This window comes from Microtus pennsylvanicus, chromosome 18 (genome assembly GCF_037038515.1).
Source record: "Microtus pennsylvanicus isolate mMicPen1 chromosome 18, mMicPen1.hap1, whole genome shotgun sequence".
In the NCBI taxonomy this organism is placed as follows: domain Eukaryota; kingdom Metazoa; phylum Chordata; class Mammalia; order Rodentia; family Cricetidae; genus Microtus; species Microtus pennsylvanicus.
This window is the reverse complement of record NC_134596.1, coordinates 316,418-388,051: the sequence shown is the minus strand read 5'-3', so window position 1 is coordinate 388,051 and position 71,634 is coordinate 316,418. Positions and strand designations below refer to the sequence as shown.

The 71,634-nt window shown below is 42.2% G+C and overlaps 2 protein-coding genes and 1 non-coding gene across 9 annotated transcripts in view; 2 read left to right on the top strand and 1 right to left on the bottom strand.

Moving 5' to 3' along the window:
• LOC142837639 (myeloid cell surface antigen CD33-like) overlaps window positions 1–349 on the top strand; it is an 8,020-nt gene extending 7,671 nt beyond the window's left edge. For all 3 annotated transcript variants that reach the window (XM_075952829.1, XM_075952828.1, XM_075952827.1), the window contains one exon: window positions 1–349. This exon is cut by the window's left edge. The gene's annotated coding sequence lies outside the window, so the exon portion shown is untranslated.
• Window positions 350–16,532: 16,183 nt separating this feature from the next.
• On the top strand, window positions 16,533–64,307 carry Tubgcp5 (tubulin gamma complex component 5). 5 transcript variants are annotated; one of them, XM_075953168.1, is made up of 23 exons: window positions 16,533–16,714; window positions 18,096–18,149; window positions 18,245–18,353; window positions 19,746–19,842; window positions 20,610–20,689; window positions 21,753–21,888; window positions 27,130–27,247; window positions 27,847–27,936; window positions 29,074–29,167; window positions 29,615–29,861; window positions 32,165–32,367; window positions 37,149–37,264; window positions 37,943–38,211; window positions 50,136–50,334; window positions 50,889–51,077; window positions 51,946–52,128; window positions 55,800–55,884; window positions 55,968–56,088; window positions 57,202–57,380; window positions 58,402–58,527; window positions 59,410–59,498; window positions 62,762–62,862; window positions 63,712–64,307. In XM_075953168.1, the coding sequence occupies exons 1-23, from the start codon at window positions 16,569–16,571 to the stop codon at window positions 63,756–63,758; spliced, it is 3,078 nt and encodes a 1,025-aa protein (XP_075809283.1). In that variant the 5' UTR covers window positions 16,533–16,568; the 3' UTR covers window positions 63,759–64,307. The 5 variants fall into 5 exon arrangements, 4 of the variants coding, with proteins under 4 accessions (XP_075809283.1, XP_075809284.1, XP_075809286.1 ...); XM_075953169.1 differs by having other exon boundaries at window positions 16,568–16,714; window positions 27,133–27,247; XM_075953170.1 differs by having other exon boundaries at window positions 16,575–16,714; window positions 37,943–38,214; window positions 63,712–63,849.
• LOC142837976 (U6 spliceosomal RNA) lies at window positions 25,402–25,508 on the bottom strand. The gene has a single exon (XR_012908428.1). It is a non-coding gene; the product is annotated as a U6 spliceosomal RNA (small nuclear RNA).
• Window positions 64,308–71,634: the final 7,327 nt, after the last annotated feature.

Below are 71,634 nucleotides of genomic sequence, written 5' to 3'. Positions count from 1 at the left end.
CTTAGAAGAGACTAAAACTTGTCTACTATTTCTGAATCTTTAACCTAGGCACTTCCCTTTATTCTGACACCTGCTATTCAGCCTTGTGGGTTAACACATCTGGACACCAGCAATATTACCAAGCCCCTGAGACTAACTGGTGGGCACATACCAATGGTTTGACTAAATGTGCCCTTTCTAATGCTTTCCAAACTAAGGGACAGGTTGATCAGGACCTAGATGTTTTAAACACTGGAAAGGCTTTGGCTTACTGTTCCTGAGATAAAGGCAACAATAAAAAGCTTTGGAAGAAACCTGTTGTTTCTATGCTAATTAATCAGGAGTAATTAGAAAAAAATCACGCTGTGGCTGGGCGGGGGGGGGGGGGGGGGGGGGGGGGGGGGGGACTCAAAAAGAGAAGAGACACAGACTAAAACCAAATAATTGACACCAGTCTGTTCTCTTGGTTTGCCCCCGGCCCCCACAGCTAGCTACTGTGCTGTCAGCACTGGCTGGGTCTCTACTTCTGATTGGATTAACACAGGGATTCTGCATCTTAAACTAAAATAGTATGAGTTCACACTTTGACTGATTCACTAAGACCACTGAAGAATGTGACAGGGCCCTAGACCTTGGGAGGCCCTCAGACCTTACCACAGCTGACTTCTTGAGGAGTACCACTCAGGCCGTAAAATTCAGCATCGTCAATACCACAGACAAAATAAAGACCCAGTCTATCCAAGTCCATGCCTTTTGGCTTCTGTAATTCTGCTTCTGGCTAACTGTTCTTGTTAACCGAGTGCGCCAACCCAGACCAGTATGTCTGTGCTTCAAAGCTCACACTGGGGAAAGTTCAGTGTTACATTGGGATCGCACATACCCAGGGTAGCTGCTGGCCAGTTAATAAAGATTTTCTATTGGCTTAAACCCATGCCCAAGCAGTCTTCTCTGGTGGATACCCCACAATACCTTCGTGTCTCCCTAGCACCGGCTCCAGGATATACTTGTGGATGCAGGCGTCACCCTCTCCCTCCATAGTCTGAGCACTTTGTGTTCGTGCTATGGACAGAGACTGAAAACCATGACAGCTTGCTCTGGGGGCCTCATGGTGTCTTCACTCTGAGCTCCCCCATCCTGCATGATGATCCTGTCACCCTGCCTACCCCACCTTCCTGTGCCTGTGCTGGGCCCACTCCTCAATAGCGTTCCGCCTTCCTCAGGCTTGGTCTGTGTGGTGTGGGAAGTCCTTCTGCCATGTGTTGCTTTTATTGGTTAATGAATAAAGAAACTGCTTTGACTCTATAGCAGGGCAGAACAGAACTAGGCAGTGAAAACTAAACTGAATGTTGGGAGAAAAAAGGCGGAGTTGCGAGATGCCATAGCTACCAGAGGGGAAAGACACGAGCTGCCAGCTGGAACCTTGCCAGTAGGCCATGAGCCTCGTGGTAAAATATGAAATAATAGAAATGGGTTAATTCTAGATGGAACAGCTAGCTAGCAGTGCACTCAAGCTATTGGCCAAACAGTATTGCAAATAATATAGTTTCTGAGTGATTGTTTCAGGCATAAGCAGCCAGGAACAAATGAGAAGCCTATGTCTGTGTGTCACGTTGGGTGATGAGGGCTTGTGATGCACACAGGGCTCTGTGTAGGAGTGACGCCAGCCACTAAGTGTGCACCATCTTGGTGAATAATACTGAGCTCCTTCCAGGGACTAGCATTTTTGTAAGGGGTAGAGTGCACCCCCATTTCTGTCAGGAAGAAATTGTCAAACTCATAACTGGAACGAAAAAATAAACACAACTAATTAGGACAAATCAGAGAAATCATGCAGGAGAGGGCCTGGTGACTGGGGAGTCTTCTAATCTGAAGGCATCTGGGGTGATGGCAGGAGTAAAGATGTGCATTTCCTGGAGGGAAGTGTCCCAGGGGAAAGACAGTGCAATGACTCAGAGGCAGAAGCAGCTTGCTTAGCTCAGCAGATAGTGTGGGGACTTGTGTTTGGTACATCATGTCACCCACAGAAAAAGATGGTTGTTCAGAGCAGAGAATGGCAGGATGCCGAACAAGAGGACTTCAGGGCGAGGCAAGAATGCAAAGCCCTTGAGGAGAACAAAGCTATATGAATTTTCACTTTAACAGGCTTCTATGGCTGCACACAAGGCGTCTTAGGGTTCCTATTGCTGTGAAGAGACATCATGACCTAGGCAATTCTTATAAAGAAAACAATGAATTGGGGTGGCTTGCATACTATTCAGAGGTTTCATGATAGGGCTCGAAGGGGCGTGATAGCAAACATGGTCCTGCCTACATCTTGACCAGAAGGCAGCAAGAAGTTGACTGACATCAGGTGGTATCCTGTGTATATGAAGCCAAAGTCCACCCCCACAATGACACACTTCCTCCCACAAGGCCACACCCACTCCAACAAAGCCACACCTCCTAATATGAGATTGTGGGATTATGGGGGCCACACAAACTACCACACAGATCCTAGGGCTGCAAAGAGAAGGATACGTCCATAGGCTTTTCACCACTGTGAAAAAAAAAAACACCTGAAGGCTGAACGGGTTAGTCTGAATCAGGGTTTGAGTCTGCACTACTGTTTGGCTCTATTGCTATTGGCCTACAGTAACAGAGGACACTAGGGGGCAAATGCATGCTGAAGGAGGTCTGCTCTCCTCATGGTTGCTGGGAGGCCAGGGAGAACAACGTCTGCGGAGGGACCATTCCATACTCAGACTTTACTTAAAGAGAAGGAGCTGCTGCATCCTAGAGGAGGTGATGGTGGCCTGAACCAGACAGGTCCTATGAGGATGTGTGTTTAATCCATGTGGAAGGTCAGGCGAAGAGATTTTAGGTGCCCTGTGTGTATGATGGGGCATTCACTTGCTTAGCTGGGCAGTCCTGCATTTTGAACCAATTCCATTTATGTATTTTAGCTTATCCTGTTCTTGGGGTAGGGGTAGGTCATATTCAAGTACATTTAGTTTTACTAATCTGTGGTCCAAACCTGCCATTTGTTCTCTAGTGGTATTTGTAGGAGTTTTTTTTTTTTTTTAAAAAAAAGTGATGGGTTCATTTTCAAAATGAAAATGCCTTGAGCCAGTTTAAGTCTAGCTACAGGTGAACAAAAAGATTTGTCCCCTGCTATAGTATGGTAGTCTACCCACCCCGACCCAAACTAAAAGAGTAGAGTAGAGAGTTACTAACAGCCAAACTTCCCTGTCACCTGAAGATATGACAAGGTCATGTACCCAATAAGCTTTCAATTAAACAGGATGTCATGAACGGCCTGGCTTCACCATGCTGTGTTTTACCTACAGGCACAGGGGCTGCACCTTAATCTACTGCTATTTCAGCCAGCAATTGTGACTCAATAGTCAAGCCCCTGCTGCTTGGACTGCAGCCTAGCAAGATTCTGTTCCCACAGGAGCTGGCTCTGCTGCTGCCACTAAAGGTAGCTTTAACTAAATCTCTACCATTCTATTTATAAATAAAACTCGAGGTAATACTCTGTTAGCTCAAAGAGGTTGAGTGGCATCTAGTTAACCTTCTGTCATTGCTGGTATCTTCCAAAGGGCCTGTTTTTATGCTCAGAAAAGCAAAAAACAAAGATAAACCTGCACCACTCAAAGCCCCTTGGTACCGCTTCTGGTGAGTCAGTCTCTCTCTCTCTCTCTGTCTGTCTGTCTCTTCCACATGCCATCTGATGTTCTGTGACTACGTTCTGTCAGCTAGTTACTAATTCAGCCTTATGACCCAAGGTTAATTTTATTTAATTAATACAAAAGCAAACTCAGGGTTAATAGTGACCGAATGAATATCCCCCAAAAATGTTGCTTCTCCCGTGCTTGTTATTATGAAGTGAGAGCCCAGGTTTCTCACAGCATTGATTAAACCAAGTTCCACATTTTATGTTTTTATCTATCCTGGGCTGTTCTTGTATAGGGCCCAAGACCACTCACAGAGCGTGTTCTGATGGGGCCATGGGAACTGGGGTGAGACTTAGTTGGAGAGAGGTCAGCCAGGTTGGAAGAAGGGATGTGGGTTGGGAGAGTACGGGCACCCCTGTGATAAGTGTAGTCAGATAAACAACTAAATGATGTAATTTTGGGGAAAACGGGTGGAACTGGAGATTGGTATGCTAAGCAGAGTAAGCTGGACCAGAAAGACACAAATGCTATGCTTCTCTCATACATGGAATGTAGATTTCTTTAAGTGCACAGACACACACGACATGAAAGCTGATCAGAGACAGAAAAAAAAAGTGACAGGGAAGATGGGAGAAGATAATGGAAATGTGTATGAGCAAAAATGTGTAGTGTACTACACTGGAAGATTAGTAAACCTTCCCTTTGCAGACTGAGCACACATTGATAAATACAATTAAAAATGGAAAAGGCTACTGCAACAGTGCAGATCCTCTGTCTTCCTTCTTCCCTGGGCCGGCCAGGGATGTTTAGTGGATGCGGCCCCATGAGCCTCTGATGGCCTCTGACACAGTCACACACAGCAGGTGTCTAAAACACAGATGGTTCCCTCTTTCAGTGCAGCAGACCAGGAACTGAGATTGGAGTGCCTGTGGTAAAGTCAGTGTCACATGGGTAACTGTCCCTGTAGAGAGAGCTAGGAACTGGTATTTACCCCTTATCTCTCCAGGTGGTGGAGGCCATTGACTCCTGTCCCTGCCTTTGTAGTCATATGAACCCCCTTGCACCTGCAACCCAAGGGACACTAGTGATTGGATGTGAGGAACAACTGTGTGATGCAGGATGGCCCCCACTGTGCAAGATCCTTCATGGAAACACAGAACCCCGGGTTTCACCTTGAGTACTGCAGAAATTGGGTGGGTGTTGTGTCTCATGTCTGTCATTTTAGCATTTGAGAGTTGGAAATAGAATGATCAGGAGTTCAAGCTCATCATCACCTACAAAACTGTTCAAGATCAGCCTGCATCGCCTGCAACCCTACCCTAAAGAAGACTGTAAACAAGTAGAAAGAGACTTCCTTGTTTCCTTTTTAAAGAAGTGGCTTCACAATAAAGGAATAATAATTGCATTTGAAAATAGTTCAGGGAGCTGGGCTGCGGTGGCACACACCTTTAATCCCAACACTTGGGAGACAAAGACTGGCAAACCTCTGAGTTCAAGGCCAACCTGATTACAGAGTGAGTTCCAGGACAGCCAGGGCTACACAAAGAAACCCTGTCTTGAAAAACCAAAATTAGTAGTAGTAGTAGTAAATTGCTATTATTCAGGGATATGGACAGACAGCTCTCCAAATCCAAACACACAGTTAATACCCACATGACAAAATGCTCAAACATAACTAGGCATTCTAAATATAAGTCAGAGGAGGCTAGGAATGCAGCACAGGTGGAAGTGAACTGGTCCAGGATGCACGGAACCTCGGGTTTAGTCCTGGTAACATAGAAATCCTGCATGGTGGTTGTGATGCTTTGAATGAGAATTGCCCCATGGGCTTATGTATTTGGATGATTGGTTACCCGGAAGTGACATTATTTGAAGGGATAGGAGGTAAGCTCTTGTTGGAAGAAGTGTGTCACTGGGGGTGGGCTTTGAGGTTTTCTGAAGCCCAAGCCAAGCCCAGTGACTCTCTCTCCCTGCTGCCTGTGGATCCAGATGTAGAACTCTGAGCTCCTTCTCCAGCAGCATGTCTGCCTGGATGCCACCATGCTTCCTGACATAATGGCAATGGACTAAAACATTGATACTGTAAGCAAGCCTAAATAAACTAAGTGCTTTCCTTTGTAAGAGTTGCTGTGGTCATGGTGTCTCTTCGCAGCAATAGAACACTGACTAAGAGAGTGGCCCATGCTTGTAATCCCAGTATGTGGAAGGTGGCTGCAGGAGGCTCAGAAGCTCAAAGTCATCCATGACTACATAGTGAGTTCAAGGGCAGACTGAGGACCATAATTACATGCATAAATATGTAAATAAAATCATGACCTTTACGTTGTTCCCAGGAAAGCATATGGAATGGACATCATGTTAGGTGATGTAAGCCAGTATGAAATGTTTTCTACAGTATGAAGAGTAAAAAAGTTACTGCTAAGGAGTTTGTAATCCCTGAGAAAAGACCATATACTCAATCCAACTATAATTTTAAAATGTATTTGTTACTGCCAGCAGGATGACAGGACCACAATCTCTGAGCCAAATTTGAGATGGCCATGAGAAGAGGGGTGAGGGGAGGATTTTTTTTATAGTAAGCTATGTATTTTTATTCATTTTACATACCAATCACAGTTTCCCTCCCTCCCCTTCTCCTGTTCCCCCACCTTCCTTCCATCCCCTCTGCACTCCTCAGAAAGGGTAAGGTCTCCCATGGGGGCTCTACAAAGCCTAGCATATCCAGGTAAGGCAGGAACAAGCCCCTCTGCCCTGTCTCAGCAAGGTATCCCACCATAGGGAATGAGCTCCAAAAAGCCACCAGGAATAAATCCTGGTCCCACTACCAGTGGTCCCACAAACAAACCCAGCCATATAACTGTCGTCTGCATTCAGAGGACCTAGTTCGGTACCATGTAGGCTCCCCAGCTGTCAATCCAGAGTCCATTAGCTCCCACTATCTCAAGTCAGCTGTCTCTGTGTGTTACCCCTCATATCCTTGACCCCACCTTGCTCATATGACCCCTCCTCCCTTTCTCACTTTCCTGCTAGATTCCAGGAGCTTGGCCCAGTGTTTGGCTGTAGATCTCTGCATCTACTTCCATCAGTTACCGGATGAAGGTTCAATGATGACAATTAGGGTAGTCATCAATCTTATTACAGAAGTTTGGTTCAGGAACCTTCTCCACTATTGACAGGAGTTTTATCTGGGGTCATTCTTGTGGATTACTGTGAATTTCTCTAGCACCAAGTTTCTCCCTGACCTCATAATGGTTCCTATCCAAAGATATCTATCAAGATATCTCTTTCATTGTTCTCCCTCTCCATCCTTCTCCCAACTTGACCATCCCACATTCCCTCCCTTTTATCCCCCGCTCCAGTTTACCCAGGAGATCTCATTCATTTCCCCTTCCCAGGGGGATCCATGCATATCCCTCTTAGTGTCTTCCTTGCTACCTAGATTCTCGGGAGTTGTGGATTGTAGCCTGGCTATCCTTTGCTTTACATCTAATATCCACTTATGAGTGAGTACATACCATGTTTGTCTTTCTGGGTCTGTGTTACCTCACTCAGGATGATTTTTTTCTAGTTCTATCCATTTGCCTGCAGACTTCATGGGTCATTTTTTTTAACACAGAGTAATACTCCATTGTGTAAATGTACCACATTTTCTTTATCCATTCTTCAGTTGAGGGGCATCTAGGTTGTTTCCAGGTTCTGGCTATTACAAATAATGCTGCTATGAACGAACATAGTTGAGCAAGTGTCCTTGTGGTATGATTGAGCATCCTTTGGGTATGTGTCTAAGAGTGGTATTGCTGGGTCTTAAAGTAGATTAACTCCCAGTTTTCTGAGAAACTACCATACTTATTTCCAAGGGGGCTGTACAAGTTTGTACTCCCACCAGCAATGAAGGAGTGTTTTCCTTACTCTACATCCTCTCCAGGATAAGCTGTCATCAGTGGTTTTGATCTTAGACATTCTGAGAGTTGTAAGATGGTATCTCAGAGTCATTTTGAGTTGCATTTGAGGCGAGGATTTCTAAAGGTGAAAACCACAAGAAGACCATCAATATCTATGCAAACAATCAAAGATTGGTCTGTTCTGCCAAGTTAAGTGGTGAAGGCAACTCAGAACAATCTTTGGGAACCTTCCTAAGCAGGTCACAGAAGCCAAAAAAAGTAGTTAGTCATATCATAACAAATAGATGGCCATGGCTGTAGACTTTTGGATAAGGGTCACTGGGTCAAGGTTTCTCAGAACTTATCTTTCAGGGACAGGAATCAGGAACAAAGACTAGTGGGTACCAAGATCAATGCTTTAGCCCTACTAAAGGAACTTTTATCACTACTTCAGCACAAGAACTGAAGTAGGAGAGCAACAGCTAGGGATAGTGGGGGGAAGGAGTTGGTGGAGTGGGACTGAGATGTAAGAGAGAGCAGAGGAGGGGTAAATATCAAGTCACACACTAGGCATGCATGGAAATGTCAACATGACTCTCAAAATGAACACATGCCAACAGTAACTTAAAACCACAATCAAATACCACTCTACACCCATTTCAAGAATAACTTTTAAAAATGGGAAGTGGCTTATGGGGACAGAGGAACTGGGACTCAGGAGCACTGCTGCTGAGAATGCGATGTGATGCAGCTGCCGCAGAAAGCTCCATGGTGGAACCCCAAACAGCCACAGACACATGAGCATCTGATCCAGTGGCTGCACCTCTGACTGTGTGTCCTCACGGGTGAAACTGGGTTCTTCATGGTGCTTCCAAGATCCGTCACCACATCAGTGTTGATCATCGCAGCTCATAGCAGGGAGCAGCTGGGTACCAGAACAGAGCGATGTATGTCCAAGGCACACACAAGGGAACGTTACTCATCTTCTGCCACAAGACGTGACTATATTGTTAAAAGAAGCCAGCGGTCAAAAGGGAGAGGAATGGTGTGTGTTCACTCATAGGAGGTGATTGGCAGAATCATGGATAAGGAAGTTAGCAAGTCACTTTGCTATATATTTTCTTTATAACACACTTTTAAGTTTAAAAAGTATGCAAAGGTCTAAGCCAGATGGAGCACCAGCACCAAAAGGGAAAAGTGGACACAAGCCCCATCTCTAACCCTGAAGTTATCTCCAATTGATAACCGCTCACAAAGGAAAAACATCAGTTTTCCCCAACTGAGACTCACTGTGGATACAAATACACTGGAAGTCTAGTCCTGCGCCCTGCAATAAATGACCACCCAACAGTAACTTGATAATATTTTTGGAGGGTTTTGTTTCGTTTCGCTTTTTACCTTACTGGTCTTTTGGTTTTTGATGATTTTCTGTGTGTGCCACTGTTGTGTCTCTGCATCTCTATGTGTTTCCTGTGTTTTTTCTTCTGCTATTTTCATTTCTTAAAATCTTTTTCTTTAGCTCTTTTTGTTTACTTGTTTTGTTTGTTTAGTCCTATTCTGCTTTGGTTTTTTTTATCTTATTCTATTTTTTTAGATGCCTATGAGCATTCTAATGAGAAGGAAAAAGAAATAGTGTGGATTTGGACTAGGGCAGTAAGGAGGATCTGGGTGGAGTTGGAGGAGGAAAGAGCTGTAACCAGAATACACTAGATGAGCCAGGCAGTGGTGGCACATGCTTTTAATCCCAGCATTTAGGAGGCAGAAGCAGGCAGATCTCTGTGAGTTCGAGGCCAGCCTGGTTTACAAGAGCTAGTTTCAGGACAGGCTCCAAAGCTACAGAGAAACCCTGTCTCAAAAAAACAAAAACAAACAAACAAAAAAGAACACACTCTATGAAAGAAATCTATTTTCAATTAAAAAAAGAAAAGATTGTGTATGAATGTTTTGTCTGTATATATGAATGTGTGCCACATGAGCACAGTGCCTTCAGGAGCTGGAAGAGGGAGCTGAATCCCTGGAGCTGAAAATATAGATGTGTGTGAGCTACCACATGGGTTCTGAACCAAAGCTCAGATTCTCTGTAAGAGCAATAAGTAAGAGTTCTTAAGTGCTGAACCATCTCTCCATCTCTCAAGACCTCCAGATATTTTTAAGAGATTTATTTTATTTTAAATTTTGTGTGTGTATGTGAGTGCATGCATGTGTGTTTGGGAATGCGTACATGTGAGCAGAGTGCCTATGTGTTTACTATTCTAGAGGTGCTGGGACCAGGGAGAATGGAGCCAATAAATGAGGGATAACAAAGTCTCATGCAATCACCAATTCTATTCAGAGCACCAGACAATTTATACTATTAGGGTTAGGAAGAGTCACATGAGTAAAGCGTACAATCACAAGGACAAGCTACGTGTGGCAACAAGCCACACTCAGCAGAAACATGTTTTTCCATAGAGGCACATAAACAAATAGCAATTGCCAGCTGTAATGAGTGATTGGCAGCAAACTCACTCCTCTCTGCTGCACCTGGGAGGGCCAGGAAAGCACATACTACAGACAATCCCATACTCTGAAGAGACTAAGTTCACAAGACTCATCTTGTTTTCTCACAAGGACTCAGATATCTTATGTTACTCCATTTTTAGATCATGTTTCAGCACCCACTGAATCCAGAAGAGTGCACTCAGTCTCCTGAAGCTGGAGATGCGGGTGGTTGTGAGACACCCCACTCGGGTGCTAGGAACCAAACTCAGGTTCTCCACAAAAGCAACAAGAGCTCTAAGTCTTCTGAGTCATCTCTCAAGCCCCAAGTCCTTGACCTTGTTATTTATGTAATTTATTTATTTTACATTCTGACTGAAGCCCCCCTCCCTCCTCTCCTCCCACTCCCTTCTACATCTCCCCTTTGTCCTTCCCCTCAATCCACCCCTCCTCTGAATTTGCTCAGAAAGGGGCAGGTTCCCACGAGCATCAGCAAAGCATGGCATATCAAACTGCCATAAAACCAAGAACCTTCCCCTGTATTCATGCTGGGCAAGGCAATCCAGCATGAGGAATAGGTTCCCAAGAGCTAGACAAAGCACTGTGGACAGCCCGGATGTCATTGCCAGAAGTCCCACAAACAGATAAAACTACACAACTGTCACATCCATGCAGAGGGCCCAGGTCAATCCCGTGCAGGCTCCCTGGTTGTTTATGGGGTCGGGTAGAAGCCTGATGCAAAGGAAACTTCCAAAAGACTACAAGGATGGCCCAGCTAAGACTCTTGCCAGCAGTGGATGTATAGCCTGAATTGACCATCTCGTGAGCAAAATGATGACTACCCCAGATGTCAGCCTTCATCCAGTGACTGATGGAGGCTGGTTCAGGGACCCACTGCCAAACACTGGGCTGAGCTAGGGAGTCCTGCTGAGGAGAGGAAGAACTATAGGAGACAGGGTGTCAGGGACATCTCAGGTAAATCCACAGAAATGGCTAGCCTGGTTCATGGAAACTCACAGAGTCTGAAGTCCTTGACTTTTTGAGACAAATTCTCATATTACTTGGCTGACCTTGGACTCACAATCCTCCCACCTCAGCCTCCCAAGAGCTAGAAACTTAGGTGTGTACCATCACACTTTGGAGATACTCTCTATAAGCACAAAATTCCACCTTGGAGAGATGAAAGAAGTTATGGAGATGAGATGGCTAGTCTTAAAGGCTATTTCATGTTTACTGGCTGGTCTTGTGTGACAACTTGATATAAACTAGTCATCAGAAGAAGGAGCCTCAGTTGAAGAAATGTCTCAGTGAGACCCAGCTGTGAGACATTTTTCATTTAGTGATCAATGTGGGAGGGCCCAGCCCATGGTGGGTGATGCCATACCTGGGCTATTGGTCCTGGGTTCTATAAGAAGGAGGGCCAAGTAAGCCATGGGAAGCAGGCCAGTAAGGAGCTCCCCTCCACAGCCTCTGCATCCTAAATGTAACTCGAAATAATATATGATACAGAAAAAAAGTGACTGAACTGTCTTTAAAATCTCCTGCTTCGTCAAAAAGTCTGCTAGATACTATGGGCCTGAAGGTCAAAGATGGATGCCCCATCGGTACAGAAGAACTTTGAGTGACTGTCCAGGAAGTGAGATGTCTCTGTCAATTCTAGAGTTCTGGAAGTTGTTCACAATGTACTTCCTGTTTACTTAGGAAATATTATATCCTTCTGGAGTCTTTGATGGAGTTGAGGAATAGATAGTTATAGTTTTCCTTAGTTATGATAAAAGATAAAGTAGTTATAAATATTGTAACTGTAATTCTTGCTTGATACATGTTATATGTAATTTTATTATGTTAAAGTTAAAACCTTCCTTTTTATTTAAACAGAAAAGGGGAGGTGATGTGAGAGTCCCTTCTGTGTGTTGCTTGTAATGGTTAATGAACAAAGAAACTGCCTTGGCCTGATAGGGCAGAACTTAGGTAGGTGGAGAAGACAGAAGTGAATTCTGGGAGGAAGAAAGCAGAGTCAGAGGGACGCCATGAACCCGTGGTTGGAGACTGATGTGCTCAAACTTTTCTGGTAAGCCACAACCTCGTGGTGATACAGATTGATGGAAATGGGTTAAATAAAGATGAAAGAGTTAGCCAATAAGAAGCTAGAGCTAATGGGCCAAGTGGTATCTTAATTTAAAAAAACCATCCATAAATCCAGGGGAATCTGATGCCTTTTTCTGATTTCTGAGGGCACCGGGCACACATGTGATTCAAAACATACATGTAGGCAAAATGCTCGTAAACATAGAATTAAAGACAAGAAGGTGTGGTAGCACAACTCATCTAGACATGTAAAACCTGAAACTGCTCAGGAAGTTCTAGGTGTCAAAGCATTTTAGATTTTAAACTTCTGAATGAAAGATATTCAACCTGAGGAAGACAGGTTATTACCTGATTAAGTAACCAATGGGGGGGGCCATATTGGTGACAAAGACTTTACTGTGGGAAAGGACTATTTCTAATTGTCAACAAATTGGAAAATACGAAATGATATTCATGTATGTATATACACACAGACACATATATACATCAATGTACATATGTATATGAATATATGTATGTAGAAATTCATATTTGCTTTGGTCTTATATATATTCGTGTGTGATCTATGTGTGTGCACTGGTGTGTGTAGGGGGTGCTGACCTGTGCATATGGAGGCCAGAGGTAGACTAGGTATCTTTTCACTTTCTACATTCTGTTTTCAAGACAGAGTCTCTGGTTGACCTCAGAGGCCCCCATTTTGGCTAGATTTGGAGGCAATCAAACTCTGGATTTCTGACTGATTCCACGCCACCTCGCCTGTTTTTATATTAATGTGAAGTCTGGCGTTCTGAACCCAGGTCGTTTGCTATTGCAGCAGCCACTTCACTCATTCATCTCCCCTGACCCCAATCGTGTATTTTTCTGACACAGATGAGAAACAGGGACTGAAATATCAAGTAAAAAATATCACTACTGCCCTTTCAGACAGTGAAGGATATTTGGGAAATTCAGACAACTTTAAGTGACTCAATCTTACTGTTAAAGTCAGGAAAATTTTTATTATAAAAATTTTTTTCTTTAAAAAAATGTTCATACAATATATTCTGATCATGGTTTTCCCTCCCTCACCTCCTCCAGGTGCTCTCCACCTCCCTCCCCATCTAACCCCATACCTTCTTTCTCTTTCTCTTCAGAAAACAAGCAGGCTAATAAAACAAACTAGCCTGAATGTTTAAAAAGAAAAGGTATGAAAAACACACATATGAAAAAAAATACATAAAAACACAAAGCTGGAAATCATCATATACGAGACAAGGACTAGGAAGGTTACAAATGCTCACGCAAAGCCATATGAGGAAATCTCTAAAAATATCAGAGTTCAGTTTCAGTTGGCTGTCAGCCGGTGAGCACGACCCACGAGAAACTACTGGAGAAAATTATTCTTTTCTTTATAAGTTGTTTTCGATTGGAAATAACTTCTTGACTAGGGTTTTATGCCTGCTCTCCCCTCTCAAGTGTTCCAGGGTCTCAAATCAAAGAAAAAGTTTGAAGGCAATAATTGACTTACAGCCTTGGTGGTGGCTCATGCCTTTAAGCCCAGCACTCAAGAGGCAGAGGCAGGTGGATCTCTGTGAGTTTAAGGACAGCCTGATCTAAAGAAAGAAACCCTCTCCTGAAAAGCAAAACAAAGAAACAGAAAAACCAACAACAATGACCTTACATACCTAGGAATTGTTGAAATGGAGGAATCCAAGGAAATCAACCTGAATTTTATTTAACATTATACATGTATAAAGCAGAAGAAAAAAGTCAGGAGAATTTTGAACTGCATGACTATTAGCACTGAGGCACACCACTGGCCCTGCTCCTTGGCAACCTGCCACAGTGCATCAAGCCCTGAGCCCTGCCTCATGTCTGGCAGACAGTACTCTGTCCCTTTAAGAGACAAGCCCTGCCTACTCCCGCTGTCTTCCTGCTCTCCTTTCTTTCCTTTGTCTGAGGAGGCAGCTTTCGGTCCTTCTGTCTCTCTCTTCTTCTTTCTCTCCCCCCTCCCATTCCCTCTTTCCTCCCCATTCCCTTTGTCTCAGTAAACTCCACACTCAAGGTCTATCTGTATGCCACATTTGTCCCTCACCAGCGAAGGTCCCAACTGGCCCACTTATCATAACATGGACGATTTGCAATAAATCCATGGAAACAGAGCCATTGCCTACACAGCTAGAAAATATTTCCCCCTATAGCAGCAAGAGTTAGACATTCCCAGCCTGGGAGTCTCCACTCCATGTCCCCTGAGAACGCAACACCAGGGGCCTGCTGCTGTCCCGATATTGTCCATCATCATGTGGTCTTCCTTCAAGCACTCCGCCCCATTGTTTGTCGCTTACCCCACCCTCTCCAATATCCAGTGTCAAGGAAAACTCTTGGGCGTGGTCAAAGGGGACCCCTTTTTCACTGTGCGGAAAATGTCACCCACAGGGAAGGATGATAGGGTAAGGGATGGACAGCAGAGTCATTTATGGGCCATGTTGGTGTTAGGATTCCAGAAGTAATCCATAGTAGGTGACTGATCTTCAAGGAGCCTAACAGTGCCTGGGTCTGATGCTCCTCTTCCTGAGGCAGCCACTGTGCTGGCCTCACCCCCTGCTTCAGGTAGGCCTTACATCTCTTTGTTCTTCAAAGAGACAGAGACAGACTTCTCCTGATAGCCCTATTGCTATTGCTGCTGCCGCTCTGGAGGGTGAAGGGGTGGTGGGTGAGGCCAAGAAGAGTTATACTTTGAGGAGAAAGGGAGTGACAGTGCAGAAAGACCTATGTGTCCTTGTACCCTGCAAGCCTGGGGCCAATCACTCTAGCTTAAAATCTGTGTCATTATAGACACAAGACAATTTCAAATCAAACCTGTACTGCTGACTGATTCCAGTCAACTACTGTAGAAAATCCAGAAGAAACTGCCTTATGATCCTTCCTAGGCAAGGATTCACCCTTTTAATGCTGTATAGTTTGAAAGAAAACGGCCCCCAAAAGGGAGAGGCACTATTAGGAGTTGTGGCCTTGCTGAAGGAAGTTTGTCCCTGTGGCAGCGGGTTTTGAGGTCTCATATATGCTCCAGCCACATGCAGTGAGACAGTTCACTTCCTATAGCCTGCAAAATGTAGAACTCTCATCTCCAGCACCATAAACGCCTGCACCCTACCGTTATCCCACCATGATGATAACGGATTAGCCTCTAAACTTTAAGCAACCTCAATTAAATGTTTTTCCTTTTTATAAGAGTTGCCAGGGCCATGGTGTCCCTTCACAGCAATAGAAACCCTAACTAAGACAAACGCCCCAAAGAAGTTCTGGGAACAGAGCTGGGGATGCAGATAAGACAAGAGAGTAAAGCCTGGAGATGGTAGCATCCAAATTAACACAAGAATAAAGCCAAAGTTAGGGAGACTGGAATCTTCCCCATCTGATTCTTATAAAACAAAGACTGAGTCCTGAGTGTGTGTGCTGTGTCTTTCCACAATGTCAGAATTTGTCACTTTATGGGGGTCTTGGTAGGGAGGGATATGCTTTGCTTTTCTCCATCTAGTGTCTGACAAGACCTTGGGCTGGTTTACCTGATAGGTTGGACTATGCCATGTGCCCTCACAGTTTCAATTCTCCCCCATTGGACTCACAGGGTGGCTCCTTCTCTATTCCCAGGGATAAGTTAACAGCTGTTGCTTGATAGGGGTGATTGTGCAATGATGATTTTTCTGGGTCTACCTAGTAGCAAAATAAAGTCAAAAGCCTCTTAGGGCAATGCACAGTGTGTGTGGAAAAACCTGTATTATACAATAGAGGTACCTTAGTCCTTCCTCTGATAGGGATCACCTATCAGATAATTACATTATGATTCCTTACAGAAGCAGGATTACAGTTATGAAATCGTAATGAAATAATTTTTTGGTTGGGCTCACCACAACATGAGGAGCTGAATTAAAGGGTCCCAGCTATAGGAAGGGTGAGAACCCCTGTAATAAACGGATCCTATTTCTATTTTAACCGTGTCCCTGGTCTAATCAGAACCGTATATTTTAATGGGTGGCACCGAGAACCCAATTTGGATCATCTGGCGGAGAAACCGAAGCTCAGAGCATGAGTAAGTAAATAATTTTTATTTATTTCTCTCAAAATATGATGGGAACCGTACACTGAAATAGAAACCCGGTTGCCCTCAGAATACGTCAGAACGCAAAGCATGAATCAAGGCTACCCAGAAGCCCTTATTAAATACAATGATCATAAGAAATAACGTTAAAAACCCTAAGGACACTAATTTTCCAACGTGCAAGCAGAAAGAGCAAACATCCTCACCGCACAGGGACGCACTGCATCCCGCAAATCCCGCAAGCAGAGACGCTGCTGCACGTTAGTCCCGCGTCACCCCCGAGCCCACCGTGGCGGCTGCAGGGACTCCCGCAGGCACACTTCCGGCGTCGTCGGGGGCCGCCAGAGCCGGAAGTCTCGCGAGAGCAGCCACGAGGCCGCGGAGACTCCTGATAGGCAGGTGGCGGGCATGGCCCGGCCTTGGGCTTCCGGGAGCCGGATGGACCGACTGCTGGAGCGCGATGTGTGTGAGCTCATCCGGCGGGTCACTGGCCTGCGGGACCAGGCGGACCCCAACTTCCGACTGGCGCTGGACTTCGTGTGGTCCAACTTCAGGTGTGGGGTCTCGGCTGCGGGCGGGCGGGCGGACGGGCGGACGAGCGGGCGGGCGGGGGTGCGGCCTCCTGGGAGCCGCCGGCTGCTGTGCACCTCGGTCTCCCCGAAGTGCCCTTGTGAGAAACGTGCTTTGAAAACGGAGTCATTCTGCTCTCACTGCACATCAAAAGTATTTTTTTAATTGCTGAGAAAATGAATGTTAAGTCTCAGCAACGCCTCTCTTCTTGCTCAGGCCGCTTGCAGATTTTCCCGATTCTGTGTCCTCCTTTCGCATAAAACAAACTCAGGTTCTACTACTGAACAACACGTAGCATGCCCATTAAAAGTCTCCTTGAACACGGAACAGTTTGTCAAAGTCTGCGATCTTGATTTATAAGCCCAGACATGAGTATCTTCCTAGTTTGTGAGGATACAGACCTCTCAGGTTCATGGAAAGCATGCCAACTGTCTAAAATCACAAGTGCAATTTTTAGTTGTAACCTATAATGATTCATAAGTCATGGAACTCAAAAAGTAATTGTGTCTTTAGCAATTTTTCTCATACTTCTAGCAGCAGGAGGCGAGGTAGGTGTTCATGTTTGAGTTGGGAAAGAATTAAGATGTTGCATGGTATAATAACAGTAGCAAAAGCATATCTATCACCAGTAGAAAAGGTGTCTTTCACGTTGTATTACAACTACTTAAGGTTATTCCCAAGTGTTCTTTATTATTACATTAATGACAGTCTTTGATCCCACTGCTGATGTTAGGTTCTATTGTTTATGTGTATAAGTGATTTGCCTTTATGTACATGTGTGTGTGTGCCATTGCCATGTGTGTACCTGGTGCCCGTGGAGGCCAGAAGAAGGTAGCTGCCTTGGAACTGGAGTTATAGACAGTTGTGGGTGCTGTGAATGGAAACTGGGTCTCCCGGAAAAATGGCAAGAGCTCTTAACCTCTGAGCCATCTCTCCAGACCCTTACCAAAGCTTTTTAAATATTTGGTAATTGTACTTGAATATGCTTGCTTTTCTTTGTATTTCATTTTGTGTGTTTAAAACGCAAAATTACTCAGAGGATGCGTGTTAAGACTTCCACAGGACTTCTCTCTTATATTGAAAAGACAAAAGCCAGGCATAACGACAGGCATAATGCAGCATTCGGGTGGCTCAGGCAGGAGGATTGCTGTGAGTTGCAGGCTATCCTTAGCTTCCCAGTGAGTGCTGAGCCACCTAACAAGACCTATCAAAAATCCTAGGAAACTTTGTTATACTGAACGTGGGATCTGGAGAACAGGGTTGTGAGGAGTATGGGGCGTATGTAGGAATACAGAGAGCTATGGCTCAAGCATGCATGAGCTATATGGCAAAATTGCCATTAAAAATTGCATTTATCTTCACCAGATTTCATCGTTTCTTGGATGTCAACAGTCACAAGATACAAAAAACAATAGAAGGGTATGTTGAGTCTGTATATCTGCATATATTCATTCATTAATGTGTTTTCATCAAGATCCTTTGCTATCAGTTGATTTTTTTAAAAAATATTTTAGGATTTATGAAAAATTCACCATTCATTCTGACCTCGGCAAAGCTGCTAGTTGGAAGAGACTAACCACAGAGTTTCTCAATGCGCCACTCCCCGGTGTGGAGAAAACAAAGGTGAGCCTTCAGGCTTGTGCTCTCTGTGCTGTGTTCATTCTTTCCGTGCTGTGTTTGTTCTCTGCAGAGTGGTTATCATCAGCTCGGCATCTCTTCCAGACATCCTCTGGCTGGAACAAGTTAGCTGTTGCCTCAGATTTGCTGTGAAGTGAGCAATGTGCTCTTGTTTGCTCTTCTCACTTGGTATTTGCTGCCGTTTGAAATCCGCGGTTGGCATAGCTTACAACATTGCCTGGTTGCCTTAAACTTTTCAGATAGCACCTGCTACATCCCAAATGTCAGGAGCCCCAAGGTCTCCCTTAGGTGCAGTGATTTGCTACAAGAACTCTCAGAATTTCGAAGTCTGGTATTTTCATTGTTGCGGTTTATTACCATTTACAAATATAGACTGCAGTCATGAGAGACTGTGGAGGTGAATAGAGCAGAAATGAGCACGTATGTGATAGGCTGTGCCTTGAGTTTGTGTGAGTGTACTCTGTAAGGCTCACCCAAGACAAAACTACCTAATGATGTACTGTCTCAAAATGTTAAGTGAGTCTTGGTTGGTGAAATTGAGATTACATTATTTGTTTGCTAGAGTGAGGATGTGTGTGTGTGTTTGTGTTTGTGTGTTCTTGCGTGCTCTCCCTTATTTTTGTTGTTGTTGGTGTTTACTATGTCTTTTGAGAATTTCCTACAATGAGTTTTGAACGTGTTCACCCCACACCAAATCCTCCCAGATTCATCCCTTCTTCCCTACCCATCCAATTTTGTGTCCTATTTTATTTTAACCCATCAAAGCTAATTTTTAAAAATTAATTTGTTTAGTTTTATATCATATGCATTGGTGTTTTGCCTGATGTATGTCTGTGCGTGTGTCAGATCTTGTTGTTGCCATGTGGGTGCTGCAAACTGAACCCAGGTCCTCTGGAAGAGCAGTCAGTGCTCTTAACTGCTTAGCCATCTGAATCCTCCCATCAAATCTAGTTGTGCTGTCGGTGCAGTCGTGGGTGTGTGGCCTTTCACTGGAACATGGTCAGCCTGCTGGCAGTACTCCTAAGGCAGTGATAGTGTACAGTCCTTTAACCCAGCACCTGGGAGGCAGAGGCAGGCAGATCTCTGGGTTCAAGATCCACCTGATCTACAAAGCATGTTCCAGGACAGCCAGAGCTATTACACAGAGAAACCCTGTCATGGAAAACCAAAGAGAAAAGAAATAGAGAATCAGACTTAATGCCATTTAGATTTCATATCTGTATAAACATTTGGAATGTGAAGAACGTTTAGAGATAAGAATGGATTGGATGGTAACTCACGTTTTTTGAAACAAGGAAAGTGCGAGTGTAAATTACTCTCTCCTGCTCGGTCTACTCTGAGAAACACTCACCAGCCATTCTCACTTTCTTTTTACAGACGGATACCCATTATTCCTTACTGTCCCTCCTCCTGTGTCTGTCTGATTCTCCTTCCAACCGCAGCTATGTGGAGACGCCAAGAGACAAAGAAGTGGGTATGTTATCAGACACAGAATGATTTCATTTCCTAGTAATTGTTTGGATTTTTATTGAAAGTTGTAAAAAATCCTTGGCAGGGCTACACAGAGAAGCCCTATCTTGAAAACCAAAAAATTTTAAAATCAGGAAATTAAATTATTTCTGTTGCTTTGGATGGGCTTGCAAAATTTCACTTAAAATGTAAGATCTGTACACTTGGAGAGATGGCTCAGTGGTTAAGAGCACGGACTGCTTTTCCTGAGGTCCTGAGTTCGATTCCCAGCAACGACAAGGTGGTTCACAACCATCTGTAATGAGATCTGGTGCCCTTTTCTGTCATAAAGGCATACATTCAAGTAGAACTTTTTATGGTGAATTAATTGAAGTGATAAAAGATACATTAAATTTGGATTTATTGTTTCTTTCCTTTTTTTTTCTTTCTTTTTTCTCTTTTTAAGACAAAGGTTCTTAAAAAGACACACCAAACTGGCTTCAAGCTCACTATGTAGGCAAGGGTGGCCTTCAATTTCCTTAAGTTCAAGGATTATAGGTGTTTGCTGCTGTGCCCAGCTAATGCAGTATTAAAGAGCCAGCCTATGGCTTCGTGCATGCGAGGCAAACATCAGACACTGCCCCAGTCAGAACTATCTCAATATTTGTTAACATGGTGTTTTGAAGGTATTTTGAGTTTCATGTGGATTTCTTTTCCTGTAGGATTTTGTTGGTTTTTTTGTCTGCCAGATATTTATGATAAAGCTAACGAGGTTCCTTTGTTAAATTTTAGAAAAGAAAGATGATTTTGACTGGGGGAAATACTTGATGGAAGGTGAAGAGATTGGCCTTGGTCCAGATGTCGACACACCAGTAAGCGGCTGCGGTTTTGACATTGCACATTATATTATAAGTACATGCCCATTAGGCGGCAGTAGTCTTAGTGTGTCTCTCTGCCATAGAACATGCCATTTAAACAGGACTTCTCTTCACTAAGCCGGTGAGTTTGGCTTCTCAGGTAAACCTTAGTGCCAAACCTGAACACCTGAGTTAGATGGAGAAGAGCAACTTGTGCAAATTCTCCTCTTACCTGCACGTGTGAGCCATGGTGAGCAGCTCATTTGTATGTGTGCATAATACTCAGTCTCTCTGAGTAAAATTTAATAAAGTCATGCTTTAAAAATTAACTGTGGAAGATTTATTAGGATTTTGGGCCAAATCAATGTATGTCAATACAGTTTACAGATTATATAATACTGTAGCTATTTGGTGTGTTTTCAAACAGAAGAAAAAGAGAAAACTTCTCAGGTTATAGTACCCTTTTCTAGAACAGAAATGTGTAGATAGGTCAGTGCAATAAATGTACCCAGTGACTGATCACGTCTAGTTCCTATTATACTGTAGGTCAAGGAATAGCTGTACCCAGTGACTGATCACGTTTAGTTCCTACTGTACTATACTATTGATCAAGAAAATTGAAAAGCAAAACTTACTCTCATAGACACTGCCTCAAAGATGCATGCTGGATTCTTTAGAATTCGAATTATTTCTTGCTATTTCTACTCTCAGAAATTTGAATTCACATATCCACAAAAAAATAAAACTGATGAAGTTCAAACTAGGAAAACTTGAGTTTTCTGTAGTCTTCGTGACTGACTCACAGACACTTTCGTTTGCATTCTGTCCTTCCTTGTCACCTGTTAGTCTCGCTAGGTCTCTGTTCTGAGATTTGCCTTCATCTGCACTACGCACGTACATGTAGATGTCATACTTCAGTCTTGATTTTTATCACCTCAAACTATTCTATTCCCATTATGGAAACTTTGAAAAGACAAAATTTTATTTGGCTTTTGCTTCTCTATGGAACTGTTCATTGTTTTTACAACTAAGTCACTGTAATTGCCACAGTCTCAAGATCTCTTTCTCCTTCACTCAGAACTGGTCTGAAGACAGTGGTGATGAAGACGCACAGCAGCCCTTGAGCAGAGAAGACTCAGGGATACAGGTAGACAGGACCCCATTAGAGGAACAAGACCCCAGCAGAAAGGGAGGACTTCATGTCGCCTGGGAAGGTATTCTACATGTCTGAGGGCAGGTTTCATCTCACTAGAGGTCTCAAGTGACAGGTTTAAGACTGCTGGTGTTGATGAGACTGTTGATAACCCCTAACAAGTAACAGGTTTAAGACTGATGGCATTGATGAGGCTGTTGATAAGCCCTGACATTGTTAACGGACCCTAAACTGTCTTAAGTGCGTGCCTAAGAAGTAGCACTGTAGCTTTTATCCCTTATATCACTCCAAATAAGAAAAACAGCACTATGAAATGTAGAATGTAGGGTTTTTCTAAATTTTTATTATTATTTTATGCGGGGGTGTTCCTTGTTCCTCTGTGTACCATGTTTATGCCTGGTATCCAGAGGTCAGAGGAGGGCATCAGAGCCCCTAGAACTGGAGTTACAGATGGTTGTGTAGCCAGTGCCCTTAACCACTGAGTCCTCTCTCCAGCTCTAAAAGACAGGTTTTCAGAAGTAGTTCTAACTGCCTAGTCTGAATGTTCTCTTTGTTGTTGTTGTGAAACCTCTCTCAGCAAGAGGAGAAAGAGGAGAGTTTATGTTTTACTTGAATGCTTATCTTTTCATCAGTGAGCAATATGAATTGGTAGAAATTCTAAGAAACTGGAAGATTATAAAGTCATCCTATTGTACATATCTTGTCAGCTTTTCTCTGATTCCCAGTTTTATTTCCTCTTTCCTGTCAGCTAGTTTTAGCACTTGTTCTAATGTGTTTGCTGTCTATATGTGCCATTGTTTCTGCATTGTGAAACATGTTGGCTGGTGTGTTAAATTCCATGATTACCAGTAACTTGTCTCTGAACTTTCCTTAGGTCTCTCTCCTGAGACTTGCCCACATTGGTATGGGACTTTCCTTCCTCTGTTCCTGAAGTGTGGAAGATGCAGTTTTATCATCTCATCTTGTGTTGTGTAGAGAGCAGCATGAAGCCATACCTGATAATCAGCTCCTAATATTGGCTGGGGCCTGATCACACAATGATTATCAGCTGCTTGCCTATGCGTGAACCTATAGGCAGTGCCCACCTGGCAATCCAGGATTGGCAGCCCATGCCTACTTAAGGGCTGGGAGAGGTTTGCCCAGAGAGAGAGGGGAAGATAGGAGAGAGAGAAAGTGAATAAAGTCCTGGAATAAACTGCAGTGAGAAGAGCTCCGGTGGTCGCATCATCCTTGCTGGACGAGGTGGGGCGTGACAGTTGGTGGCCCTTACGGGGAGGGGACAAGTCATACGAGGCCACCACCTGTCATGCCCCACCTCGTCCAGCAAGGAAGACGCGCGACACACCGAAGCTCTTCTCACTGCAGTTTATTCCAGGACTTTATTCACTTTCTCTCTCTCTCTCCTCTCTCTCTCCGGGCAAAGCCCTCCCAGCCCTTAAGTAGGCATGGGTTGCCAATCCTGGATTGCCAGGTGGGCACTGCCTTTAGGTCCACGCATAGGCAAGCAGCTGATAATCATTGCGTGATCATAGCATAAGTCAGGCCTTAGCCGTCTCAGGAGTTGATTGTACATCTCCATCAGGTGTGGCTCTATGCTGCTCGCTACAGTATTCCCTTTTGATAGGCCTCAAGTTACCTGCACAGTCTGGACTCGTGTGAGAATTTGGCTGTGATCCACGTTCCTGCCCCTTAGTCTCCTAAGTGTTGGATTAGGTCTGCCCCTCTGACTGGTTACTTAAAGACTCATGTTCTTGGTGACTTTTCTGTGTATTTCTTGATAACTGCTATTGTGTACTTGTTCCCCTGGAGTTTAGGTTGTTTCTAGATAGGGTCTCTTTGTAACTTGAGCCCATCCTCATCCCTCTTCCTCCTCAGTGCTGGGATTAGAGAAGTGTACCATCATGCCTAGCTTCATCTGGGTTTCCTATCTGTTGCCCTCTTCCCCAGAGCTCTTTGTTGTGTCTGTAAACGGAAACTGCTTGTTTGTTTCCCAGCCATCCGGACCCAAATAATCACACAAAACTTTATTAATTACAACACTGTTTGTCCTATTATCTCAAGCTTCTTAAGTAACTCTTAAATTAACTCTTAACCCATTTCTATTAATCTGTGTATTGCCACAAGGATGTGGCCTACCTGTAAGGTCTCAGCTTGTCCTTCCCTTGGGCAGCTACATTTGATCTTGACTCTGCCTGTTCTCTATATCTCTTCCAGCCTGACTATATTCTGCCTTGCCATAGGCCAAAGCAGCTGTATTTATTAACCAATAAGAGCTGCATATATACAGAAGGACCTCCCTCATCAGGTGTCAGTTTTTAGGCCTTAGACATTTTGCAAATAGCTTTTACTCTTCTGACTTAGATAAAAAGAGAAACTGTTCTTTAAAAAAGAAGAAATCAAATGTGAATTTGAGTCACTGAAGAAGTAGCTGAGCACTTACTTAAGAGAGCTTGCTGCTTTTCCAGAGGACCTGAGTTCTAATCATCCAGTGAACTGCTCACAACACCTCTAATCTAGCTCTTCAAGCTTTCCTGGGTACTACACACACATACTCACTCACACATGCACATACAAACATATATACACAAATATACATGCACATAAATAAAATTTAAAATCTTTTTATTTATTTTTTTTTTTATTTTTATTTTTTTTTTGGTTTTTCGAGACAGGGTTTCTCTGTGGTTTTGGAGCCTGTCCTGGAACTAGCTCTTGTGGACCAGAGTGGTCTCGAACTCACAGAGATCCGCCTGCCTCTGCCTCCCGAGTGCTGGGATTAAAGGCGTGCGCCACCACCGCCCGGCTTAAAATCTTTTTATAAAAATTTATTTATTTATTAAAGATTTCTGCCTCCTCCCCGCCACCGCCTCCCATTTCCCTCCTCCGATCAAGTCCCCCTCCCTCATCAGCTCAAAGAGCAATCAGGGTTCCCTGACCTGTGGGAAGTCCAAGGACCACCCACCTTCATCCAGGTCTAGTAAGGTGAGCATCCAAACTGCCTAGGCTCCCCCAAAGCCAGTACGTGCAGTAGGATCAAAAACCCATTGCCATTGTTCTTGAGTTCTCAGTAGTCCTCATTGTCCGCTATGTTCAGCAAGTCCAGTTTTATCCCATGCTTTTTCAGACCCAGGCCAGCTGGCCTTGGTGGGTTCCCAATAGAACATCCCTATTGTCTCAGTGTGTGGGTGTACCCCTCGCGGTCCTGAGTTCCTTGCTCATGCTCTCTCTCCTTCTGCTCCTGTTTTGGACCTTGAGATTTCAGTCCGGTGCTCCAATGTGGGTCTCTTTCTCCTTTCATCGCCTGATGAAGATAATATTCAGGAGGATGCCTATATGTTTGTCTTTGGATTCACCTTCTTATTTAGCTTCTCTAGGATCGCGAATTATAGGCTCAGTGTCCTTTATTTATGGCTAAAAACCAAATATGAGTGAGTACATCCCATGTTCCTCTTTTTGGGTCTGGCTTACCTCACTCAGGATAGTGTTTTCTATTTCCATCCATTTGTATGCAAAATTCAAGAAGTACTTGTTTTTTACTGCTGAGTAGTACTCTAATATGTATATATTCCATACAAAAAATATGGAACGCTTCACGAATTTGCGTGTCATCCTTGCACAGGGGCCATGCTAATCTTCTCTGTATTGTTCCAATTTTAGTATATGTGCTGCTGAAGCGAGCACTAAAATTTAAAATCTTAAAAAACATTTCAGATGGTCAGTGTGTGGTCTTGGGATTTTTGCTTAAAACCAACATTTCCCTCTATTTCTATGTTTGTTTTATTATTGTTTCATTTGGGTATGGTTTTTGGTTTTATTTTTTGAGATTATAATATAATCGCATCATTTTTCCCTTCCCTTTCTCTCTATAAACCTTCCCTTCGTTCTCTTCCAAATCCATAGCTTTTTTCATTGTCATTACATATATAAATACAGACTACTCTGTATGTTTCTTGTATGTGCTCTTCCCTGGAGAAGACTACCCTCTCCAGCTCTCATCTCATTCCTTAATTGCTTAGAGTTCTTTGTGTGGGATTGAGGCCTCATGAGCTCTCTTGAATCCACATTAGCATGTTTGTTGGTGTTGTCCTTGTTCAGATCATGTTTAGGCAGCCATGTTGGTGGAACTTTATGTATATATTTTCTGACATTCCTAGGAGACACAATCTCAAAGCAAACTTTCTCTTCTACAATGATCTCTGAGCTTTAGATGCAGTAGGCTTGTAGATGCATCAGTTGGGATTGGGCTCCACCGATCTGCCTTTTGGCTGGCTGTGGTTTTCTGTAGTGGTTTTCGTCTCTGCAGAGAGGTTTCCTTGATGAGGGTGAAGGCTGCACTCACCTGGCTAGAGCCTGGAAAGGATCACATTTGGATTGTTTGGTCCGAGGTCTACGTCTTTATATGACACCAGGTTGAAGGATCTACTTACTGTCTAATGAGGCAGTTTTTCCAGCAGAATCGTTGTTTGGTGGTTTTGTCTTGATTGTGTATCAAGCTTTCATTTTTACTTTTTACAGATCTTTTGTTTATTATTTTAGTGTTCGTCTACCCAGGAACAGACTTTTTTTGTGGCTTTGTTGTTCTGTCGTAATACATAGAATATGTATCCCATCCTTTGCACTTTATGAACTTAGACTCTTCCATGGACATTTAGAAGCAGTGTGTTAGACAAATCCAACTCGATTTTTTGATTAGCTTAAATTGGTAGAGTTAGCTTAGGGAGGCCAACAATACCTCCATTGTTTCTAATTATATTAAACTTAGAAAAGTTAATTATTATTTGCTTGGGGGAATTAAACATAGAGCATTGTGAATGCTGAGTAAATGCTATGCCCTGAGCTATATTCCAGTCCTATGAAATTTGGGGGTTTTTTTTGTTTGTTTATTGGTAATATTCTTTTCTAAATTCACAAGTATTCATCTAGTGATTTCTGCGTGTGCTACACTTTTTATTGCTGAGAATCTTGAGCAGTTTGTTTTGCTTTGTTTATATAGGGATAGGAGAATACTGTTGGTTTCTGCAGTTTGTCTGTTATACATTTTTGGTAAATCTTCATCTTAACTTTGGTAGTTTTTTTTTGTTTTTTTTTTTTATGTGAGTGACTGGTATTAATCCACAGACCTCCTAGTTTTATCCCCTCCTTCTAATTCTTAGACCTTGCATCTTCTTTGTGACAGCACAGGTCAGCCCTCTCACTTACAGTCCAGGTAGGGGCCACGTGAAGTCCTCGTAGACAGGGGCTCATCCCAAGTGAGCACTTCCCATCACATTATTAAAACTGATACCTAGTCCACTTCTTCTAGCAGATGAGCCAGATAGCCGGAGCTGGCTGGAGCAGCATGTCGTCCATCAGTACTGGACAACCAGGCGCTCCTGGATCCCACACAGTCTGCATTTGCATTCCAATTTAGCTGCTGTCTGGTAAGCTAAACTTTTCGTTTAATATAATGATAAATATTTAAAGATTTGCTTTTGATTTGTGATGTAATCAAGTCCGACCTTGAATTGTAAGTCCCTTAGTTTTAAACAGCTGTAGTGGAGTACGTATGCATACGTGTGGTGCTGGGAATGTGGTCGCTGGCCTTAGACACATGAGACACGCACACGTTCGCTGAGCTGAGTCCTGCTCCCCTGAGCAGTTTGTAATTAGTATTGAGTACGGTGAAATTCCTTGATAGTAGTATTTTTATTATCAGTGTAAGTGGACTGGTGTACGCTAATGTATATCTAGTTTCCGTTTTAATGTACTTTCTATAAAAATACGCTGATTTTTTTTTTTTAAAAAAAAGCATTGCATAGTTTTAAGCGTTTGGTTATTGAATGGTAAACAATTGTGATTGCTCTGACCATGCTTCACTACAAAGATTTCGGTGACTGTGGAGAATTAATGTGGAGTGCACTGAAGGCATTTTCTGTGTTTATTTGCTGATTGCTGAGTATAAAATTGCAGATATTCATTGAGGCAAGTAATGTTACCTAAAAACTTTTCTGTTGACCTTTTGGTGTTTGCTCTTTAATAGGGACCAACACCTGTACAGCAGTGATCCACTGTATGTTCCAGATGACAAGGTGGTGGTTACTGAGACACAGGTTATTCGGGAAACCCTATGGTAAGATTCATTTAGCCTGGGAGATTTTATTATTGAGAAGTAAAATAATATTCTTTTGTTCTTAAGGACTATAACCAAGGATTTCCACCTGCAGGCTAGAAACAGGCCTTAAAGATGAAGTTCAGACTTCAGATTTCACTGTGACAGTTGTGTGATTTTGATATATTCTCTCCCATTTTAAATAATTTGGGGTTGAGTTAGACCATCATTTTTGAATATCTGAATTCAAAGCAAGATTTGCTGCTTAGTGCTTTGATCTGAAATGTGTCTGTGAGGGATGTCTGTGCTAGTTCCCCAACACTACAAGTCCAATGCAGCCTATGATAGCCCTGGGCCCAGGGGCTCCTGCCAAGAGCTGTACTGCTCACATTCTGTTAGCATTCTGACTATTGCAGACATGCAGTGGTCTCATTGTATCCTCAGGAATGTAGGAGAGGTGTGTATGTGTATGTTGGGGTGACTGTTGAAGTTTGTTTGTTTGCTTGCTTGCTTGCTTGTTGAGACAGAGATTCTCTTTATGGAGCTCGATTTGTAGACCAGGCTGCCCTCAAATTCACAGAGATCTTTCTTCCTCTGCCTCCCAAGTACCGGGATTAAAGGTGTGCATCACCGCCGCGCAGCTAACTGTTGAATTTGTAGAGTACTGTTAGAATATCTTGAGTCTTAGCTTAATCCCATGAAGTTTATGATCTTGTCATCAAGCTATTTTGTTTCCCAGTTCGGGTTTTCTTTTTTTTTTTTTTTCTGTTTTCTTTTTTTTTCTTTTTTTTTATTGATAAAAGGAGAATTAAAAAAAAAAACAAATTTCCACCTCCTCCCAGCCTCCCATTTCCCTCCCCCTCCTCCCACTCTTCTCCCCCTCCTCCCACCCTTCTCCCCCTCCCCCCACTCCTCTCCCCCTCCCTCTCCAGTCCAAAGAGCAGTCAGGGTTCCCTGCCCTGTGGTAAGTCCTAGGTCCTCCCCCCTCCATCCATATCTAGGAAGGTGAACATCCAAACTGGCTAGGCTCCCACCAAGCCAGCACATTAAGTAGGATCAAAACCCCCATTTCGGGTTTTCAAAATAAATTTCTCAGCCATACTTTTAGTGACGGTTTTAATAAAATTTGAGTATATTCATCGTTTTATTTCATTTCAGGTTACTTTCAGGGGTACAAAAGCTGTTTATATTTCAGTTGATAGATGGAAAGGTAACTGTGAGAAACAATATTATCGTAGCTCATTTGACACATGTAAGTATTTGTATTTATTGTCACTTAAAAATTATAACTAAGCAGTATTTTAAATGGTAATATAACTTTAGAACATTATACAATATCACATTGAATATAGTAAAAACTCTAAAAATCAAAATTAAGTAGTGCATCATTGCAGGGCTTAGCCAGTTCTTAAGTATTATTTGTGACATTTAAGTTTCATTTCATTCTCTACTTTCTTTAATCTGTACTAAGAAAGCTGTATAGTGTAATGATTTTTCCTGTACTTCCTGTGTGTTTTTAAAAGGTATAAGTCATAATTGATGTTCATTGTGTCTTTTGAATATGAGCTAAACTCACGTTACTCTGTCCTGTACCAAAGTTTTAAACAGTTGTAGAAGCAGTCTTTTTCAGTGTAGAGAGGTTAAAGTAAACGTCTGTGGAAGACGAGATACGAATGATTATGCCTGGCTTTTGTTGCAGAGCTGTTTGCGATCTGTGCTTGAGCAGATAGCAGCATATGGCCAGGTTGTGTTTCGGCTCCAGGAGTTCATTGATGAAGTCATGGGGCATAGCTCTGAGAGCCTGTCACCTGGAAATTGCTCTGGACCCAAGAAGCCTCCTGAAGCTCCATTTAGAACGTACCAAGCATTCATGTGGGCCCTCTACAAGTATTTCATCAACTTCAAAGAGGAGCTTGCAGAGTTTGAGAAGTGCATCATCAGTAGCGGTAGGGAAATTTTATTTAATTCATAAGCTATCTAATTCGTTTTGAATATTAATGAAGTTATTTATTTTTGATAAAAGGTTTCAAAATTATATTGCAAATCAGTAATCCTAATGAATTTTAAAATTCATTTTAAAAGTGATTTAGGGTGAGGGAGTTAGCTCGTCTGATAAAGGTATTTGCCACCAAACTTTACAACCTGAGTCCAGTCTGTAGGCCTGCATCATGGAGAAAACCAGTTCCTGTGGTCTATGTCCTGTCTGTAGGCCTGCGTGATGGAGAAAACCAGTTCATGTGGTCTGTGTCCTGTCTGTAGGCCTGCGTGATGGAGAGAACCAGTGTCTGTGGTCTGTGTCCTGTCTGTAGGCCTGCGTGATGGAGAGAACCAGTGTCTGTGGTCTATGTCCTGTCTGTAGGCCTGCGTGATGGAGAGAACCAGTGTCTGTGGTCTGTCCTGTCTGTAGGCCTGCGTGATGGAGAAAACCAGTCCCTGTGGTCTGTGTCCTGCCTCCACATGTGCCTGTGGCACACATATCTACCTACCTCCCCCACCACCCATGCCCACTTGTACACACACACAAATATGGAAACCATTTGTCTCTCTAAAACATACAGAACAACTTCCAACGAGCAGTTTTTCTTGCTCTAGGTCCCCTTCCCAAGACAAGCAGCTTCTTGTGCATCCTTTTAGTGGCTGCTGTGTGTGCATATGAGAGCTCCCATATTTCTTTTTACAGAAACTGTTTTGCTTCATACTGTAGCCCAGTTTTCCCCTTTGCTGTTATCAGTGTAGCTGCAATGATTACCACATATACACTACAGTAATTACACATATGCATAATGGAATTAATAAGTAAGAGAATATATATAATCACATATGTGGCTTCTAGATTTTTATGTATTTCTCTACAATTAAATATAAGTACATTTGTGCTCTGTGAGCAGAATCTTGTTATATGTTACTAAACAAATTTTTTCTTCACGAATATGACAGGTATAAGTGGTGAACCAGTGTGTGTTTTTTTTTTCCATCTTTAATTTTCGATTTTATTATTAGTACTTTTTTTTAACTAAAGACTGAGTAGCACAAGAGCTCCTGTGTTCCCTTGTTTCTCTCAGTGATAAAATTTTCCATAATTATAGAATCAGCTAGGACACCCAAATGTCACAGCAGCACAGTAGCCAGACCGCAGGCCCAGCAGTATGGGGCAGCATAGTGTCGTTGTGACTTGCTACTCTGCCACACGGATAGACCTGAACAACTGCCCTGATGTTCAAGAACTTGACTGAGCCCCACTTTGTAGCTTCCTTGCCCCTCACTGAACTAGGCTGTGGTAGGGGAGTTTGTGTATATTGTATCGTGTAGTGATGAGGAGTTTGTGTATAGTGTATCGTGTAGTGATGGGGAGTTTGTGTATAGTGTATCGTGTAGGGATGAGGCAAGAAGGCCTGCTTTCCTGCCGCACGGCTAGCTTATGCTCTGAAATAACAACACACAAACTGTATTCATATAAACACTGCCTGGCCCATTGTATCTAGCCTCTTCTAGGCTAATTCTCACGTATTGATTTAGCCCATTTCTAATAATCTGTGTAGCACCGCTTGGTGCGCTTACCGGGAAAGATTCAGCATGTCTGACCTGGCGGCTTGCTTCATCGCGTCTGCCCGGGAGAGGGGAGCATGGCGTCTGAACTCACTTCCTCTTCCTCCCAGCATTCTGTTCTGTTTACTCCACCCACCTATGTTCTAACCTATTAGGCAAAGCAGTTTCTTTATTAATTAACCAATGACCTTCCTCCATCAAGGAGAAGCTTGGTGATTGTCTCATTTCCCTCTTCCTCCCAGCATTCTGTTCTGTCTACTCCACCCACCTAAGGGCTGTCCTATCAAATGGTCCAAGGCAGTTTCTTTATTAACCAATGAAATCAACACAAAAAGAAGACCCTTTCACATCAATATAGTGTGATTTTAGTTTATGCTCTTTTAAGTGAAGTTGAGTACCTTTCCGTTACATTAAAAGTCATTGTCTTTCCTTTTCTGAGATATGTCAGTTACCTTATACATTATTTTTGTCTGAATTATCTTTTCCTCCTTGTCTAATTGGAGTTTCTTCTTTAAGGAAAATGTAATGTTAAAGATCCGGTATTATGATACGATGCCAAAACTTTCTTTCCTCCATTTGGCTATGCCTTGCCATATGTCAAAGAAATAATCTTATTAGCATTGTTATTATATGTTGGTCACAGATGTTTTTCTTTGCTGTTGTTTGATATATATATATATGTGTTGTTTGATTTATATAACAGATACCACGATAACACTTGCAATTGTGGTAAACAAGTTGGCCCCTCGATTGGCTCAGCTAAAAGTCCTGCACAAAGTGTTCAGTACTGGAGTAGCAGAAGTCCCTCCTGACACTCGGAATGTCGTCCGGGCATCTCACCTGCTTAACACCCTCTACAAGGCCATTCTTGAATATGACAATGTGGGAGAAGCCTCTGAACAAACGGTATATTGTATTTCTGCCTTATCTGAAGTGCACGATAATAAGGTAGTGGAGAGCCTGTCCTAATTCCTTAATAAATGAGGGTTAAGTCATGGTATGCCAGACAGTTTTTCGAAGTTTTACAGTTAGCTTCCAAATTAATGTCTGACTTACTAGTTTTAATTACAAACAAAAGAGAAGGAAAAAACAGAAGGATGAAAGAAGATGCAAAAAAATACCACTTTGCTTACATAGATATTTATAATAAACCCTTTTTACATAAAACACACCCACAAATGGTGGTGCATACCTTTAATCCTAGCACTCGGGAGGCAGATGCAGGCAGATCTCTGAGTTGAAGACCAGCCTGGTCTACATAGCAAGTTACAAGTCATCAGGAGCTACATAGTGAGATTCTGTCTTAAAAACAAAGGAAACTAAAGAAAGAGGTCAAAAAGTGAGTTACAGGACAGCCAGGACTGTTAAACTGAGAAACTCTGTCTCAAAAATCCAAACCAAACCAAACAAAAAAGTAGTATACCATTGAAGGGACCCAGGGTAGTAACCTGACTGCAGAGACTGAAACAGAAGACATGGGGGAATGCTGCTTACTGCTCAGCCTGCTCAGTTGGTAGAGAAGGAGACTCTTAATCTCGGGGTCATGGGTTCAAGCCCCACATTGGGCACCATTTGTTGACTGAGGTTTCTGACCCGCCCAGTCCCACAGCTGTTCAGTCCCAAGGAAATACACAGAAGTCTACTATATTAATTCAACACTGGTTGGCCTATTAGGTCAGGCTTCTTATTAACTAATTCTTACGTCTTAAATTAGCCGATTCTTCTTGTCTATGTTAGCCACGTGGCTTGGTACCTTCTTCAGCAAGGCATTCTCATCTTGCTTCATCTATGGCTGAATCATGACTGCAGACTGCACTTTCCTCTTTTGAGAATTCTCCTGTTCTCATTGCCCCACCTCTACTTCTTGCCTGGTCGCCCTGCTTATACTTCCTGCCTGGCCAACTGGCCAATCAGCATTTTATTAAGTACAAAAAACAATCTTTACAGGGTGAAACCATTGTCGCACAGCAACTCTGTGTGCTTTATTCAACAACCTAAGACCCCATGTCCAGAGTGAAATCACCCCCAATGTAGGCCCTCCATAGCAATCATTCACCAAGAAAATGCCCCATAAGCTTGCCTATAGGGAGTCTGATGGAGGCACCTTCCCAAAGTATGGCTTCCTCTTCCCAGTTGACCCCTTATCAGTTTGACACACAGACACATCACTACTTAACCATGACCATTTTGTTCTTGTTTATTCCTAGCATCTCATGTTATTGTCACAATATGAAACAGTATAACTTTAAAAGCTCAGTCCCTTTAAAACAAAGCATCTCTAAGCATCCGAAATCTCTTAACTTTGGTCTATTCGTGTATGATCAGAAATAAGCTACTTCTTATTCCAAAAGAGAAGAACAAGGGCACAGGGATAATCTGAACAATGTAAAATCCAGCTCTTAACTTTACAGTAAACCCTGTGGCTCAGTGCCCTGCATCTGGTATTCAGTTACAGTTCTCTGGGCTCCAAAGAGCATGGGTCTCTCTAGCTCTTGGCTTGTCCATTTAAATCACACAGCTCATCTCATAGGTTCAAGTTAGCTTCACTTACAGCTGCTGCTATGCTTGGTAGCTGTCCCTCTGTTCTGGCATTTCTGGTATGCTGGGGTTTCTACTGGCTGCACCTTTATCAATGGGCTCCTGCCATCTCTGCCTTCAGGGACTCTGACCCTACCACAAACTCTGTCCATCCTGCAGCCTTCACTACAGCAGAGGCTATACCATCACTAATGGCCTCTCTTTGCTTCTGTGGTGCAAGTCTCAGCTACTCTCCATGTCCTCTTCATACCTTTAAAGCCAGTACATCCTTACATGGTGCCAAGTTCAGCTGCCAGCATTCAGTGTAACCCTAGCTCTCTCTGGACCACAGCTTCTGTGTTCTGACCCTGAAGATTCTGTCTCAAAGATGCTGGTCTCCTCTTAATCATAACTGATTCTTCAGCACTAGCTGACCAGACACCACACTTTTTAAAAAAATTATTTAAATCACTGCTTGGCCTATTAGCTCTAGCTTTTTATTGGCTAGCTCTTATATTTTTGCTTAACCCATTTCTATTATTTTACATTTTACTGTGAGGCTTATGGCCTACCTGCAAGGTAGCAGCTTGCATCTTTCTCCTCTGGCAGCTTCATGGCTTCTTCTGACTCCACCTTCTTTCTCCCAGCATTCAGTTTAGTTTTACCTGCCTAGCTCTGTTCTGTCCTGTCATAGGCCCAAGCAGTTTCTTTATTCATTAATCAATAAGAGCAATGCATAGACAGAAGGAGTTTCCAAAGCATTTTCCATTTTTTGTTTAAATAAAAAGGAAGGTTTTAACTTTAACATAGTAAAATTAAATATAACAAGACAGGTATCAATCAAGAATTACAGTTACAGCATTTATATCTATCTTTTATCATAACTAAGGAAAACTATAATCATAGCTGTCTATTCTTCAACTCCATCAAAGACTCCAGAGGATATAATATTACCTAAGTAAATAGGAAGTGCATTGTAAGCAACATCCAAAACTCTGGAATTGACAGAGACTTCTCGCTGCCTGGACAGTCTCCCAAAATTCTTCTCTATCTTTGGAGCAACCATCTTGAGCCTACAGGCTCATAGTATCCAGCAGACTTTTCCATGAAGCAGGAAATTTCAAAGGGAGTTCTGACTAAAGGTAGTTTGTCAGTTACTTTCTTCTAACAGACTCTTTCATGAAGTAGGAACTCCAAAGGATGGTCTCACCTTTAGGCAAGTTCAGCAGTCATTTTTCTGTGGGTCCTGCAAGTCCAGTCAAGAAGTTTTGGCAAGAGAAGTGTCTTGCCCAAATGGCTAACAAACTCCATAAGGAGCATCTTCAATGCCCATCATCCTCTTGGTGCTGCCAGGAACAGATGTGTCTCACTGTCATGAAAAGTCCTTAGTTCTTAAAACATTTATATGCCATATTCTGTAGTCTTTGAAAGTTTTGAAGAATATCTAGCTAACTGAAATATATCTCTATATATCTAGAAAACTTAACATGACTACAAGCTTGACTATTATAGATGATTATCTATTAGCCTATATTTCTTAATTATACATTGCATTTCTAAATGACCTGCACACACAGTACCTTAATCAAGAGCAGAAATATACATATAACAAAATTGACCTTAAATTTTTATCAGTAAACCAAGATCCATACCAATGCAAAGTATCTATCTCTATAGCAATCCCCCTTTAAATGTAAACAAGCATTTATAAACAATATTTGGGAATTTTGGCATAGTTCTGTCTAAACTGCTTCCTGCATTTTGTTGAGCAAAATATTTTTTTGGTGGTGTTCACAGTGACTTATTGGGTGGTCTTGGTCCATCAAACCACATCAGTCGGAAAGGATTCTAAAGGTTCTCATCCTCTGTGGAAACAAGCAGAACCTCATTTCCAAAGCAACAAATCCTTAGACCCAAATTTTGAAGTCAAGATACCTCTAAACATATATGTTGATTTAACTTAGCAGCCCATACAATGAAATGTCTCTCTGTACTTAGTTTATTCATAGTCAAAAATATCAAAGAAAACACAATAATATAATCCAGACTCTGTATATTCCATTTTTATGCACCACACATTCTTAATTTGTTTATGTCATGTGAATATTCCCAGTGGAGTCTTAGAGGCATTTTCAGACTTGTCACTGAATCTTCCTAAGCCAGGTCATCAACTGCATTGCTCTTTGTTTTTCGAGACGGGGTTTCTCTGTGTATCTGTGGACCAGGCTGGCCTCACACTCATAGTCCCCCTGCCTCTGACTCTGTGGACCAGGCTGACCTCACACTCACAGACCCCCTGTCTCTGCCTCCTGAGTGCTGGGGTTAGAACTCAGTCTGTGGACCAGGCTGACCTCTCACTCACAGACCCCCTGCCTCTGACTCTGTGGACCAGGCTGACCTCACACTCACAGACCCCCTGTCTCTGCCTCCTGAGTGCTGGGGTTAGAACTCAGTCTGTGGACCAGGCTGACCTCTCACTCACAGACCCCCTGCCTCTGCCTTCTGAGTGCTGGGGTTAGAGATGCACCACCCTGCCCAGATCTTGTCTGCTGTGCTGTCTGCGCAGCTCCTGCCTTAGTAAGCACCATGACCAAAGGCTGCTGGGGAGGAGAGGGTTTGTTTGGCTTACACATCCCTGTTACAATGCGTTGTCAAGGAAGCCAGGGCAGAAACTCAAGCCTCCTGGGAGCAGAGCAGAGGTAGGAGGAGGCTTGGAGGAGTCCTGCTTACTGGCTTGCTCTTCATGACTTAGCTGTTTTTGTTTTTTTTGTTGTTGTTTTTTTTAATACAACCCGGGTCACCTGCCTAAGAATGGTCCTACCATCAGTGGGCTGCACCAGTCCACATCTATCAAAATCAGGATTGTGCCCCACAGCTACCTGATGGAAGAATTTCCCTCTTCTTAGATGACCCTAGCTTGTGTCAAGTTGACAAAAAACAACTCTCAGCACAGGAAGTTTCTCCTAGGAATGATGAAGTTTACATTTATCCCATATTTAGATGGATTTCTTAGTAAGAATCTTAAAGTGTATGTTTGAGAATTTCAGCTTTTTTGTTTTAAAAAAAGGTAGAAATAAAGCCACTTTTAAAGGCATTTTGAAATGTTTAAACTTAGTCTTAGCCTAGTGAGAGGAGCTGTGAAGAGTGACCAGGCAAGCTCTCATCCTTAGGTCTCGCTCCTGTTCTCTCTCTGGGTGGAAACAGTGCGGCCCTACCTACAGACTGTAGATGAATGGATTGTGCATGGACACCTGTGGGATGGTGCAAGGGAGTTCATCATACAGAGGTGAGGATTGTGTTGAGTCCAGGGGATGCTAACATGGGTTTGACACCACATCAAAACTGAATCTTTGGGGAATTTCCCACAGAACCGAGAGAGTGGTTAGTGATAGAGGTTTACTGGTACCATAACACAGGCTCACTCTGCAGCATCTTTAGAAAGATGCCAGGTCCCAACCAATGAGTTCTATAGCTGTTCACATCTTTTCATAGCAGTTTATACTTCTTCTATAAGATGAACAACTATTTCATTCTAAGTTATGAACATATGACAGCAGTATAGGTTTTTAAGGTATTTATTTCTTAAAATAAGCAGCGTATTATCTTCTTAACACTTAATAAAACAAATAAATATCTTAATCCATTTATAACAATTTCCCTCTAGTTGACTCCTCTAAATTTATAAACTACAATGGAAAACTTTGTATTGTTTTAAAGGGAACTAAGTAGTCATATTCTGTTTAATTCCAATTCAGGAAAATATTTCACTTAAATTTTATTTAACTTGAGAGTATAATTTTTGTATATCAAGCAGAATGAGGTTCAATGGAAACTACTCTTATTATTTCTGAAGATCATTTTACTAATATTGATATTACTGCTAGATTCCCTAGACTAAAACAAAGTAGACTGTTGTTTTAAAGGAACATAAATTAACACTTAAAATTCTTTCGAATCTCAATAGGAACAAAAATGTTCCGGTAAACCACAGAGACTTCTGGTACGCAACATACACACTTTACAGCGTGTCAGAAAAGACGGAAAATGAAGAGAAAATGAGTGACAATGCCAGCGCCAGTTCTGGCAGTGACCAGGGTCCCTCCAGCCGGCAGCACACCATGGTGTCCTTCCTCAAGCCTGTCCTGAAGCAGATCATAATGGCCGGCAAGTCCATGCAGCTGCTGAAGAATCTGAACTGTGCCGAGGGCTCTGCATGCCAGGCAGCAGCCAGAGGTAGCCCATTCTTTCTGTCCGTGTCCCCTTGGCTGGTCTCACTGTCTCACTCACCATTGTTGTCCCCAGACATGGACCAATGCTGTCTGTTTATGTCAGTGGGACTTAGCACCTGCTTCTTTGTTGGTCTGGTTTGGTTTTTTTGAGACAGGGTTTCTCCTCTAGCCCTAGAACTCACTCTGGCTGGTCTGGAATTCAGAGATTCTCGTGCCTCTGCTTCCCAAGTGCTAGGATTAAAGGTGTTGGCTGTCATGGTGTCTCACTCATACATCACCCTGTTTTGTTTTGTTTTTTTATAATAATATTTTTCTTTTAAAATTTCATACTTCTATGCAATATATTTTACATCCATTTATCTCTGAATCTTCCTTGTTCAGCTCTTCCTTGGGTTCCCCCAGCACATCTCCTTCCCAATTTTGTGTTCTGTTAGTATTGTTTTTATAACTCACTGAGTCCGGTTAGTTCTGCTCATAGGCGCGTGGGTATGGGCACCCTAACACTGACCACACCCCTCAGTAACCGTTGGCCTTCGGTAGCTCATCCACTCAAGAGTGTGACCTCGGGAGACTCTCCCTCAGTTTAGCTGGTGGGTTTCATGCAGGTAACCGCTGCTCCTGTGAGTTGATAATTGCGGGGCCATGTCATGTCACGTCATTTGCATCCTTTAGCTCTTACGTTCGCTCCTCCCCTCTTTCTGGAAGCTCTCTGAGCCATGAGGCTGAGAGGTGAGATTGACACCGATGTCCCATCAGTGGCTGAGCACATGTCACATTGGACAGTTAAGAGTCCTACCCACTGCCAGAGAACCTGGACAACGGTGAGGACCCTAAGAGAGACATACATGATCTCCTGAGTAAATTGGGAGCATGGGGACCAAAGGGGAGGGGAGCAGAGAAAAATGTGGAGCTCAATAAAAGTCAATAAAAAAGATGAAATCCAATCCAATATACTATCAAAAAGAGTTCTACCCTGAGGAAAAAGAAGCTCATTTGACCAAGGTTGAAAGTAAGATAGATCTATGGTGTTGTGGTGATTTTTGTCAGATTAACACAAGCTAGAGTCATTTGAGAAAGCTCATTCATGTGATTGTTTGTATACAAGTCTCTGGGACTCTTATTATTATCATTAATGATTGACACAGAGCACACATGGTCCTGAGTTGTGGAAGAATGCAGACTGAGGAAGCCATGGGGAACAAACCAGTGAGCAGCATTCCGCCATAGCTTCTGCTTCAGTTCCTGCCTTGAGCCCCCTTCATGATGGACTACAGCTATAACCTGAATAAACCCTTTTGTTTCCAAGTTCTGGTCATGGTATTTAACACAGCAGTAGAAACCCTAACCAAGGCATATGAGTATGAACAAAAATGTTTACAAGGCACTTTGACAGCATAGCTATTTAGCAAAACAAATGGTAGTTCCTCATTGGGCCTGCGGGTCTCTGACCAGGTTTACAGTGCCAGCATGAATGGCTTCCTGTGGAGCAGGCCTCAGATCACCCAAAGGCAGTTGGCTAGCCACACAGACTTATGCCACTGTTGTACCACTGTGCATGTTGCATAGCTTGTTTTCCCCAGCACCCTGGACGGCCCCTCCTGCTGCCATAACAGCTAGTTTGAGATTGGTTTCAATATGTCCACATGCAAAGTCTGTGGTGTCTTCAGCAGTGGGGCCTTGCCATTCAGTTGAATGACCAGCAGCAATGGTAATCTGTGTCGCCATGATTGCATTCTCTGCCGTTTCTTTTTGTTCTTGCGAATATAATTTCCATTTGATTTTATTTGTTCTGTTCTTCTGTCCTATGGCTCCATGGGCTTTGAGTGGAGGTCATGGGGCAGCACCAGTAGTTTAAATCATGGAGTGTTTTGCTTCTCTAGGGCTTCATGAGACAGTTTCCTGACCACCTAGCTATGGGTGGCACAGGCCACACAGAAATGCAGCTTGTCCCTGGTGGTGGTGGCCTCTGCTCTTTGTTTTATGTGTATGAGTGTTTTGCTTGCTAATATGTCTGTGTACTACATGTATGCCTGGTGCCCTGAGAGGTCAGAAATGGGTCTTGGGTTCCCTGAATTTGTAAGTTGCTATGAGGGTGTTAGAAATTGAGCCTGGATCCTCTGTTAGAACAGGTACTTTAGCCAATAAGCTGTTAACTCTCCAGCGGCCCCAGTCTTCCTAATGACCTTGTCCTTGTCCTCTGGCACACACTGGTTCATAGTAAGTTGGCCATGGTCCCACTGTTTGTCATTTTGGCCCAAGATAGAGCCAGTATCTGATAGTGGTGGAACCAGCGCCTCTGGCATTTTCAGTGTGGTACAATTTTGCTTTTAGATGGGCCCTGGCAAGTCTGAACTTGGTAATTCAGTTCATGCAATGAATGCTCAGACTTCAAAGGATTTTTTTTAACTGCTGTAAAAATACAATTTAAGTAATTTAAAGCTTTAGAAGCTGGCTGAAAAATCTTGAATGGGGTCCACATTGTTTTTAGTCAGCGCAGTGCTCTATCTTATTTTTCCCATATCTATCTTATATATTTTTGCTTTGTGAAAGATTTCCTTTTTAACTAACTAATAAAGTATAATGAGTTTCACTGGGCCAGTGCTAGGAGTGTTTTTTTTTTTTTTCAAATTATATTCACTCCAGTAAGTCTTCCTTAAACAGTATGGTAGTAATTTAAGTACTTTCCTTCAAGTATTATCCTGTTCAGATTAAAATTAGCTTTTATAGCAGGATAGGTGATGAGAAATGTTTCAGTTTAACTGAGACTGAAAAGTGGTTTGGCTGTACTGTAAAGATAAAAGTGAAACAAAAACAGTGATAGACTTTCATGGATGAGGGAAAACTCTCAGGCTCTATAGATACGAAATTCCTTCTTTTTTTTTAGTTAATGCCAGGTCTTAGCTTGACTTATTGCCCTCCACTTTTTCTTTTTTTTTTACTGAGCTCGACATTTTTTTAAGTTATAAAAAATTTTATTTTCAATAGATGCCTTTTAATCATTAAATAATTTGATCAGTATCCATACATGATTTACTGCCTTATAAACACTTATATAAAATACTTATATTCTCAGTTAGATGTGAGAAATAAATATTATGCATAGGAAGAAATATATGCAAGAGAAAAATGCCAAAATTTTTCTTATGAGGAAACCCATGAGGCTATGAGGTGAAGATTAAATTTTTTATAGACAAAGGTATATTTATAGTTTTTTACTAAATTTATTAAGAATGTTTCTTCTTCATTTTGACAATAATTTCTAAAATATATTGAAATCTTCATGGAACAAATAAAAATACAAAATTATTCTTGTTCAAGTACTAGACTATTTATTCAAGTCTCATCTTCATGAAAGAAAAATAGGATTTTATTAAATTTTATTGGTTTTCTAAAAACTTTAATAATTGTTAAATATATTAGGAGAAGATTATAAAATTCTTCTAATCCTCTGACTCTTATACCCTCTCAGAAAATAAAATAATTAAAAAAAATCACTTTCCTGGAAGGCAGTGAGAAACTGACATACAGAATTAAAGCGAAATATTTTCTGCATATGAGAACATCATTGTCTCATGACTATATTAACAAAAAGCTACTTAGGGATTTTTATATATTTGTAATAGCTTAAAACATTATGAAAATTTATTTAGTCTAAAAGGGGTTTTAATTCTGAGAAATATAAATATGAACTATGTAAATACATATCTCCATTTTTTAATAGAATATATATTTTTTTATTTTTCCATTCAAAAATTCCCACTTCCTCCCCTCCTCTCATTCACTTCCCACTCCTCCTCCTCCCTCCCACTCCAGCCTTAACAGAGGGCAGGGTACCCTGCCCTTTGGGAAGTCCAAGGCCCTCCCCCCTCCATCCAGGCCTAGGAAGGTGTGCATCCAAATAGACTAGGGTCCCAAAATTCCAGTACATGAAGGAGAAACAAGTCCCAGTGCTTTTATCAATGGCTTCTCAGCCCCCATTGTCAGCCACATTCAGAGAGACTGGTTTGATCACATGCTTGTTTAGTCCCAGTCCAGCTGGATTTGGAGAGCTCCCATTAGATCAGGCACACTATCTTAGTGGGTGGACAAGCCCCTCACGATCGGTCCTGACTTCCTTGCTCATCTTCTCCCTCCTTCTGCTTTTCAGCTGGACCTTGGGAGCTCAGTCCGTTGCTCTGATGTGGGTCTCTGTCTCTATCTCCATCCATCGCTGAATGAAGATTCTATGGTGATACTCAAGATAATCATCAGTGTGATTATGGGGCAAGGCTAGTTCAGGCATCCTCTCTTCTGCTGCCCAAGGGCCTAGCTGGGGACATCCACATGGACACCTGGGATCCCCTCTAGAGCCAAGTCTCTTACCAACCCTAAAATGGCTCCCTTAATGTAGATATCTTCTTCCCTGCTCCTATATCTACCCTTCCTCCATCTCAGCCCTCCCACTCCTTCAAGCTCTCCCCAATCGTTCCCTTCTCACTTCTCTCTCCCTGCCTCTTCCCTTCCCCTAACACCACCCCTAGCCCTACTCCCACCCTTATGCTACCAACTTTTGCCCAGCGTTCTTGTGTGCTTCCAGTTTCCAGGGGGATCTATATGTTTTTCTTTGGGCTCACCTTGGTATTTGGCTTCTCTAGGCTTGTGAACTATAGCCTTTGTTTATGGCTAGAGTCCACTAATGAGTTAGTACATACCATATTCATCTTTTTGGGTCTGGGTTATCTCACTCAGGATAGTGTTTTCTATTTCCATCCATTTGCATGCAAAATTCAAGATGTCATTGTTTTTTACCGCTGAGTAGTACTCTAATATGTATATATTCCACACTTTCTTTATCCATTCTTCCATTGAGGGGCATCTAGGTTGTTTCCAGGTTCTGGCCGTTACAAATAATGCTGCTATGAACATAGTTGAACAAATGCTTTTGTAGTATGGTTGGGCATCTCTTGGTTATATTTCCAAGAGTGGTATTGCTGGATCCTGAGGTAGGTTGACTCCCAGTTTCCTGAGAAACTGCCACAATGATTTCCAAAGTGGTTGCACAAGTTTACATTCCCCTTAGCAATGGATGAAGGTACCTCTTACTCCACAACCTCTCCAGCAAAGGCTATCATTGGTGTTTTTGATTTTAGCCATTCTGACAGGTGTAACATGGTATCTCAAAATTGTTTTGATTTGCATTTTCCTGATCACTAAGGAAGTTGAACATGACCTTAAGTATTTTTTGGCCATTTGAACTTCTTCTGTTAAGAATTCTCTGTTCAGTTCAGTACCCTATTTTTTTAATTGGGTTATTTAAATTTTTAATGTCTAGTTTTTTGAGTTCTTTATATATTTTGGAGATCAGACCTTTGTCCTATGTGGAGTTGGTGAAGATCTCCCATTCAACAGGATGTCTTTTTGACAAATGACAGTGTCCTTTGCTTTACAGAAGCTTCTCAGTTCCAGGAGGTCCCATTTATGTTGTTCTTAATTGTCTGTGCTACTGGGGTTATACATAGGAGGTTGTCTCTCTGCCCATATGTTGCAGTCTACTTCCCATGTCCTCTTCTATGAGGTTCAGTGTGGTCAGATTTATATTGAGGTCTTTAATCCATTTGGACTTGAGTTTTGTGCATGGTGATAGATAGGGATCTATTTTCATTCTTCTACAGGTTGACATCCAGTTATGCCAGCACCATTTGTTGAAGATGCTTTCACTTCCTTGGTTAGTGTTACCCCAAGATACTTTATATTATTTGTGGCTATCGTGAAAGGTGAAGTTTCCCTCATTTCCCTCTCTGCTTCTTTATCCTTTGTGTATAGGTGGGCTACCGATTTTTTTTTTTAGTTGATCTTGTATCCTGCCACATCACTGAATGTGTTTATCAGCTGTAGGAGTTCTTTGGTAGAGTTTTTGGGGTCACTGATGTACAATATCATATCATCTGCAAATAACGAAAGTTTGACTTCTTCCTTTCCAATTCGAATCCCCCTTGATCTCCTTATGTTGTCTTTTTGCTATTGCTAGAACTTCAAGCACTATTTTGCAGAGATATGGAGAGAGTGGACAGCCTTGTCTTGTTCCTGATTTTAGTGGAATGGCTTTGAGTTTCTCTCCATTTAATTTGATATTAGCTGCTGGTTTGCTGTATATTGCTTTTATTATATGTAGATATGATCCTTGTATCCCTAATCCCTCCAGTGCCTTCATAATCAAGGGGTGTTGAATTATTTCAATTTTTTTTGGCATTTAATGAAATGATGATATGGTTTTTTCTTTCAGTTTATTTATATGATGGATTACATTGATAGTTGTTCATATGTTGAAACAGCCCTGCGTCTCTGTGATGAAGCCTACTTCATCATAAAGGATATTTTGTTGTTGTTGTTGTGTTCTTGGATTTGGTTTGCCAGCATTTTACTGAGAATTTTGCATCCATTTTCATAAGTGAGATTGGTCTGTAATTTTCTTTCTTGGTTGAGTCTTTGTGGTTTTGGTATCAGGGTAACTGTAGCTTCATAAAAAGAATTTGGCAATGACTCTTCTGTTTCTATTATGTGAAACACATTAAAGAGTATAGATATCAGCTCTTCTTGGAAGTTCTGGTAGAATTCTGCATTAAAACCATCAGGTCCTGGGCTTTTTTTGGTTGGGAAGGTTTTTTGGGGGGGTGTTTTTTTTTTTTTTTGGTTTTTTTGAGACAGGGTTTCTCTGTGGTTTTGGAGCCTGTCCTGGAACTAGCTCTTGTAGACCAGGCTGGTCTCCAACTCACAGAGATCTGCCTGCCTCTGCCTCCCAAGTGCTGGGATTAAAGGCGTGAACCACCACCACCTGGCTAGTTGGGAGTTTTTTTATGAGAGCTTCTATTTCCTCATGACCTGTAGGTCTGTTTAAATTGTTCACCTGGTCTTGATTTTGTAAGACTTTAAGACAATCCTGAAGCCATTTTTGACAATTCTGAATCCTCTCAGCCTCTGTGCCATAGTGCTTCCCCTCCTCCCCTGGGAACCAAGGACCTAACAGCTACACTCGCACGTACTCAGTTCCTGAACAATTACCCATATACGTATGTTTTGGTTCGGTCCCCTGGGAAACGGGGTCAAAATGACCTCTTACCTCATCTGATCTGGCAACAGCTCTCCAGTCAATTATTGGTAATAGCCCTTTCAAATAAGCCAATCAGAATTGTCAAAGAACAACCCCCCTTGCTTCTGTGGCCTTCTTAAAAGTAGACTGTACCAGCTATTCGAGGTCCCTCGGCTTCCTGAATGCTGGGGGACCCTGTCATGACAGAATTAATAAAATCCTCATGCTTTTGCATCGGCTGTGGTGTGTGGTCTCTGCGGGCGACTCCTTCTCCGTGTTTGGATGCTAGAGTCCAACAATTTAATTTTGGTATATGGTACTTATCTAAAAAAAATGTCCATTTCTTTTACATTTTTCAGCTTTGTGGCATACAGGCTTTTGTAGTAAGACCTAATGATTCTCTGAATTCCCTCAGTGTCTGTTGTTATGTCCCCTTTTTCATTTCTGATCTTGTTAATTGGTGTGTTCTCTCTGCCTTTTGATTAGTTTGGATAGGGGTGTGTCAATCTTGTAGATTTTCTCAAAGAACCAGGTCTTTGTTTCATTGATTCTTTGGATTGTTTTCTGTGTTTCTATTTTGTTGATTTAAGCCCTCACTTTGAATATTTCCAGTCTTCTTCTCCTCCTGGGTAAGTCTGCTTCTTTTTTTTTTCTAGAGATTTCAGGTGTGCTGTTAAGTCTCTAATGTGTGCTTTCTCCATTTTCTTTATGTGGGCACTTAGTGATATGAACTTTCCTCTTAGCACTGATTTCATAGTGTTCCGTAGGTTTGGGTATGTTATTTCTTTATTTTCATTGAATTCAAAGAAGACTTTAATTTCTTTCTTTATTTCTTCCTTGACCCAGGGGTGGTTCAGTAGTTGACTGTTCAGTTTCCATGAGTTTGTAGGCTTTCTGGGGGTAGAATTGTTGTTAAATTCTAACTTTATTCCATGGTGATCCGATAAGACTCCAATTTTTTTGTTTTTGTATCTACGGATGTTTGCTTTGTTACCGATTATGTGATCAATTTTTGAGATGGTTCCATGAGATGCTGAGAAGGTATATTCTTTCCTATTTGGGTGGAATGTTCTATAGATGTCTGTTAAGTCCATTTGTTCTCTTATTTCTCTGTTAGGTTTCTGTCTGGTTGACCTGTCCATTGGTGAGAATGGAATGTTGAAATCTCCTACTATTAGTGTGTGGAGTTTGATGTGTGCTTTGAGTTCTAGTAATGTTTCTTTTACATATATGTGTGCTTTTATATTAAGGGCATAGATATTCAGGATTGAGACTTCATCCTGATGAATTGTTCCTTTTATGAGTATAAAGTGTCCATCTCCATCTCTTCTGATTGATCTTAGTTTGAAATCAATTTTGTTAGATATTAAGATAGCCACAACCGCTTTTTTTTTAGATCCATTTGATTGGAAATTTTTTTTCAACCCTTTACTCTGAGATAATGTCTGTCTTTGTGGTTGAGGTGTGCTTCTTGTAAACAGCAGAATGTTGGATCCTGTTTTCATATCCATTCTCTTAACCTGTGCCTTTTTATAGGTGAATTGAGTCCATTGATAATTAAGTGATATTAATGACCAGTGGTTGGTTGTTAACTCTGGTTGTTTTTTTTTTTTGGTTGTAGAGTTTGTGTGTTTCCCTTCTTTGAGTTGTGCTGCTGTTGGAGGGTTGTTAGATGTCTGTGTTATTATGGGTATTGTTAGCTTCCTTGGGTTGTGGTTTTCCTTCTAGTACTTTCTATAAGGCTGGGTTTGTGGCTACATATTGTTTAAATGTTTTTATCCTGGAATATCTTTTTTTTTCTCTATCGGTAGTAAAAGAAAGCTTTGCTGGGTATAGCAGTCTGGGCTTGTATTCATGGTCTTTTAGAGTCTGCAGCACATTTATCCAAGACCTTCTGGCTTTCATGGTTTCCCTAGAGAAGTCAGGTGTTATTGTGATAGGTTTACCTTTATATGTTACTTGACCTTTTTCCTTTGCAGCTCTTAATATTCTTTATTCTGTATGTTTTGTGTTTTGAATTTTGCTTGTTTTTTTTTTGATCCAGTCTATTTGGTGTTCTATATGTTTCTTGTACCTTCATAGGAATATCCTTCTTTAGATTGGAAAAGTTTTCTTCTATAATTTTGTTGAATATATTTTCTGGGCCTTTGAGCTGTAATTCTTCTCCTTCTTCTACCCCTATTATTCTTAGGTTTAGTCTTTTTCATGGTTTCCCAGATTTCCTGGATGTTTTGTGTTAAGAATTTGTTATATTTGCTGTTTTCTTTGGTCAATGAGTTTATTTCCTCTATAGTATCTTATGTGTCTGAGATTCTTTCTTCTATTTCTTGTATTCTGTTGTTCCTGTTCATTTACCCAGATTTTTCATATCCAGCCTTCCTTCGGTTTGTGTTTTTTTCATTGCCTGCATTTCAGTTTTCAAGTCTTGAACTGCTTCCTTTACTTGTTTGATTGCTTTTTCTTGGGTATCTTTGAGGGATTTATTTATTTCTTCTAACTTTTTAATTAGTCTTCTCATCCATTTCTTTAATGGAGTTTTTCACATCCTGTTTAATGGTCCCTATCACTTTCATAATGTTACATTTAAAGCTGATTGCTTCTACTACTTCTGAATTGTGGTGTTCAAGTCTTCCTGTTGTATGTTCTCTGGATTCTGGTGTTATCATGTTGCTTTTCAGGTTGTTGGAGGAATTCTTGCATTGGCACCTGCCCATCCCTTCCTTCAGCTGCGGTCAGGAGAGTCTTGGCTATTTGGTCCAATCTTTGCTGTGGCCAACTTGGGGGTTTATCTTGTTCTGCCCTCTCTTAAGTCCCCTCAGCACTGGAGTTGGCTCTCAGATCTACTCCTCCCTGAAGTAGGCTGTGGTGGTGTGGATCTAAGGACCCCACGGATGGAAAGGAATGCTTGGGGGCAAGATGGATGGGATAAATAGAGAAAGCCAGAAGCCCGGGAGAAGCCCCACTGAATGGCCAGAAAGTTTAGGGGATTGGAGGGTGCCTGTACTCAGTTTCCAGGGTGCTGGGCGGGCACACACTTACCTGGTACTGGATGTGAGCTCTGGATTTTTCTCGGCTCACCTCCCTGCCTTTCCCCTTTCCCCTTCAATCCTCCCCCAAGGTCCCCATGCTCACAATTTACTCATGATATCTTGTCTTTTTCTACTTCCCATGTAGATTAGATCTATGTAAGTCTCTCTTAGTGTCCTCATTGTTGTCTAACTTCTCTGGGATTGTGATTTGTGGGCTGGTTTGCTTTGCTTTATCTTTTAAAACCATTTATGAGTGAATACATGTGATAATTGTCTTTCTGTGTCTGGGTTACCTCACTCAAAATAATATTTTCTATCTCCATCCATTTTCCTGCAAAATTTAAGATTTTTTTTTTCTGCTGTGTAGTACTCATCCATTGTGTAAATGTACCACATTTTCCTTATCCATTCTTCAGTCAAGGGGCATTTAGGTTGTTTCCAGGTTCTGGCTATGACAAACAATGCTGCTATGAACATAGTTGAGCACATTGTCCTTGTGGCACGATTGAGCATCCTTTGGATATATACCCAAAAGTGGTATTACTGGGTCTTGAGGAAGGTTGTTTCCTAATTTTCTGAGAAATCGCCACAGTGACGTCCAAAGGGGTTGTACCAGTTTCCACTCCCACCAGCAATGCAGAAGTGTTCTCTTTCCCCACAACCTCTCCAGCATAAGTTGTCATCAGTGTTTTTGATCTTAGCCATTCTTTCAGGTGTAAGATGGAATCTCAGAGTTGTTTTGATTTGCATTTCTCTGATGACTAAGGATGTTGAACATTTCCTTAAGTGTCTTTCATTCATTTTAGATTCCTATGTTGAGAATTTTCTGTTTAGGTCTATACTCCATTTTTTTTTTTTAGATTATGTGTTCTTTTGGTGTCCAGTTTCTTGAGTTCTTTGTATATTTCCGAGATCAGACCTCTGTCTGATGTGGGGTTAGTGGAGATCTTTTCCCATTCTGTAGGCTGTCGTTTTGTCTTGTTGACCATGTCCTTTGCTTTACAGAAGCTTCTCAGTTTCAGGAGGTTCCATTTATTAATTGTTTTTCTCAGTGTCTGTGCTACTGTAATTATATTTAGGAAGTGGTTTCCTGTGCCAATGTGTTCAAGTGTACTTCCCATTTTCTCTTCTTTAATGTTCAGTGTGGCTTTATGTTGAGGTCTTTGATCCATTTGGATTTGAGTTTTATGCATGGTAATAGATATGGCTCTATTTTCATTCTTCTACATGTTGATATCCTGTTATGCCAGCACCACTTGTTAAATATGCTTTGTTTTTTCCATTTGATATTTTTTTGCTTCTGTGTCAAAAATCAGGTTTTCGAAGATGTGTGGATTGATATCTGGATCTTCTATTCAGTTCCATTGTTCCTCCTGTCTGTTCTTATGCCACAAACTTCTTCTTTTAAGCTCTTTATAACATTGACTTTGTGTGTGTGTGGATTTGTATTTTGTATGACATGTATGTATGTGAAGGCCAGATTGGGCATTGGATTTCCTGAAGCTGGAGTCACAGGCAGTGTGAGCCACTTGAAGCAGGTGCTGGGAACCAAACTCCGGTCCTTTGCAGGAGCAATATGCTTTCTTAGCCCCTGAGTCTCTTCTCATCTCCACCCCCAGCTTTATATGTGTGTGTGAGCGTATGTGAGTAAGGGTGGTGCGGGAGGACAGGCGAGGCTGGCAGATGCTTTTGTGAGCATTCTGATGTTGTCACCAGGAACCAAACTGACCCTCTGCAGGAGCAGTGGGAGCACTGAGCGCTCATCCCTCCAGCCTTGAGACATACCTAGACTGCTTTTGAGAACAAAATCCATCGTATATGTTTGTATTTCAGATGCAGAAAGAAAAAGCTTATATACCCTCTTTCTGGAATCTATACAGTTGCGTCTTCAACATGGAGAAGATTCCACTCCACACATTCTTACGGAAGAGCAGACTACCAAAGAGAACCTAATAAAGATGCAGTCCATTGCTGAAAGGCATCTGGAGCTAGACGATGCTCACGACCCACTGCTGGCCATCAACTTTGCAAGGTGATACATGCATACCGTGTTGGCAGGGACTGAGATAAGCTTTGAGTAGTGCAGAGTAAGTGGTTGTCATTATTTCTGCCAGCTGGGTCTTTCTGTCTCAGAAACAAACCCTTTTCATTGCTAACAGATGGGTGCTAGACGATGTGTTCACCTGTGCCAGCTGCGTAGTCCTCGTTAATGGACGTGTACAGATGTCACCCAGCTGACATCTCTGTACCCTGCCCCTAAGAATATCGTAGCTCACCTAGAACATGCTGCCAAATGTCTGGACAGACTCCACACTGTCTCCTGTATTACACAAAAAGGGCCTTAGAATCCTTCTAGGACTAACTCCAGTGGAATGACTTCATGTCTGATCACCATTCACGGCATAGCACTTTCGGAAGGGCTAATCCAGCACTGACCCAGAAAGGATGTGCTGGGGGAAAGATTTCGTCCTGTAATAACTGATAATCTAAAGCTAAAGGCGAAAATGGGGCTCTAGGTTTGGTTTATTTGAATTCTGTCAACAGCAGCTCACACAATCAATGCTCATTCATGTTTTAATATTGAAGGTTGTATTTGGAGCAGAGCGACTTTCATGAGAAGTTTGCTGGTGGTGACATTTGCGTGGATAGATCATCAGAGTCTGTGACGTGCCAGACTTTTGAATTAACGCTAAGGTCTTGCCTCTACCCTCACATTGAGAGACAATATCAGCATTGCTGTGGAAACCTCATGCAAACCTTAAAAAGAGATTTCAGGTAAAAAGAAGTAATTTAGCTCTGGAAGTGATCAGTTGTTAATAACTAGTGGATGTTTTCCCTCTGCTTCCCTTATATTTCCTTTCTATCTTTCTTTTTGGTTTTGTGTCTGTTTGTTTTTGGTACTGAGAGTCAAGTACTAGATTGAGCATTAAAGTCTATTTCAATTAGAGGATGGAGATGCAGTTAACAGTCTTCCTTTTCAAAGAACAGTTAGCCATCAAGGTTTAAATATATTGTAACTAATTCATTATGTGAGAATCTGTGTCAAGAGACACACCAGAAGAATAAAAGAAACCCTCAAAACATATGCATAAACTGTCCTCTCTGGAGAAAAACATAAACCTACTTCTAGTAGATGACTAGCTCTAACTCTGACTTACTCTTGTTCATGTGCAATCTCCATAAAGCTCATAAGATTAAGTGTCCTCATTTGCTTTCTCTTGCTGTGATAAAAGCAGTGACCAGAAGCGACTAGGGAGAAGAGGATATATTTGGCTTACACTTAGAATTCATCATTGAGGGGGCTGGAGAGATGGCTCAGCGGTTAAGAGCCCTGGTTGCTTTTCCAGAGACCCTGAGTTCAGTTCCCAGTAACCACACAGTGGCTCACAACCATGTGTAATAGCATGTGATGCTGTTTTCTGTTGTTCACGTGCACATGCAGAGTGCTCACACATGAAATATACATAAGATAACAACAACAGTTCATCCCTCTGGGAAGGAAGTCAAGGCAGAAACCTGGAGTCAGGAACTTCTGAAGCAAAGACCGCAGAAGAACACTTCTTATAGGCTTGCTCACTTTGCTTTCTTATAACCACTCAGGCAGAGATATACGTGTGTGCTCTTCCTTGTCTTTCTTTTCAAGGTTGGTGGAATATTTGCAGGCCATGAGGAATTTTTTCTTGATGGAAGGTGGAGATACCATGTATGATTTCTATACTTCAATTTTCGATAAAATAAGAGAAAAGGAAACCTGGCAGAATGTGTCTCTTCTGAATGTCCAGCTCCAGGAAGCGGTAGGACAGCGCTATCCTGAAGATAGTTTACGGTAACTATGGGGCACCTCTCACTTTAAGAAGTATAAAGTGAACCATTTGCCAAGAAATCAGCTAAATTACCAGTGACCAAAATACCTTACAGAAGCAAGTCCAGGGTAGTTTATTTCAGATCACAGATTGAAAGACTTGTGTGTTTCATGGCAGGGAGGATGTAGCTAAGCAGAGCGATTTTTGTCCTGGACAAAGGAATATAATAATACCATAGTGGGGAGGATAGGAAACAGCACCAAGGATAACATACTCCTTAGGACATGTCAGTGAACTGCTTGTTCCTGCTGAGCCCACCTCCTAGCTTTCCAGACTCTCCCAAATTAGCTTCCCACACATATGGAAGACTTCACTACGTGTATTTTATCTTCACTTTAACCCTACAGATTACTTTGCAGATTAGAAACTCAAAGCTGAGCCAAGCAGAGATGGCACAAGCCTTTAATTACAGGCAAAGGCAGGCAGAACTCTGAGTTCAAGGCCAGCCTGGTCTATAGAGCTAGTTCCAGGATAATCAGGGCTGCCCAGAGGAACCCTGTCTCCAAAAAAAAAAAAAAAAAAAAAAAAAAGGAAGGAAAGAAAGAAAAGAAAAGAAAAACCAAAAAAAGCTGGGAATTCCTGTGGTACCAGGTTCTTGAGATCTGAGACGAGATCATTTGAGCCTGGGAATCTGAGGCCAGCCTTTATCTCCAAACAAAACAGAGAAGAGGCTAAGGGGGTGGTTCAGTGGGTAAAGGACTTGCTGCAGAAGCCTGAGGAGCACCCACATGAAATAGCCATATGGGCATGATGTTCCAGCTGTAATCCCAGCGCTTGGGAGGTGTCAGGTGGTGGGGAGAGAATCTTTAAGGCAAGCTGGCTGTCAAGGTCAGGGTCAGTGAGAGCCTTGCCTCACTGGAGTAAAAAGTGATTAGCCTCTGACCTATATACATAGACACACACAAATACACAGACACATTGCACACATGGTACATATATGCCCCTCTCACTCCCCAAAAATGGAAGAAGGGAAGGGGTGAGTTAAATTGGCAGCTGAGGGGGCTGGAAAGATCGCTCAGAGGTTAAGGACACTGGCTGCACTTATAAAGGTCCTGAGTTCAATTCCCGGCAAGCACATGGTGACTCACAACCATCTCAACCATCTGTAATGAGATCTGGTGCCCTCTGCAGGGACATATGCAGGCATAACACTGTATACTTAATAAATAAATCTTTAAAAAAATGGCAGCTGATATGGACTGCTCAGTGAGAGGGTGAGTGGGTGGAGAGTTGCCTGCCGACTTGTTGGGGATGGTGGCCTCTACTTTCCTATTGCTAGCCTTCACCAACCCTCCCTCCTTGAAGACATCCATAGCCTCTCTGGCAGACCTCCACCACAAGGGACTTGACCCTCAGAATGGTAGCCATTACTCACAGAGGCCTCACAGCATATGGAGAAAGCTTTGCACTGTCTGACTTCACCTTCGCAGCCTAACCATGTTCAGCCTTACACTGCATCTCACACTGCAGGGGTGTGCAAATGTGTGCTGCTATTCCTCACTCCTAGGCCTTCTTCCATGGTGTGCTCTCCCTCTCATGGCCTAGCAGTCAGTCTGTTTACTCACTAGCGAACCTTGTGTTTTCTGTGCCATGCAAGTAGCTCTGCTGACCTCAGATTCCATCATCTGCATAGTAAGCACTTAAGTGAATGTTGATGGAGCAAACCACTGAAAACTACAGTAGTTTCCTCAAGTTCCCGTGCTGTGGAATACATTGGCTGTCATTCACACACTGCCTTTGCCTCTTCCCTGGCTTTCCTATTTTAAATCATCCATGACCTGCATCAGGGTTATCATCTGCTAGTATCTCAGTAACAGTAGCGAGATTGATCGCTACAGGACCTGGAAATCACATGAGGAAAGAACACCTTCTTGACTGGCACGTGGATATTTTTGTTCTGTGTTGCTTTCTCTCTTGGGAAAGCAGTGTTCAAACCCATCCAGGTGCGCAGGTAGAGCAGTGCACAGCAGTGTTCACACCCGTCCAGGTGCGCAGGTAGAGCAGTGCACAGCAGTGTTCACACCCGTCCAGGTGCACAGGTAGAGCAGTTCACAGCAGTGTTCACACCCGTCCAGGTGCGCAGGTAGAGCAGTGCACAGCAGTGTTCACACCCGTCCAGGTGCGCAGGTAGAGCAGTATACAGCAGTGTTCACACCCGTCCAGGTGCGCAGGTAGAGCAGTGCACAACAGTGTTCACACCTGTCCAGGTGCGCAGGTAGAACAGTGCACAACAGTGTTCACACCTGTCCAGGTGCGCAGGTAGAGCAGTATACAGCAGTGTTCACACCCATCCAGGTGCGCAGGTAGAGCAGTGCACAGCAGTGTTCACACCCGTCCAGGTGCGCAGGTAGAGCAGTGCACAGCAGTGTTCACACCCATCCAGGTGCGCAGGTAGAGCAGTGCACAGCAGTGTTCACACCCGTCCAGGTGCGCAGGTAGAGCAGTGCACAGCAGTGTTCACACCCGTCCAGGTGCGCAGGTAGAGCAGTGCACAACAGTGTTCACACCTGTCCAGGTGCGCAGGTAGAACAGTGCACAACAGTGTTCACACCTGTCCAGGTGCGCAGGTAGAGCAGTATACAGCAGTGTTCACACCCATCCATGTGCGCAGGTAGAGCAGTATACAGCAGTGTTCACACCCGTCCAGGTGCGCAGGTACAGCAGTGCACAGCAGTGTTCACACCCATCCAGGTGTGCAGGTAGAGCAGTATACAGCAGTGTTCACACCCATCCAGGTGTGCAGGTAGAGCAGTGCACAGCAGTGTTCACCCGTCCCAGTGTGCAGGTAGAGCAGTGCTAGTACCTGAGCAAATACAGACCCCATCGTGCATGACTCATGGAGACTTACCAAGGAGCCAGTGTTCTAGTCCTTCTGCCAGCACCTGAACTTAAGGCTCAGTCTTTTTAGCCTGACTTTGAGGAGAATTAAGCTCCCAGTCTATCCCCAAGCTGTTTTTAATTCTAATTAAGTGGCTAACATTGTCAAGTATCTTTTTTTATAACAAAACCCATTATTTTAAAACTAATTGGATGTTGGTGCACACATACCTATAATCTTGCAAGACACAGGTTGGGAGTCATGGGGATCTCAAGGCAGCCTACAATTCAGTCAGAGACTGTCTTGGAAACGAGACAGGGTAACACAAACATTTGGGAGGCTGAGGCAGGGAGGTCTTTGCATTCAAGGTTGGGTACATACCAGGACCTTGTCTCCGAAAACAAAATTGCTGGGTGAAGCAGCTCATATTTGTAATTCTAATGTTCCGGAGGCTGAGGCAGGAGGATGGCCATACACTTGAGGTAAACATGAGCTTTACAAGGAGACACTGTCTCAAAAAGTGGGCGCAGAGATAAGGGGGACCAAAAACAACTGCCATTCATTTCTAAAACCAAACTCTAGTTCTGAGGTGCTGGAAAATGTAAGTTTGTCTGCATATTTATATTGAATGGAAGTTCTAGGGGGATTGGTTATTGTGTGGAACTATTATTGTCAGGACCTCAGTCACAGTACCCATGTGTTGTACCCCTGAGGGATACTCCCTGCCCATGAATCCACGAAAAGTGTTAGAACATCTTATATGAACTTTATATGAATTTTATTATCACAAACTAAATCTGAAACTTCTTCATTTAGTTTATCTATATCGTTTGAAAATGTTGATACAGCTAAGAAGAAACTACCCGTTCATATCTTAGATGGTCTTACCCTGAGCTACAAGGTAAGCACTAATTATTTTTTATAAAAATTGGTTTTTTATTGAGACTAAGTTGTGCATGTAAAATTTTATTTTTGTTTTTGTAGGTCCCATGGCCTGTGGACATTGTTATAAGTGTGGAATGTCAAAAAATTTATAATCAGGTCTTCCTTCTCCTATTGCAAATAAAATGGGCAAAATACAGCCTGGATGTTCTACTGTTTGGTGGTAAGATTTGATTTCAATAAACTAACTAACTCTAATTTGATTTTGGTCCTGGAAAATTTTGTATAGGCTTTCATCTTTTCTATATGTGAACAAATACCAGCCTGGCACAGGAGTATGGCAGCAGGTTTACCAAGCCTACTACAGGAATGAAGTGCGGGGATGGAGGGGAGCTCACCAGTGGAGCGCTTGCTGCTCTTCCAGAGGACCTGTCTCAAACAGCCTGCAGCTACTTCTGACACCAGTGCATACACACAAACACATAGAGCATTTATTCACTGCTGTGAAGAGCGTAGGGCCCCTTTGTTCCATCCAGCCTGGCTAACTTACACCCGAAATAATCACATAGAAATTGTATTAATTAAATTACTGCTTGGCCCTTAAGCTCCAGCTTCTTATTGGCTAACTCTCGCATCTTGATTCAACCCATTTCTGATAATCTGTATGTCACCACGAGGTCATGGCTTACCGGGAAAGATTCAGCATGTCTGACCTGGCAGCTTCATGGTGGCTTGGCTCAATCTGCTGCTTTCTTCCTCCCTGAATACAGTACTGTCTTCTCCGCCTAAGTTCTGCCCTATCAGGCCAAGCAGTTCTTTATTGGTTAACCAATGAAAGCAACAAATACGGAAGGACCTCCTACACCAATTCACTCATACAATATCTGCTCCTGCATACACAAAAATAATAAAGTGTCAGGAACTCATAGGATTTATCTTGAATGTAATAACTTATTAGGAATTGACATCCACAAAGTTCTGTAAGGGTCTGACAGGGAATTTGCATCTCAACAGTGATAGCAAGGATTTAATTATCATTTATCTGCCCTCCCTTTGTCTACTCAGTGTTTGGATTAGCAGATGTGTGCCATCATAGCTGGTTTATTCGGTGCTGGGAAGTGAACCCAGAGCCTCAGCATGCTAGGCAAGCACTCGACCAACCGAGCCGCAGCTACAGCATCTTGAAATTTGGTATTTTATCTTCCCAAGGCACAAATGTGCCCTTTAGGTTCCCACCCTGCTGATACTGCATTGCTCATCTCTTCATGTAAGGGTTCGTATGGCGGCTTTCCCTTAATTCTTTTTCTGCCCATTTTCTTCTTTCAATATTTTGTAGACCTGGCTAATACTGCTGAAAGATCTCAAGCAAAAGAAGGCTCTCCACGTGAACAAGATACACTCTCCCAGTTTGGAGCACCGAAAGGGTCACTGAGGCAGCAGATCCATCGCATGTTTCTTTTACGTGTGAAGCTCATGCACTTTGTGAATAGCCTGCACAACTACATCATGACCAGGGTTGGTGTCTGTCCATCTCCTCGGTTCTTTTGTCCCATGTAGGCAGTAGTTCAAAGAAAACACTGATCATGTCTTTCTAACTACAGAAGAACCATTAGAACACTTAGAGATTGAAAAAAATGAAAGCTAGATGTAATTTCATCATAAAATAGCATGGCAGTGGATAGTAATATATTTTTCAATAAATGTTTTCGTTGTTTGAGAATTTCATACAATGTATTTGGTCATATGTATCTCAGTCCCTCCCTTGAACTACTCCCAGATCTACTTCCTTACCCACAGCTTTGTGTCCTGTTTAGTTTTACTTAACACGTAAACTCCACTTGGTGCTGTCCATGCATTCCTGGTTGGCGGCACCATCCATGGACAGCATGTTTGGCCTATTACAAGCCAAACTCCTAAAAATCTTGACTCTCCCTCCCCCAAAAGCCATGAGCTGTGCACAGCTGCTCAGATATGGGAACTCATGACTCCCTTCCTACTCTGCTAGAATGCAGACGGGCTTGATCGTCTGTCAGCCCCACAGCTGCTACGAGCCCCTACAGTCAGCAGTCCTATCCTGTCTGTCAGACTCTGTTTGCTCTGCCCTCTCATCACCTGGCTTTTAACTGTCTCCTTATTTCCTCCTGCACTGAGAGAGAAGAGGCTGACAGGAAGGGCAGGTAGCTCATTGGTAGAGTACTTGCTAAAAAAGCATTGATGATTGAGTTTGAACCCTCAGTACGTACATAAAAAGTGCTGTGGCTTAGCAGTGATGGCGCACACCTTTAACCCCACCACTTGGGATGCAGAGGCAAGCAGATCTCTGTGTTTCAGGCCAGCCTGGTCTACAGAGTGAGTACCAGGACTATACAGAGAAACCCTGTCTCAAAAAAGCAAAAACAAAAAACTTCCAGGTGTGGTTACACACACCTAAGGAAGGAGGCAGAAACAAGAGAATCCTGGGGCTTGCTAGCCATGCAGTCAGGACACACGGACAAACGGGTAAGTGCTAACTACGCTCTTGTCTGTCTCTTTCAAGATTCTCCACAGTACAGGGCTGGAGTTTCAGCATCAAGTTGAGGAAGCCAAGGATTTAGATCAGTTGATTAAAATTCACTACAGGTATTTGTCAACCATCCATGATCGGTGTCTGCTGAGAGAAAAGGTATGTGATGAAGGAAGGTCATTGGTAATAAACAAACTGCCTTACCCCCATTTTGATAGGCCATCCCTTAAGTGGGTGGAGTAAGCAGAACAGAATGCTGGGAGGAAGAGGAAGTGAGCTCAGACTGGATCGCTCTCCTCTCTGGGGCAGATGCCTCAGAAAGAGGCCATGTTCCCCTCTCCCAGGCAGACACGATGAAGCAAGCCGCCAGGTCAGACATGCTGAATCTTTCCCAGTAAGACTGATGCTACACAGATTATTAGAGATGGGTTGATCGGGATATGAGAATTAGCCTGTAAGGGCTAGAGTTAATGGGCCAAGCAGTGTTTAAAAGAATACAGTTTGTGTGTTGTTATTTTGGGGTATAAGCTAGCAGGCGGCCGGGGTGCTGGGGACGCAGCTCCGCCGCTCCTATTACAACAGGTGTGTAGCAGTGGGGCAAAGGGCCATATCTTCCTGCTGTGGGATTTTGAATTCTAAAACTGCTGTCCTGTGCGGTCATCTCATGGCAAAGGACGGGGTTACAGATGTGTGCCCACTACCAGCAGTAACATTAAAGAAAACATAACTGTACAGAACTGAAAACTTGAGTCTGCAGTTAGGCAGTGGGTGTGCACTAATGCATTATGAATATGTAGAACTGATAGTTTTACAACCACTGGGACTTTTGTCTCACGGCCTCTGATGAATATAAATGGCTTTCAGGAGTGAAAGCTCGTGTGCCATCCTGGAATGCAGGTTGACATCCCATGTACCTTTCTATACATAAAAGACAGTCATTGTGATGTGCTTTTTCTGTGATGTAAGTTAGGAGAAAATACCGGTGTCATTGTCCAAACGTAGTCACCAAGCCCATATTGTGTCTCAAACATTGATCTTCAGGTCAGCTTCGTGAAAGAAGCCATCATGAAAGTGCTGAACTTGGCGCTCATGTTCGCAGAAGGCTGGCAGGCAGGCCTAGGAGCTTGGCGGTAAGTGTGTGCTATGTGACGACCCATATTGTGACCATTTCAGCAGGCAGGCCTAGGAGCTTGGCAGTAAGTATGCGCTGTGTGATGACCTGTATTGTGACCATGTCAGCACCCTACTGACAGGCTTCATTTGAAGAGTCCACACCCAGTCCTGGTAATGGTTCACATACTATTGTAACTAAGAATTCAAGTTTTTAATTTGAAGAATGGAAGTATAGTTCATTGGCTTGCCTACCATGCATAAGGCCTGAAATTGAATCCTATGTGAAACCAATAATAGAATTTATTTAGTTAAACTAGATAGCATAAGGTTAGTTTTCTTATAAGAAGCAAAACAGTTTTTTTTTTAAAAAATGAGGTATTTTAATTAAAATGAGGAAACAGTCTCAGATTGTAAGACTTGATTTTATTATAGATGCCTCCAAATGTATGGAGAAGTGTAAAGTCTGTGTGACTAACCACAGTAGTTTCTGAGGGTGACCAGTTCTGGGTCGTGATCCAACCCCTCACACTAGCTGAGACATTTTAAAGTGAGTTGTGAGTGTCGCGCCGGGTGCTGTCCAGACCTCCATGTCTGTAGGCTCTAAAAGGCAGTATGTGTTTATAGAGTGTTTTCACCTGTGTAATATAGAAAGGCAAATGGCTTAAAGTCAGTATACAGGAAGAGGCCAGGAGTCTTTCTTCCATTCTGGCAGGAATGTTTCACTGTGGGACTGCAGACATGGCTCAGTAGTTGGGGGGTCACTGACTGTTTTTCCAAAGGACCCAGGTTCAATTCCCAGTACCGGGACACCTGACACCCTCAAACTGATATACACGGAGACAAAACATCAATGCATATTGAAAAAAAATTTTTAATGTATCAAATGTGCTAAGTAAATACTGTGGTAAGGCTGAGGAAAACTTGTTGGCTCTTGGTAAGTGACTGACAAAGATAGTTGATGAGTTGTTGTATGGGAGACACACACACCTGCTCACCCCAGAAAGGGAATGCATGACAGACCAGTAATGGATGCACCCAAGTCCAACTTGGTGAACAGTTAGTACACACTGGGGATATTAACAGGGTTAATAACGGATGAAGGTTACTTAGAAAAGCCCACCAGGACATGGGTAATGCTTCATCAGAGCTTCCCTGGAGCTCCTGCAGGGTCTGCAGGCAGCTTGACAGAACCTCCGCTCACTTCTGTACAGGCGTAAATAAATGCAAGGCTGATAGTAAAGAATATATACAGCTTTAATGTTTAAATAAACTTAAAAGAACTGAGGTTCCCGCGCAGCCGTTTTCACAGGAGGCAGGAAAAAGGGAGGAGCCGTGCCCGATTTATTCATACGCATTCGCCTGCAGCAAACCCGCCCCCTAAAGGGGCTGGCTTAACCCTACATCTCCCCCATTTGTCTAAATAAGACAGAACTAAACCAAATATAACTATAAACAATAATGATAAATATAACAAACAATATTGAGAGCAAAAGTTTTGCTAGACATTCTATCTCAAGGAGTCTAAATAATGTAGAGAGTAACTTCAATTAAATAATCTTCAACTCCATCAAAGATCTGAGAAGGGAATAAATATTACTTAACAAAGGAGAGCTATCCAAAATGTGCAACAAATGACAGAGACAACTGACTACCTGGGCAATCACCCAAAGTCTCGTTTGCAATGTTGAGTATTGGAAACTGTTTCCTAAGAAGGGATGCAAGCTCACTCATTGAATATATATGCTGTGTGCAACTATAAGAACCTGAGTTTAGCCCCCAGAATCCCCATAAGAAGGGAGAATGTGCTTGTGTGCACTTGTAATCTTAGTGATGGAAGGGTAGAGACAGATCCCAGGGCATGCTGGCTGTCAGTTCAGGGATAGACCTCATCTCAAAAATCAAGGTTGCATGTACATACCACTAAAGTGGTTTAAAAATGAGTACATAAAGTTAGGAAAGGAAAGGGCTGGGAGAACAGGAAAGCTGGAGGTCGGAGGTGGAGGCAGGGCTAATCAAAACATATCATGTAGGAAATACTCAGACAGTTCTTTAAAAAATAAGACTGGGTGTTGGTGGCTCATTTCCTTAATCCCAGCACTCAGGAGGCAGAGACGGGCAGGCAAATCTCCGAATTTGAAGCCAGCCTGGTCTACAGAGACAGTTCCAGGATGGCCAGGGCTACACAATGGAACTCTGTCCTGGAGGGAAAAACAAAAATAACCAAACCAGACAGTGCTAAAGAATAACACCAGTGGTTAAACTTTGACTCCCACATCACATGAACACTTATCCCCATGTTCACCCACACAGGCAAATACAAGCACATAGACAAAACATTCCTAAAATATGATAGTTGTGTAACACTAAGCATAATTACTGCCCCTGAGTTTCACACTGAAAATAGTTAAAATGGAACATCTTATGTGCTACGTACTTTACCATTTTCTAAAGGTCTCTTAATTATTTCACATTTTAAGAGTTTTATATCCTAAGTGTATGCTTTACTTTATAAATAATATTTGTTTGTAAAAATACGTATTCAGAACTAAATAAAGGAAAAGGGAATATCTCTAGTCAAGGATTCAGAATTAAGTGCTAACCAGAAAATGGTTGATTTTTATATCTTAACTGAATCTTTCCTAGGGACTTATTTTTTTGAGGCATTGTCTCATATAGCCAAGGCTAGTTTCAGATTTGCTGTGTAACTGAGGGTGATCTTGAACTTTGGAAGGTTTATTTCTTTTACTTTATGTGTATGGGTGTCTGGTCTATATGCACGTCTGAGCACTGTCTCCATGCTGTGCCTGTGAGGGCAGAAGAGAGTCCTGCAATTACATGTGGGTGCTGAGAAGAGCCTGGGTCCTCTGTAAGAGCAGCTACTACTGCTCTTAACTGCTGAGCCCTCTCCAGCCTGCCTCTGCCTCTTGAGAGCTTGGGACTAGAGCGTACCACACCCAGTTTCATGTGGCTCAGGAGAGCACCCAGGGCATCAGACATGAGGCAAGTGACAGCCCCTAAGGACTTTTCATATTAAAGAAAGACAGGATGGAGTTCCAGAAGCCTGGGAGCTAAGGCATTAAGATTTTAAGTTCCTGTCAGTCCTAGCCAACATAATGAGACCTTATCTGTGAAAACTAATGCAAACTAATGTAGACTATGATGTTGCATATTTCATAATCTTTAGGTTTAGGATTATAGAAATTACTTCATTGATAATATATCCTGTCTATTACTAGTTTCACTGAATTTAATATAAATCAAAATTTCCTTTCTTCCTTAGGATGGAGTCTATAGAGAAAATGGAATCTGATTTTAAAAACTGCCACATGTTCCTCGTAACCATTTTAAATAAGGCTGTCTGTAGAGGATCCTTTCCCCATTGTGAGTACACCATCCTATGTAGTCACTGTGTCATGACCTTAGTGTAACTAAATCTGTGTGTCAGTAGCTGTTACTAGTCCCGTGGAGAGTTTGCATTTCTCCCATTTCAAAACTGGGAAGTACTAGGCCATGGTTTGAATTGGTGTTGCAGAACTGTGATGGGGTGGGTAAGTACCAGATGGCTGGCACTAACCTGAAGATCCTCATCGTTTGTGTGCCTTTTATTCCCGTGGGTTCCTAACATGGAAATGTAGGACTTGGAGAGTCAGTTTCTCACTCCTGACTGTCGTGCAAAGTCACTGTAAGATACAGACCCTTAGCAATTTCAGAACTTAAAAGACTGTCTTCTTGCAAAGAAGTGTGGATTTTACAGTTCAGAATCTAGGGTGTGAGGGAGCTGAGCGATTTCTGAGAATGGTTGAGGAGGCTTCAGGCTGTTGAGACAGACAAAGTGGTGTCTGCATCCACGCTCTCCCCTCTTTTTAGTAAAGACCGTATGTACTTTGAATCTCTTCTCCATTTGAGTGTACTCTGACCGCAATACACTACTAAACACAGCCAGATGTGAGCTGTGAACCGCCTGCTTAGGCGGTAACATTTATGCATTTGTTCATGTTCGCCCATAGATTAGAATACGATACTACATTAGGAGCTCTCCTGGGTTGTGCTGCTTCAGTGAAATGAGTCAACATTTAAAACTCTGAAGTGCCATTTATAATAACAAATGATGGTTCTAATTAAAACTATAAAAGATCTTTAAACACTTTAAGTTTTGAATTCACTGCCTTAATTAAACATTTAAACAAATTTAGAATTAATTTTTAACCTTTTTTCTTCTTCTTCCCACAGTGGAATCTCTAGCACTGTCCCTCATGGCCGGCATGGAGCAAAGTTAAATATCTCTAACGTAACAAGTACCTTAGACTTCATCATCGTCCATGTACATTTTCACCGTTTGCAGCTGAGAAATAAAAATATTTTTATTTTTATTTATTATCCTATCTAGACAAATGAATTATAGGGATTTTCTCTAGAGATTGTTTGCAAGTATGTAGAATTATGTATATAAGGTTTTGTATCTAATTGCACTATATATAGGTATTACATAAAAGTAGATTATTTTCTCATTTGTTTTATTTTTATTTTATATATAAAAGTATTTGCCTGCTTATACATATGTGCACCATGTGCATATGGGTGCCCAGAAGCAATGAGAGGGCAGCAGATTGCCATGCAAGCTTTACAGTTACCCGTCCCTAAAGGTGTCCTAGATTTGACTGTCCTTGAAGTATTTAAGCTTTTATGTGCACAGAAAGGTCCCAAAGGAAAATAACAACTAATATCAGTGTACAATCCCAATTTTACTATGGCCGTCTGTCATGTACCAATGTGTATAATATCTAACCATGTATATACTATGTCAAATAAAATTATGTCTACATTTAGTTTTCCACATTTTTCTTGTCTTGCTCAGTAGACACTGTATAGGGACAGATGAATAATGTAGACAAGATAAATTCAGTAAGGATATAGAACTGAACTCTAGCCAGCTAGGTCAAACTGACACTCCTCATCCACCCATAACTGAACCTTGTAGGGTTAAGCCAGCCCCTTTAGGGGGCGGGTTTGCCTCGGGCGAATGCATACGGATACATCGGGTGTGCGGGAGGCTGCTCGGCCCTTTCTTTCCTACCTCCTGTGCTACGCGGGAACCTCGGTTCTGTAAGTTTATTTAATCATTAAAGTTGTATATATTCTTTAATATCTGCCTGCATTTATTCACACCGATACAGAACCTAAGCTTATATAAGCTTATATAGTGATGGAAGAAGGTCATTGGCTAATAAAGAAACTGCCTTGGCCTGTTTGATAGGCCAGCCTTTAGGTGGGTGGAGTAAACAGAACAGAATGCTAGGAAGAAGGGAAGTGAGCTCAGACAGCATGCCTGCTCTTCTCCAGGGCAGATGCGATGAAGCTCTGACCCAGGATGGACGTAGGCTAGAATCTTCCGGTAAGCGCACCTCGTGGTGCTACACACATTAATAGAAATGGGCCAATCAGTGTTTATATGAATACAGTTTGTGTGTTGTTATTTCGGGGTATAAACTAGCCAGGCGGCCAGGAGCTGGGTGGCAGGAACGCAGCCCGCAGCTCCTTCAACAGAATGGTGCCCAGACATGGATGACTGAACTCCACGTAAAGCCTGAGAAAGCATGTTTTCTTGGTAACAGCAGTTTCTCGGGTCTGTTCTGCCTGCTAGAGGCAAGTAAGCTCTCTCATCTAAGAGAGGCTTCCTGACTCAGCTTTGGCTGCAAAACTCTGCAGCTCAAAACACTTAAACAGTGTTGATGAAAAGCTGAATACATGCTTTTTTGTTTTCAGCTGTAGCAGGAAAAAAGCTGCACCATTTAAAAATGCTGTCTTTCTGGGCCGTCCTGCCAGGGCAAACTCTGACTGTTTGAGGCAGGAGGGCTGACTACAGAGAGAGGAGTTAAGTGTTGTCTGTGGACATAATGCTGCAGCTTGCTTGCTGGCAGGGACCTTGAAATGCCACAAAGTTGTGGTGATAAACATGGCTACAGCTGGTACCTTTGCCATGAGGCTGGAAAGCTAAGGAATGGGCTGGATCTAGCCACAAAGCCACGGCTTTAATCCTACCCATATTGCTCAGTAATTTAAAGGCTCATGTGGTCAGAAAAAGAGAGATACAGTAAAGAGAGATTCAAAAACAAAACAAACTTTTAAATGATTTACAGTATGTTAAAAATATATGCAGGCTAAATGTTAAAGTTCTTAAAGTAAAAAAAAAAAAAAAAAACAAAAAAAAAGAAGAAAGAGTAGTTGGGTGTGGTGATACACACCTTTAATCCCAACACTTGGAAGGCAGAGGTAGATTGACCTCTCTGACTTCAAGGTGTGGTAGCTGTATGACCTGAAAGCTCACCTCACCATGGGTGACCACTCCCCAAAACTGTGGCTCTGGAGCTCTCTCTATCACTAGCTTACAGGCAGCTGAGCAGCCCCGTCATCCCCCATAGTCTGGCTGTCAAGACTATATTTTTATTCTATGGGTAGAGGCCCTCCAGAATGCTTGGAGCATCTATTCCATTTTCCTACCTGAGGCTTATGAGATCTCCTCCTTCCCTTGGCTAATATTTCCATTTTGAGGGCATGTTGCAATTCAGAGGAACGTTCCATATGGCAGGAAGTCAGATCATGTTTATAGACTCTAGTGAGTAGGTACACTAGGTTGCCTGGTGTTCTTTCAGTCTTTCTGTTTGGGGTTGAGGGTCAAGCCTCTAGGGCTTCATGCATGCTTTGCAAACACTGTCTGTGACCAATGGCCAATAGCCCCATGTTTGGATTTTGGCAAATTAAAACAACATAATTGACATTGAAAAATTCCAGTTCTGCAGGACTACTTTTAATAACATCCACATATGTGTGTGTGTGTATGTGTGTGTGTATATGTTGCCTTTATATTGAAAACTACAAAATATCATTCTGTGCAATTGAACTATTTTTTTGGAGCTGGAGAGGTGACTAAGGAGTTAAGAGCCTGACTTTTCTTCCAGAGGAACTGGATTTGATTCCCAGCACTGACGTGATGTCTCACATTCACAGCCATCTGTCCTGATGAACCCCACACCCCCATCTGGCCTCCACAGACATGTGATTCACAGACATGCAGACAGAACACCCAAAACCATTAAGTAAGTTTTGTAATACCCCCTATTTCACTCAACCTACTGTCTCTGAGGAGTATAAATTATAGGATGCCAACAGTTATGCTTCCTTATATAATACTGAATTGAACAAATTGCAACCTTTTTCTATTTTTGTATATTTTCAAATAAAAACTTTTTAAGCCACACAGAAAAACACTGCATTTGTGAATTAAGATATTTACACCTAAGATGTCAGTTCCTCAACTGATGAATAGAATTGGCATACTTCACATTTATTCCAGTGGGAAGTCTGTAAAATCTTGCCAACTGAGTGAACAATGATATACCAAGACCTAGAATAACCAGAGCCATACTGCAAGGGCAGGCAGGAACAGTGTAAAGCAGTGGCTTGAACCTTTGGGGGCCATTCTCATTCAAACTGTCACATGCCTTAAACAAAAATCAATGTTGATTACAGGCAGACATCAAAGCATCTATAACAAAGGTAATGAAATCCTATCATAAAGTTAAAGCAAGAAAGGAGCTGCCATGTGAAATTATAAAAGTAAGCATTGAGACTTGGGTATGGGCTGCACATTATAATCCCCAAAATCAGGAAATCTGAGTTAAATGATAGCCAGGAGCATATAACAGAGATATAGGTAAAGGACATGCTATTAAAGTAGCCATCTAGCCTCAGACTGCGGGAATGTATTTAATATAAGACTCATATGGGATAGGTATCGAGAGTCACACAAATGTTTATAAAATCAGTAAACAAACTTTTTGTGAGCAAAATATTCAAGAGGTAAAGCAAATACAAAAGTGACCAATTAAAAAGTACAGTGAGGCCTGATAGTGGTAATGTACACCTTAAATCCCAACACTCACGAGGCAGAGGCTAGTGAATCTCCACGAGTTTGAGGCTAGCCTGGTCTACAAGAGCTAGTTCCAGGACAGCCAGGACTACAGAGAAACCCTGTCTCAAAAACAAATAGACAAACAAACAAACAAAAGGTAGAGTGAGACCCCTTGGTAATACATCAGTTCAACCCGATGAAAGAAATGAATCAATAGGTTCTGCTTTCTGAAAAGCAGCTGAAAACTAATTTATTTAGACAGTTGTGTTCTCCACGCCCTCCTCTCTGCACCCTCCCCACCCTCCACACTCTCTGTGCTGGCAGTCAGAAGAACAACGAAGAGACCTACCTGCCTGTGGAACCCAGGCTCTCAGTTCAGATCCCAAAGGCCTCCACTGACAAACCTTGCCCCACCACCCATTATTGCTGGCAGACCCTCTCACTTGTACAGGCAGATATCACATCGATGGGAAAAGAGACGCCATGTTGGAAAGGCTACCAGAAGTCCAGCCCCCAACTCTATCATGATAGAGACTCCCTGCTAGGCCAGAGGTCACCAGCTGCCAGAAATACTGACCACAAAGACAGAAGACCAAAGAAGAAACACAAACCAAGGAATAAAACATCCATCCAACTAAGACAAACTCAGAAATCAGCACCTAGACATGCAATCCTTCCAAACCCAGATGCCTAGACACCAGTGTAAGAACACAACAGCCAGGACAATATGTCATCACCATAGCTCAGCTATCCTACTACAACAAGCCCTGAATATTTCAACACACCCGAAGCACAAGAAAATAACCTTAAACCAACTTTGTGGAGATGAAAGAGAAAATGAATAAATGCCTTAAAGAAATCCAGAAAAGACACAAAGAAACAATTGTAGTAAATTAATAAATCCCTTAAATAAATACAAGAAAAAGACAAGCAAACAGATGAAAAATGAATAAAACTAGCTGGATGGTGGTGGCTCAAATCTTTAATCCCAGCACTCGAGAGGCAGAGGCAGGAGGATCTCTGCAAGTTTGATGTCAACCTGGTGGACACAGTGAGTTCCAGAACAGCCAGAACTGTTTCACAGAGAAACCTGTCTCCAAAAAAAAAAAAAAAAAAAAAAAAAAACCAGAAAAAGAAAAAGAAAGTAATAAATAAAACTGTTCCAAGATCTGGAAATGGAAATAGAAGCAATAAACAAAACAAAAACAGAGGGAAATCTGGAAATTGAAAATCTAGGTAAGCTAACAGGAACTACACATGCAAGAATCACCAACAGACAAGACATGGAATAGAGAATCTCAGGTATAGACAATATGATAGAAGAAATTGACACACTGGTCAAAGTAAATATTAAATCTAAACATTCCTGACATAAAACATGTCCCAGGAAATCTGGAACATTAGAAAAAGACCAAACCTAAAAATAAGAATAGAAGAAGAAAATTCCAACTGAAAAATCCAGAAAAAAATATCTAACAAAATTACAGAAGAAAAATTTCTGACCTTAAACAGGACATGCCTAGTAAGGTACAAGATGCTTACAGAACACCAAATAGATTGGACCAGAAAAGAAAACCCATCCATCCCTGTCATCCCCAACCCCACTGCTGCTGTCATGTAATAATTAAAACACTATACATGCAGAAAAAATAGTATTAAAAGCTGCAAGGGAAAAAGTTCAAGTAATATATAAAGGCAGACCTATTAGAATTAAACCCAACTTCTCAATGGAGACTAAAAGCCAGAAGGGCTTGTATAGATGTCCTGCAGACTCTAAAAGACCACAGATGCCAGTCCAGATTACCATAACCAACAAAACTTTCAATCACCAAAGATGTAGAAAACAAAATATTCCATAACAAAGTCAAATTTAAAAAATATCTGTCCACAAATCCAGCCCCACAGAAGGTACTAGAAGGACAACTCAAACCCAAGGAGTTAAACACATTAAAACACAAGAAATAATCTTACACCAGCAAAACATACATACACACACAAACCATCTCCACAAGTAACAACTTAATTACAGAAATTATTATTGATCATTAATATCTCTCAATATCTATGGATATTGACAACAGACACAATAGAAAACCTACAAACTCTATTTAATGACTATGGGTCAAAGAAGAAATACAGAAAGAAATTAAAGACTTCTTAGAAGCCAATGAAAATAAATACATATTGTACCCAAAACTGGTGGGATACACTGAAAGCAGTGCTAAGAGGAAAGTTCATGGCACTAAGTGCCTGCATAGAGAACATGGAAAAATCTCACACTAGCAACTTAACAGCACACTGAAAGTTCTAGAAAAACAGAAGCAAACTTACAGGAATGGAATAGATGGCAGGAAATAATAAAACTGAGGATTGAAGTCAATGAAATAAAAACAAAAAAAAACAATACAAAGAATCAATGAAACAAAGAATAGATTATTTGAGAAAATCAACAAGATAGACAAATCCTTAACCAGTTCAACTGAAAGATACAGAAAAAATATCCAAATTAACAAATCAAAAGAGAAACAGATCATAACAGACACTAAGGAAATCCAAAGAATCATTATGTTATATTTTTAAAACTAGCACTCCACAAAATTGTAAAATCTAAAAGCAATAAACAATTGCCTTGATTTATACTACTAACCAAAGTTAAATCAAGATCAGATAAACAATTTAAATAGACATATACACCTTAAGGAAATAAATAAGAGTCATTAAAATTCTCCCAACCACAAAACGTCCAGGGCCAGATGGTTTTAGTACAGAATTCTATCAGACTTTCAAAGAAGAGATACTACCAATACTCCTTAAATTATTCCACAAAACAGAAACAAAAGAAACTTTGTCAAATTCATTTTATGAGTCCAAAGTTACCCTGATACCCAAACTACACAAAGATTCAGCAAAGAAAGAGAATTACAGGCCAACTTCCTTCATGAACATTAATGCAAAAATACTTGCAAACTGAATCCAAGAACACATTAAAAAGATCATCCACCATGATAAAGTTGATTTCATCCCAGAGACAACATATGAAAACCTGTCAATGTAATCAACCATATACACAAACTGAAAGAAAAAAAACAACACATGATCATCTCTTTAGATACTGAAAAAGCCTTTGACAAAATACAACTCCACTTCAAGCTAGAAATCCTGGGAAGTTCAAGGCTATAAGCAACATACTTAAATGTAGATGTAAGTCACAATACAATCATACACCAGTTTGAAATTATGATTAATAAAAGGTTTATTTATTTAAGGGGAAAACCTACAGATCACTGTCCTAGACAATAGCCCTCTGCACGACCAGAAACAGAGTTGCAGAGCTGGAAGCAAGAGAGAGAGAGCAGGGCTACATCTGCTTTTTAAAGCAAAAGAGACAACCCAAGTTGGCTGGTATCTTAGAGGCTATTGACAGAAGGAGTGGAAGGAGCTCCAGCAGCACCTCCCCCTTTTGTTTATGTAAGAGAGTTCCAAACAGGATACAAAACAATATATACAATATTTTATACTGATTGGGCTACCAGGCATCCCCGTTTAGGTGCTGAGGAGTTCCATCTGGTCGGGTGAGTGTGTGCTATCCAGGGGCGGATTGTCCCGGAAGAGAGAGCACAACCCCCCTCCCCCAGCTCCTGCTGCAGGTCTATCTTTCTTACACACGAACCAGCACCCCCCAGCCCTCCCCCAAGCCTGCCCTACTCTCTGCTATGACCTTTGCTCAAGAACAGTTTTCCGCTCCTACACTAACACTACCCACCGAGAGCGGTGAGTGCCTGCATATCTGGCAGACCTCAAGGTCCCCTGCAAGGGAGCCCAGCATCTTCAGCTTGTGCTGCAGGGTCTCCTGTGCTCTGCTGGACCCTGCCCTGCCTGCCACGTTCTTCCTTTTGTCCCCAGCCCATTGGGATACCAGGCGTCCCTGTGTAGGTTCTGAGGAGTTCCATCTGGATGGGACCCAGCCCTCCACCTCCCCCCAAGCCTGTCCTGCTGTCTGCTAGGGCCTTTGCTCAAGAACAGTTTTCTGCTCCTACACTAAGGCTACCCACCCAGAGCAGTGAGTGCCTGCCTACCAGGCAGGCCTCAAGGTCCCCCAGAAGGGAGCCTGGGCACCTTCAGCTTGTGCTGAAGGGACTCCTGTGCTCTACTGGACCCTGCCCTGCCTGCCTCATTCTTCCTTTTATCCCTGGCTCATTGGGCTACCAGCCGTCCCTGTTTAGATGCTGAGGAGTTCCATCTGG

Excerpts from the sequence above, each read along its gene's own strand:
- Tubgcp5 (XM_075953168.1), top strand. The coding sequence starts at position 16,569 with ATGGCCCGGCCTTGGGCTTCCGGGAGCCGGATGGACCGACTGCTGGAG. Across the intron at positions 21,889-27,129 it reads ACTTCATGTCGCCTGGGAAG|CAGATGAGCCAGATAGCCGG; the intron begins GTATTCTACATG and ends CACTTCTTCTAG. Across the intron at positions 38,212-50,135 it reads ATGCCAGGCAGCAGCCAGAG|ATGCAGAAAGAAAAAGCTTA; the intron begins GTAGCCCATTCT and ends TTTGTATTTCAG.